General features: G+C 45.9%; 2 protein-coding genes, 1 long non-coding RNA gene and 1 pseudogene across 4 annotated transcripts; 2 read left to right on the top strand and 2 right to left on the bottom strand.

Moving 5' to 3' along the window:
• Positions 1–20,108: 20,108 nt before the first annotated feature.
• LOC129649068 (uncharacterized) lies at positions 20,109–29,640 on the bottom strand. Of its 2 annotated transcripts, none has more exons than XR_008712953.1 (4): positions 29,373–29,638; positions 27,101–27,211; positions 24,487–24,604; positions 20,109–20,265 (listed from the first exon to the last, which is right to left on the bottom strand). It is a non-coding gene; the product is annotated as an uncharacterized LOC129649068 (long non-coding RNA). The 2 variants fall into 2 exon arrangements; XR_008712954.1 differs by lacking the exon at positions 20,109–20,265 and adding an exon at positions 23,916–24,051 and having other exon boundaries at positions 29,373–29,640.
• Positions 29,641–29,705: 65 nt separating this feature from the next.
• MRPL45 (mitochondrial ribosomal protein L45) lies at positions 29,706–51,338 on the top strand. Its single transcript, XM_055576048.1, has 8 exons — positions 29,706–29,887; positions 30,782–30,959; positions 31,357–31,474; positions 34,985–35,083; positions 46,539–46,587; positions 47,490–47,639; positions 48,004–48,177; positions 48,588–51,338. Exons 1-8 carry the CDS (start codon positions 29,822–29,824, stop codon positions 48,672–48,674), a joined length of 921 nt encoding a protein of 306 aa, XP_055432023.1. The 5' UTR covers positions 29,706–29,821; the 3' UTR covers positions 48,675–51,338.
• On the top strand, positions 38,143–40,789 carry LOC129649066 (protein O-linked-mannose beta-1,2-N-acetylglucosaminyltransferase 1-like; annotated as a pseudogene).
• A 1,261-nt stretch (positions 51,339–52,599) lies between the features above and the next one.
• On the bottom strand, positions 52,600–68,007 carry GPR179 (G protein-coupled receptor 179). The gene is made up of 12 exons (XM_055579625.1): positions 67,235–68,007; positions 65,834–65,942; positions 64,118–64,205; positions 63,462–63,697; positions 62,611–62,679; positions 62,138–62,247; positions 61,605–61,843; positions 61,297–61,435; positions 60,577–60,682; positions 59,413–59,559; positions 59,024–59,105; positions 52,600–57,874 (listed from the first exon to the last, which is right to left on the bottom strand). The coding sequence occupies exons 1-12, from the start codon at positions 68,005–68,007 to the stop codon at positions 52,722–52,724; spliced, it is 7,251 nt and encodes a 2,416-aa protein (XP_055435600.1). The 3' UTR covers positions 52,600–52,721.
• Positions 68,008–68,444: the final 437 nt, after the last annotated feature.

Below are 68,444 nucleotides of genomic sequence, written 5' to 3'. Positions count from 1 at the left end.
CAAAAAGGCACAATTCAGACATTCAAGATAGATATATATATATATATATATATATATTTATTTATTTGACTGCATCAGGTTGTAGGCTTAATTGCTCCCTAGCATGTGGGATCTTAGTTCCCCAACCAGAGACTGAATCCACGTTCCCTGCAGTGCAAGGTGGATTCTTAACTGCTGGACCACTAGGGAAGTCCTGGGAACAATGTGTGTGTGTGTGTCTGTGTGTGTATTTTTTTTTTTTTTTTTTTTTTGCCCCAAACCTAGATTAGCTACTTAGTAGGAAAACAATCTTAGGAACTCTACATCAGGAAGCCCTGAACTCTCTGTCCTGTTCTGATATGTCTCAGTGCCAAGTGATGCCAAAATATGACATCTTGGTTTGGCCCTATGTACTTTTAATAAAGTGATTCATTACTATCTTATCTCAGTTTAAAAGGATATCATGTAGAGGGGAGGCTGACAGGATCAAAGGAGTTGAAAAGGTAGAGGAGGAAAAAAAAAAAAAAGGTAGAGGAGAGGAAAAGGAGTTGCTATTTTACCGATAGTGCTATTCTTACTGTTTGACAGGGTAAATCACTTTCTTTGGTTTATAAGCCCCTTTTATTTTTTCTGGGAGTTAGAATACTGCAGTTCTGTCTAGGTTGGGTTCAGACTTGAAGTTTACAAATTGCAGTCCTGAAAGCTGACACTTGTTTTATACTCCTAAACAAGAAATTAAAACTAAATGGTAAAATCTTTAAAAAAAAACAACAACAACAACAACAACAACTAAATGGTAAAATCTTTAAGATCTTAGTTTTCTCTGGCTTTCCCCATCCTCATGGTAAAGGGACAGAGAAGCCCAATATGCTGTATTACAAAAACTAGGATTCAAACTTAAAGGATAGGCACAGTAAATTGAAAACAAGTTCCTTTTGCTTTGTTCTTTTTTATTATTTTTATAAGGGATTTTAAATAAAAAGGATCAGAAAGTTACAGAGATAGATTTTTGCAGTTAATTTGAGGGAGTAATTTGCCCCAAATTAACTGCAAAAAAAAGCCATGAAGAGAATTTCTGATTCCCAGTCCTGTCTCCTTTCAAAATATCCATGCCATCATAGGTAACTGTCAGAGGACAAGTGCTGGAATATTAGGAGGACTGACTACATGCCCTAGATTTTACTGGACAGTCCTGTTTTCAAATATTCTCCATGGCTGTTGTCATAACCATGTAAATGTCCTAAAAATTCCAAAATTCTGGCATTTGAGTTTAAAGAAAATGAAAGAAGAATTGTGGGCCTGGGAGTCAAGATAAAGAGGGCACATGATAGCTGGTGTCAAGGCCAGGTAATAGGAAGGAGACAGAAAGATCTGATTGCTAGAATAACCAGGCAGCTCACAGCTCAAATGAAGGTAACAGAATCCCGCACCATGGAGCATCAGCTAATGCTAAGAAGAATGCTCCCTCCATGAGCATTCAAAGCAGACTCAGAACAATGTTGCTGTTTTCAGCCTGCCTCTGGAGTACTGGTACTCCAGCCTCCATTAAACAGGATGAGACCTGACAGAGGGAGATCTGCCATAGTAACAAGTCCTATAAAGTAGAACAATGCCAGGAATCCTTTAGTGAAAGAGGTGAGGGGGGATAATCTCATTAGAAAAAAAATATTTTCATGCAGCAAATTTGAAGTCTTCCAGGTGCTTTACAAATCAGGTCTGTTCATTCCTCAGGACTAGCAAACCTAACAAGAGAAACAAGTTCTCTAGGTTCATAAATCCATATGGTTAATCCTAGGCTCTCAGCCCCTATACAAACAAACTCTAGAGATCCAACTGAAATATATTCTTTACTTAGTATAACTAACCCATTACCACTCTAAATAATAGGGACACATTTAAATGTTTTTCACAGTATTTTTTGTGTGAGTGTGGGAATCTGTGGAGCAGAAGAAAGGTTCAGTTCTTTTTCTTTTATCATGACCATTGTTGTTTTTTGGTCACTAAGTCATGTCTGACTCCTTGCAACCCCATGGACTCTAGCCCTCCAGGTTCCTCTGTTCATGAGATTTCCCAGGCAAGAATACTGGAGTGGGTTGTCATTTCCTTCTCCAGGGGATCTTCCCAACCCAAGGATCAAACCTGCATCTCCTGCAGAATTGCAAGTGAATTCTTTACTGCTGAGCCCCCGGATAAGCCCCAACATGAGTGTTGCTAACCTTGTAATTCCATGCAATAACCCTCAAGGTACATTCTCATCAGCCAGATTGGCAGGCATGGGTGGGGGGTGGCGGGGGGCAAGGGAGGGCTCCTGTTCTGCAGAGTAGGCCAAGTAGCTTTCCCAAATACTAGGACTGCCAGATAAACTACAGGACGGCTATTTAAATTTGATCTTCAGATAAAAAATAAGTTTTTAAAGTTGTTTTTTAGTACAAATGTTTTAGATATTTCATCAGATCAGATCAGATCAGATCAGTCGCTCAGTCGTGTCTGACTCTTTGCGACCCCATGAATCGCAGCACGCCAGGCCTCCCTGTCCATCGCCAACTCGCGGAGTTCACCCAGACTCACGTCCATTGAGTCAGTGATGCCATCCAGCCATCTCATCCTCTGTCGTCCCCTTCTCCTCCTGCCCCCAATCCCTCCCAGCATCATTGTCTTTTCCAATGAGTCAACTCTTCTCATGAGGTGGCCAAAGTACTGGAGTTTCAGCTTTAGCATCATTCCTTCCAAAGAAATCCCAGGGCTGATCTCTTTTAGAATGCACTGGTTGGATCTCCTTGCAGTCCAAGGGACTCTCAAGAGTCTTCTCCAACACCACAGTTCAAAAGCATTAATTCTTCGGCGCTCAGCCTTCTTCACAGTCCAACTCTCACATCCATACATGACCACAGGAAAAACCATAGCCTTGACTAGACGAACCTTTGTTGGCATAGGAGCTGTTAACACTAAAATATGCAATATTTGGGGGGAACACTTATACTAAAAAACTGTTTACCTGAAATACAAATTTAATTGAAGATTCGACTCTAGATTTTTATTTGCTAAATCTGGCAACTCCACCAGTAGTCTACTTTCAGATTTTGAAGATGGCAGCCAATGGCTTTTGAACTGTTTGATTTTATTAAAGGGAATTTAAAAGTAGCTTTGTGTGTTTGCAAAAATCTTTCTCTTGAGAGTCATTGGCATTCTGTCTTGTTTAGTTTTTTAGGTTATGAAACCCCTAAAAGGATTCTCTCTCTTCAAATTTTCATATTCCCCAGGGTATTAACTTTAGTGGCAAACAGCATAGGTTGATATCAGCTGGCTCCATAAAAATCAACTTGTCTCTTCAAATATTTCAAATACTTTAAATACTTTTTCTGAGATTAAATACCCATGTTCAAAATAGGGTGGTGATTGTGCCATATTTTGTAAGAGAAATTGCTTTGAGACTGATGTTGGCAAGATTATGTGAAATAGCAGCCAAATGCTGGTCTACCACACTGGGAAACCAATGATGGTTTTTTTCTTTCTTTCTCCTACCACTGTTACTATCTTAATATCCTTTTAACATTTCCACTCACCTGCAAATGATTCAGGCAGACATTATAGACCCGATTCTGCCACTTTGGGAGAGATCAAAGCTTAGCCATTTCAATGCGGGAGGGAAAAAAACAACTGTGAATAATAAATATTCACAGAGCTGAAATCAAAGAATATCCCAAGAGAATCACATCTTGCCATAAGTCAGGGAGATAAATCTTTTCCATAATTATTAATAATTTGGTTCTTTAGAAAAATCATCTCTTCACCTGTTTATTAAACATTTACTGAATGCCCAGAGGAACTCACTGTGTGTGTATGTGTATGCGTGCATACTCAGTCGCTCAGTTGGGTCTGCCTCTTTGCAACCCCATGGACTGTAGCCCACAAAGCTCCTCCGTCCATCAGATGGTCCAGGAAAGAATACAGGAGTGGGTTGCCATTTCCTCCTCCAAGGGATCTTCCTGACCCAGGGATCGAACGTGTCTCCTGTGTCTCCTACATTTGCAGGTGGATTCTTTACCACCTAGCCACCTGAGAAGCCCCGTGTATGTGTATAACTTGACTGAAATATAATGTTCAGGAATAAAATGGACAAATCTTAAATGTTTAGGTCAGTGCCTAGTGACAGTTGTAACCATTGTGTAACTACTAGTCAAAACAAGATACAGAATATTTTCATCACCCCAGAAAGTTTCCTCATGGCACTTTCAGTCAATCCCCACTCCTGCCCCTACTTCACCCACTTCACCCAAGCAACCCGAGGACTTCCTGTTTTCTATCACCATAGATTTTCTTTGCTGTTCCTGTACTTAATGTCAGTGAAATCATTTAGTATGTGTTACGTGTGTTTGTGTGTATGTGTGGTGTGTGGCTTTATACAACATAATGTTTCTGATCTACATGTGCTGTGTGTATCAGTACTCCATTCCATCATATTGCTGAGTAGTATGGTAGGAGGATAGTGGAATTTATTTATTCCTTCTCTAATTCAAATGACATTTGTATTATTTCCAGTTTGTGGCTATTATAACTAAGGCTACTTATGAGGATTCTTATACAGTCTTATACATATATGTCTTCATTTCTCTTGACTATGTACTTAAGAATGCAATTCTTGGATCATGGGTTAAATATATGTTTAATTTTGTAAGAAACTTACAAACAATTCTCCAACGTGGTGGTTCCTTTTTACACTCCCACCATCACTATATGAAAGTTCCACTTTTTCCACATCTTCATGGACATGTGGTGTTGTCAGTCTTTTTTTAGCCCTTCTAGTGGATGTAATTGATAGCTCCTTATGGTTTTAATCTGCATTTTCCTGATGGTTACTGGTGTTGAGCATTGTCACAGGTTGAATTCCCTTGGAAGCAGACTCATTGGGAGATTAGTTAGCAGTAGGTTTTTTTTTCAGGGAGAGCACTTGGGCTCAACCTCTGTGCAAGAAAAAAGACAGAAGCATTATTGGACAAGGGATGAAGCTGATCTGTTGTACAATGGAGTCTCAAGAGACCTCAGCTGACCTTAACCAAGAGCACTGAAAATGCACTTGAAAAAATACAAAATGTTCTGAGTTTAGGCAAGTGGCTGGACTTCTTTGCCCCCATATTAATGGCCACTGTGACCTTGGGCAAGTCAGTGCTCTTCAGCATAGGCAGTCAATGAAGTGGATTGATTGAAGGCTGTTTCCTGACAGCCTCTCCAACATTGAAGAATAAGTCCTTCATTCCAAAGGAGAAAGGAGAATCAGAGTGGCATATCATAGCATTTGCTACAAGCACTTTTCATGCCTTATTGGCCATTTATATCTCTCTTTTTGTGAGGCATCTGTTCAAGTCTTTTGCCCATTTTTTAATTGGGTAGCTCAACTTTTTGCTGTTAATTTACAGGCATTCCATAAATTATCCAGATATGACTCCTTGGTCGAGTATATACAGTGATTACTATTTTTCCCAGTCTGCCATTTGTCTACTCATTTTCTTAGTGATGTCATTTTGATGAAGTCCAATTTTTCAATTTTTTTCTTTTACAGCTAGTGCTTTTTGTGCCCTGCTCAGAAATGTTTTCCTTCTTCAAATTTACAAAGATTCTCTTCTGTATTTTTTCTAGAAGCTGTTCTTGTGCTATTTTAAAAACTAAGGTTTAAAAAAATTTTTTTTAAAATAAGGTTTATTGTAAGGAGGTTTCTGATTATAAAAGGATTACTTGATCAATGTAGGGAATACAGAAATTTTAGATGAGCATTAATAAAACAGTATCAGTAAATCTAAACAAAATTACTGTTAATAGTACACTGACCACCTGTATTTTTTCCAGTGATATACAACACATGCACTTACACACACACTTACCATTTAGGGATCATAACTGATTTCACTTACTGTATCATTCATTCGTTATTAAATATTCTCCATTATGACAATGGCTATAAATATATGCAAACTTATTTAATTAACTTATAAACTAGTTAACTTATTTTCAGTTCAGTTCAGTTGCTCAGTCGTGTCCAACTCTTTGCCACCCCATGAACCACAGCACGCCAGGCCTCCCTGTCCCTCACCAACTCCTGGAGTTCACCCAAACCCATGTCCATTGAGTGGGTGATGCCATCCAACCATCTCATCCTCTGTTGTCCCCTTCTCCTCCTACCTTCAATCTTTCCCAGCATTAGGGTCTTTTCAAATGAGTCAGCTCTTTGCATCAGGTGGCCAAAGTATTGTAGTTTCAGCTTCAACATCAATCCTTCCAATGAACACCCAGGGCTGATCTCCTTTAGAATGGACTGGTTGGATCTCCTTGCAGTCCAAGGGACTCTCAAGAGTCTTCGCCAACACCACAGTTCAAAAGCATCAATTCTTCGGCGCTCAGCTTTCTTTATAGTCCAACTCTCACATCCATACATGACCACTGGAAAAACCATAGCCTTGATTAGACGGGCCTTTGTTGGCAAAGTAATGTCTCTGCTTTTTAATATGCTAAGTTGGTCATTACTTTTCTTCCAAGGAGTAAGCGTCTTTTAATTTCATGGCTGCAGTCACCATCTGCAGTGATTTTGGAGCCCAGAAAAATAAAGTCTGACACTGTTTCCCCATCTATTTCCCATGAAGTGATGGGACCGGATGCCATGATCTCAGTTTTCTGAATGTTGAGCTTTAAGCCAACTTTTTCACTCTCCTCTTTCACTTTCATCAAGAGGCTCTTTAGTTCTTCTTTACTTTCTGCCATAAGGGTGGTGTCATCTGCATATCTGAGGTCATTGACATTTCTCCTGGCAATCTTGATTCCAGCTTGTGCTTCTTCCAGCCCAGCGTTTCTCATGATGTACTCTGCATATAAGTTAAATAAGCAGGGTGACAATATACAGCCTTTTCCTATTTGGAACCAGTCTGTTGTTCCATGTCCAGTTCTAACTGTTGCTTCCTGACCTGCATATAGGTTTCTCAAGAGGCAGGTCAGGTGGTCTGGTATTCCCATCTCTTGAAGAATTTTCCACAGTTTGTTGTGATCCACAGTCAAAGGCTTTGGCATAGTCAATAAAGCAGAAATAGACGTTTTTCTGGAACTCTCTTGCTTTTTCCATGATCCAGCAGATGTTGGCAATTTGATCTCTGGTTCCTCTGCCTTTTCTAAAACCAGCTTGAACATCTGGACATTCACGGTTCATGTATTGCTGAAGCCTGGCTTGAAGAATTTTAAGCATTACTTACTAGTGTGTGAGATGAGTGCAATTGTGCGGTAGTTTGAGCATTCTTTGGCATTGCCTTCCTTTGGGATTGGAATGAAAACTGACCTTTCCCAGTCCTGTGGCCACTGCTGGGGTTTCCAAATTTGCTGGCATATTGAGTGCAGCACTTTCACAGGGTCATCTTTCAAGATTTGAAATAGCTCAACTGGTATTCTATCACCTCCACTAGCTTTGTTCGTAGTGATGCTTCCTAAGGCCCACTTGACTTCACATTCCAGGATGTCTGGCTCTAGGTGAGTGATCACACCATCATGATTATCTTATTAATTTCCTATTCTTTAATATTTAAAGTGTTTCCAATTATGTTTGCTGTTTTAAATACAATCCATAAAGAACCAAATGCTAAAGTCTTTGACTGTGTGGATCACAACAAACTGTGGAAAATTCTTCAAGAGATGGGAATACCAGGCCACCTTAGCTGCCTCCTGAGAAATCTGTATGGAGGTCAAGAAACAACAGTTAGAATTGGACATGGAACAATGGACTGGTTCAAAATTGGGAAAACAGTATACAAGGCTGTATATTGTCACCCTGTTTATTTAATTTATATGCAGAGTCCATCATGTGAAATGCTGGGTTGGATGAAAAGCAAGCTGGAATCAAGATTGCCGGGAGAAATATCAATAACCTCAGATACACAGATGACACTACACTAATGGCAGAAGCAAAGAGGAACTGAAGAGCCTCTTGATGAAAGTGAAAGAGAGTGAAGAAGCTGGCTTAAAACTCAACATTCAGAAAACTAAGATCATGGCATCCGGTCACATGACTTCATGACAAATAGATGGGGAAACAGTGGAAACAGTGACAGACTTTATTTTCTTGGGCTCCAAAATCACTGCAGATGGTGACTGCAGCCATGAAATTAAAAGACACTTGCTCCTTGGAAGAAAAGCTATGACAAACCTAGACAAAATATTAAAAAACAGAATCATTACTTTGCCAACAAAGGTCAGTCTAGTCAAAGCTATGGTTTTTCCATAGTTACATATGGATGTGAGAGTTGGACCATAAGGAAGCCTGAGCACTTGAAGAATTGATGGTTTTGAACTGTGGTGTTGGAGAAGCCTCTTGAGAGTCCCTTGGACTGCAAGGAGATCAAACCAGTCAAGCCTAAAGGAAATCAACCCTGAATATTCATTGGAAGGCTTGATGCTGAAGCTGAAACGCCAATATTTTGGCCACCTGATGAGAAGAACTGACTCAGGAAAAGATCCTGATGTTGGGAAAGATAGAGGCAGGAGGAGAAGGGGATGAGATGGTTGTATGGCATCACCGACTCAATGGACATGACTTTGAGCTAGCTCCGGGAGATGTAAAGGACAGGGATGCCTGGCGTGCTGCAGTCCATGGGGTTGCAAAGAGCTGGACACAGTTGAGCAACTGAACAATATAAAACCAAGCAGATGGGTAGCCCAAGCTAAGATTTTAAAGAAACATCATTCCAGCATTTAAAAATAATCAAAGAAAAAGAGGAAAATGAGAACAAAGAAAAGTAAAATTTTTTTTTTTTTTTGGCTGCACTGGGTCTCCCTTGCTGCACATGGGCTTTCTCTAGTTGCAGTAGGTGGGCGTTACTCTTGGTTACAGTGCACAGGTTTCTCATTGTGTCGGCTTCTCTTATTGCAGAGCACAGGCTCTGTAGTTGTAACACACAGGCCTAGTTGTTTTGTGGCACAGGGAATCCTCCTGGACCAGAGATTGAACCCCCTGTATCTCCCGCATTGGCAGGCGGATTCTTATCCACTGTCCCACCAGGGAAGTCCAAGAGAAGTAAATCTTTACTCTCAAGATAAAACCAAAGGAAGATTTCACTGAAGTCCTCTCTTCTCGTCTTCCTCTTTCTCTTAATACTTCACTCAGAGGACAGTTGATTGAAACTTTCTAACCCCACCTTTCCTGGCTCTTCCATTCCCTTCCTTCTTTCCCCCATGTCTGTTTGTCCCCTGACACCATTCTGATTAAATTCTTCTCATTTTCCTATAAATATCTGCCTTTTTCAATTTAAATTAAGTTGAAGCTCTATTGCATTTTCTCTAGGACCCAACCCTCATTGTACCAGTCTGGTAGAAAAACACTCTTTTTGCCTCTGGGAGAGATAAAGGTTGTGAAAATTCATACTGATTATATTTTTTCTGTCATATAAAGAACCTATGTGAACAAACTCATATATAGGTATCTTTTTCCTCCTACATGTTATCGTTTCCTTAGGCTCAATATGTAGAAGTGAAACTCTGAATCAAAGAGCATCAACACTTTTAAGGCTCTTAATACATGTTGTCAAACTCCCCTCCAGAAATGTACCAACTTACCTTCTTTTTAGCAAAACATGAGAATATCTGCTTCCATACCCTCCAGCATCAGGCTTTAAAGTTTGTTTTCTTTTAATCTTTGTTAATTCAGTAAGTGAAAGTGCTATCCCATTGTTCTTTATTTCCATTTCTTTGATTCCTAGTTAGGAAGCACTTTTTTCTTTTAAAGCTGGCCTCTTTAATTGCTTTGGTGAATTGCTATGCACTTGATACTATGTATTTCTTTCACTTATCCCTCCAAGTACCACATGAAGCACATGGTATTCTCATTTTGGAAAACTGAGAAATGCATTGATTAACTGACTTGCCTGGGATTGCAGTGGGTAGTTACTGGCAGACCCAGGCCAACCTGACACAGAAGAGGCACTCTTTCCACCTCAACACTCAGTCTCAATGCGGGAGACCCGGGTTTGATCCCAGGGTCAGGAAGATCCCCTGGAGAAGGAAATGGCAACCAACTCCCGAACTCTTGCCTGGAAAATTCCATGGATGGAGGAGCCTGGTAGGCTATAGTCCATGGAGTCGCAAAGAGTCAGACATGACTGAGCGACTTCACTTTCACTTTCAGTTACTGGCAGACCCAAGCCAACCTGACACAGAAGAGGCACTCTTTCCACCTTAACACTCAGTCTTCCTGTGATCTCTTTCCATGAACTCCAGGGTTGGTGTAATTTAACCCAAAGAATGCCTGAAACAAGACGAGTCTAGAGCTTGAGTTCCCATTTAGTTCTTCCCTAATAGATGGTGCATAATTTGGTTTTAGAAAAGGCAGAGGAATCAGAGATGAAATTGCCAACATCTGCTAGATCATGGAAAAAGCAAGAGAGTTCCAGAAAAACATCTATTTCTACTTTATTGACTATGCCAAAGCCTTTGACTGTGTGGATCACAATAAACTGTGGAAAATTCTGAAAGACATGGGAATACCAGACCACCTGACCTGCCTCTTGAGAAATCTGTATGCAGGTCAGGAAAAAACAGTTAGAACTGGACATGGGACAACAGACTGGTTCCAAATAGGAAAAGGAGTACGTCAAGGCTGTATATTGTCACCCTGTTTATTTAACTTTTATGCAGAGTACATCATGAGAAATGCTGGACTGGAAGAAACACAAGCTGGAATCAAGATTGCCGGGAGAAATATCAATAACCTCAGATATGCAGATGACAACACCCTTATGGCAGAAAGTGAAGAGGAACTAAAAAGCCTCTTGATGAAGGTGAAAGTGGAGAGTGAAAAAGTTGGCTTAAAGCTCAACATTCAGAAAACTGAGATCATGGCATCCGGTCCCATCACTTCATGGGAAATAGATGGGGAAACAGTGTCAGACTTTATTTTTCTGGGCTCCAAAATCACTGCAGATGGTGACTGCAGCCATGAAATTAAAAGACGCTTACTCCTTGGAAGGAAAGTTATGACCAACCTAGATAGCATATTCAAAAGCAGAGACATTACTTTGCCAACAAAGGTTCGTCTAGTCAAGGCTATGGTTTTTCCTGTGGTCATGTATGGATGTGAGAGTTGGACTGTGAAGAAGGCTGAGCGCCAAAGAATTGATGCTTTTGAACTGTGGTGTTGGCGAAGACTCTTGAGAGTCCCTTGGACTGCAAGGAGATTCAACCAGTGCATTCTAAAGGAGATCAGCCCTGGGATTTCTTTGGAAGGAATGATGCTAAAGCTGAAACTCCAGTACTTTGGCCACCTCATGCGAAGAGCTGACTCATTGGAAAAAACTCTGATGCTGGGAGGGATTGGGGGCAAGAGGAGAAGGGGACGACAGAGGATGAGTTGGCTGGATGGCATCACTGACTCAATGGACATGTATCTGAGTGAACTCTGGGAGTTGGTGATGGACAGGGAGGCCTGGCGTGCTGCAATTCATGGGGTCGCAAAGAGTCGGACACGACTGAGCGACTGATCTGATCTGATCTGAATTTGGTCCATGCAAGAGCAGATGTGCTTCCATCACCTGTTTCATTTAAATATTGAGAGCTGTACACAGCAGCAGTATTTACAATAGCCAAGACATGGAAGCAACCTAAATATTGATCGACAGATGAATGGAAAAAGAAGAGGTGGTGCATATATACAGTGGAATACTACTCAGCCATGTGCTGCGCTCAGTCACTCTGTCTCTGCGGCCCCATGGACTGTAACCCATTGGGCTCCTCTGTCAATGAAGTTTTCCAGGCAAGAATTCAGAGTGGGTTGCCATTTCCTATTCCAGGGAATCTTACCCACCCAAGGATTGAACCCATGTCTCCTGCATTGGCAGGCAGATTCTTTACCACTAGCGCCACCTGTGTATTCTTTGCTTTGTGGAAAAATATCCCTATAGTCAAAGCTACGGTTTTTTCAGTAGTCACATATGGATGTGCCAGTTGGACCACAGAGAAAGCTGAGCACTGAAAAACTTATGCTTTTGAACTGTGGTGTTGGAGAAGACTCTTGAGAGTTGAACAACAAAGAGATCAAACCAGTCAATCTTAAAGGAAGTCAACCCTGAATATACATTAGAAGGACTGATGCTGAAACTGAAGCTCCAATGCTTTGGCCACCTGATGAGCTGACTCATTGGAAAAGACCCTGATGCTGGGAAAGGCTGAAGGGAAGAGGAGAAGGGGGCGACAGAGGATGAGATGGTTAAATAGCATCACTGACTCAATGGACACGAATTTGAGCAAACTCCGGGAGATGATGAAGGACTGGGAAGCTTAGTGTGCTGCATTCCATGGGGTCGCAAAGAGTCGGACATGACTTAGTGACTGAACAACAAGCACTACCTGGGAAGCCATAAAAATAACAAAATAATGCCAGCTACAGCAACATGGATGGACCTAGAGACTGACTGCCATACTGAGTGAAGTAAGTCAGACAGAGAAGGACGAAATATCATATGACATTCCTTTTATGTGGACTCTAAAGAGAAATGATACAAATGAAGTTATTTATAAAACAGAAATAGATTCACAGACTTGGAGAAGGAACTTATGGTTGTCATGAGGGAAGGACAGGGGGAAGGGAGAGTTAGGGGGTTTGGGATCATCACGCACACACGCACATATTTAAAATGGATAACCAACAAGGTCCTACTGTGTAAAACACAGAACTCCGTCAATCCCATGGGGCAGCCTGCATGGGAGGAGAGTTTGGGGGAGGATGGATACATGTAAGCATATGGCTGCGTCCCTTTGCTATCCACCTGGAACTGTCACAACATTGTTAGTTGGCTATACTCCAATATAAGATAGAAAGTTAAAAAAAAATCCTTCCTTCCTTTCTGACCTGCTTTTCTGTCCTTCTCACTGTCCTGTCTCCCTGATATGTTGCATTATTTTCCAAAGGATCTCTGACTGTGTCTATCTGCCTATTTCGCTCTCTGTTCCCTGCCCAGATGTGGATATTCCCCCCACCCAGTTTTGTTTCCATGGTCACACCCTCTGTGTTTCTACTTTTACCCTCTATCTTTCTCTAGACTCTCTACCATCCTCTTTGGATCTGTTCTCTATGTTCATCTCTGCAGAAGCTACAAGATAGTCATAAAGTCTGCAAACATAGAGAATAGTATATATTTTTACAGACTGAACCCCCTTGATTAGGGATATGTATGTTTATTCAGTGAAAAAAAATCAGAGATAAATTATATGAGATAAGGCATCATAGACTCATTTGCAAGAAATGGTAGGAACAGCATTAGCACTGTATGCACTGCAGCTTGGCCCATGGCATTGAACAAGGCATCTTTAGTGAGGAACATATTGTGTAATATTATTGAACATAGCATGTTTTGTATTGTAATATTCATAAATCTTTTATTAAGTATATTCACCCATGTTTCCAAATTTTATGACCATTTGTAGTTTATCAGTGGATTTTTTTTTCTTGCCTTTCCTTTCTCTTTGCATTATCTATATTTCTTCATAAATATGCTCTTCATTAGAACTAGCCCCTGCTTTAATGACTTAGCTTTGGAATAGAACAAAATCCTTAAGTGGAAGTCTATTGAGAACCAGAAGCTGTAGAACAGTCGAGTTCTATTTTGGCCCTTTTATGTTTCTATCAATGGCCAGAATTTCTGTCCCAATTAAGAAGAGGAAATTACTCAAAAGAGGCCCCTTAGCAACACTCAGCACCCATTTAATAAAACAGCATATCAACCGTGGCCTTTTTATTTTGCTGAAACAATCTGAGAAATTATCAAAAAAAAGTAAAATATATCCCTATTGAGTATTATTTCCTGAGGCCTTTAAATGTTTATCTATTATTCCTTTCTTTCCTTTTTTGGAATATCATTGAGGGACAAAAACGTATTATTCCCACAGCACAAATGAGAAGTGGTGTACAGATAGGTTGTGAATTTCCAAGGCTCACAAAGATCTGAAGCCAGAAACTGGGTCTCTCTGCTGACAGAATCCCTTGGCCAGGCCTTTTTATCCTACAAGAAGAGGCTGTCTAGTTAATGTAGAAGATGTGGTTTGCTTATACATTTGCTCATAGAAAAATGAATCTCTTTTTTCATTCCTCCCTTCCTCCTACCTAGAAAGAAGTAAGGAAAGAAAGAAAAAGAAAGGGGGAATTCTCTGGCAGTCCAGTGGTTAGGACTCCATGCTTTCGCTACCAAGAGCATGGGTTTGATTCCTGGTTAGGGACCTAAGATCCCACAAGCAGAAAAGAAGAAAGAGGGGTTGCCTGGTGGTCCAATGGTTAGGACTCTTGGATCCCACAAGTTGTGTGGTGGTTGAGGTGGGGGAGAGAAAGAAAGAAACAAGGGAGGAATGAAAGGAGGGAGGGAGGAAGAAAAGAAAGGATCCACAGCAGCCTGTCAACGACTGGAATGGCTCAGATGATAGCCAGTCACCCAGAGGCAGGGAAAGGGTTGTGGTCACTGGTGATTTCAGTGATTTTTCCCACCACCAGCTATCATCACAATTTCCAGAAAAGCTGCCAAGAAAAAGTAGGAATTAGCATTTCACAGATGCCCCTGCCCCCACTATTATGGATCTTGGAACTTCTCCTGACTGCCCTTTGCCCTCATACCTTCCTACCCACAGATAAACAAGCTAGGTATTTGACCTCACCTGCATTTGAAGAACTACAGTACTTGCAAAGGTGCCTCCCTCTGCCAGAAATCCTTCCTGAAGTTGAGTTACTAACTTTCTAACTTTCCCTAATCTGGATTGTTTCCTTACAATTAAAACACCAGGGATATGCACTTTATCCGTACTTTCCCTTTTCCCTTTCTCCTCTTGCCCTCCCCTACTCCAAACAATGCACTCAAGGTTCAAACTATTGAGATACCATGTTGCAGGTAATTGGTAATTGAAGTGCTTATCTTCACTTGTAGAGTATGTGACTTATGTTGTATCCTTACACTGCATAGGGTCTGGCCCATTGTTGGGACTCAAACAAATGTTAATTGAATAGAAGAACTTGCCTAAGTTGGCCTCAGGCACTCCTGGATTTCAGTATGCTGAGTTCCAGGGAAAATTAGACTGACTAAGCCAACTGCTCCCTTCCTGTCTGGGAAGAACCACCCAGAGAACAGAACAGGGAGGCCGCACCTCTGCAAAGGGAGAGAGAGGGCTTGACTGCTGTCCCCTCTGCTTGTGATCCCACCCCATACTTTTTCCTCTGTCACAGGCTAAATAAGGCAGTTCTGAAACTCATTTTTTCCAGACACGTTTGTGGGCAGAGCTACTAATAGAACCTGCTGTGGGCTAGATAGGGATCAGGGTAGAGACCAGAGTCTGATTTATACCATAAGAAGCCCTAAGAAAGGTTAGAATTTGATAAGAACCTAAGCAGACTAATCTCTCAGGAGAGGAATCTGTCTGTAGGGGTTTAGAGTGTGATCTCTAGAGACATGCTATCTAGGTTCAAATAGTATTTGTGCAATTTTTAAACTGTGTGACCTTGGACAAGCTACTTAACCTCTTTATACCTCAATTTCCTTACACATGAAGTAGGGATAACAACAGGACCTGCATCACAAGGTTAATTAAATCAGTTAATACATGAACATGCTCAATATTGTTATTACTAAGAATGATGCCTTTGGAGGGAAGCAGGTTTACTATGCTGAGGTTTGTATGTGTAAACGCAGGGCTGGGGCAGAGTTAATCATCAGGGTCTGGAGACAGTGGAATGACTTTGTACAAATGAGTGAGAAGAATCTGGAGTTCAGGGTGGGGGAGCAATCGGATGGACGAGTAAGGAGGAGAAATGAGGGAGAAGGGAAAAATTAAAAGCCATTTCAAATTTCCAATAGTATAATAGCAAGATATCTTTTAAGAACAAGATCAGAATCATTTATGTTGCTGAGCTCTAAACCAGCACTGAAGTAAAACTGTACAACTCCTTGGAGAGTAACTTGGCACTATCAAAATCAAAAGCTACATATCTTTTGATCCTTCCATTCTATTTCCAGGTATTTATCCTACCTTGGTATTTGCAAACAGACTCATGGCCTCTTTGTAATGCCAAAATTTGGGGAACCACCTAAGCGTCCATCAGTATTGTCTATCTATGGAATAGAATACTATGTAGTCATTAAAAAGATTGAGGCAAAGTTACACATATTATTTATGGAATAATAGGCAAGCTAAATAAAAAAAGAGCTCTATCATAGGCAGACAGAGAGCGCCAAGAGCCAACTGGAGGAGCAATGATGAAGTCCAAGCTGGAGTCTATATCCTCGAACACAGAGACATCATGTATGGAGTGGGTGGTGGGGGTAATGAGAGTTGGGAATGACAAGTCTCTGCAGAATTTCACAGGGGGAAGAGCGGCATGACAACAGGTGGGGAATTAGCAAATGGAGAAGTCACTGATGATACCTTTAAAAGCTGCTGGTGTTTGTAGGGCCCAAACAGATCTGTACTTGTGTGGTGCCTGAGTGGTTCTGGTTTGCTTAATGGACTAGGAACAGATCAGAGCAAGGTAGTAAAGGAGCAGGTAGATAGGGCTAAGAAAATGAGCCTGAAGCAATGTGGGTGGATAATCACAGCTATATAGATTTTTAACTAGCTTATCAACTGAGCTCAAAGGATATTGATTAAAAAATTTGATATCAATAAAGAGAGGGACTTCACTGTCGTATTGTTGTTCAGGCACTAAGTCGTGTCCAACTCTCTGTGACTCCATGGTCTGCAGCACGTTAGACCTCTCTGTCCTTCACTATCTCCTGGAGTCCACCCAAATTCATGTCCATTGAGTCGGTGATGCCATCTCATCCTCTGCCACCCTCTTCTCCTTTTGCCTTCAGTCTTTCCCAGCATCAGGGTTGTTTCCCATGAGTTGGCTCTTTGCATCTATTCAGGGTTGATTTTCTGTAGTATTGACATGGTTTAATGTTCTTTCAATCCAGGGGACTCTCAAGAATCTTCTCCAGCACCACAGTTCAAAAGCATCAATTCTTTACTGCTCAACCTTCTTTATGGTCCAACTCTCACATCTGTACATAACTACTGGAAAAATCATAGCTTTAACTATCCAAACCTTTGTCAGGAAAGTGATGTCTTTGCTTTTTATAGGCTGTCTAGGTTTGTCATAGCTTTTCTTCCAAGGATCAAGTGTCTCTTAATTTCATGGCTGCAGTCACTGTCCACAGTGATTTTGGAGCCCAAGAAAATAAAATCTGTCATTGCTTCCCCTTTCCCCCCTTCTATTTGCCTTGAAGTGACAGGACCAGGTGCCATGATCTTAGTTTTTTGGATGTTGAGTTCCAAGCCAGTTTTTCACTATCCTCTTTCACACCTCATCAAGAGGCTCTTCAGTTCCTCTTCACTTTCTGCCATTAGAGTGATATTATCTGCATATCTGAGGCTGTTAATATTTCTCCCAGCAGTCTTGATTCACACTTGTGATTCATCCAGCCCAGCATTTTGTATGATGTACTCTGTATATATATTAAATAAACAGGGTGACAATATACAGCTATGACGTAGTCCTTTCACAATTTGGAACCAGTCAGTTGTTCCATATAAGGTTGTAACTGTTGTCGCTTAACCTGCATATAAGTTTCTCAGAGACAGGTAAGGTGGTCTGGTATTCCCATCTCTTTAAGAATCTTTCATAGTTTGTTGTGATCCACAAGTCAAATGCTTTCAAGTAGTCAATAAAGCAGATGCTTTTCTGAAATTCCCTTGCTTTCTCTATGATTCTAGCGAATGTTGGCAATTTGATCATTGGTTCCTCTGCCTTTTCTAAACCCAGCTTGTACATCTGGAAGTTTTCAGTTCACTTATTGCTGAAGCCTAGCTTGAAGGATTTTGAGTGTAACCTTACTAGCATGTGAGATGAGTGAAGCTTGTACGTTCGGTAGCTTGTGCATTCTTTGGCATTGTCCTTCTTTGGGACTGGAATGAAAACTGAGCTTTTCCAGCCCTGTGGCCACAGCTGAGTTTTCCAAATTTGCTGACATATTGAGTGCAGCACTTGAACAGCATCATCTTTTAGGATTTGAAATAGCTCAGCTGGAATTATATCACCTCCACTAGCTTTGTAGTAATGCTTCCTAAGGCCCACTTGACTTCACATTCCAGAATGCAGGGCTCCAGGTGAGTGACCACACCATCGTGGTTATCCTGATCATTAAGACCTTTTTTATATGGTTCTTCTGTGTATTCCTGCCACCTCTTCTTAATTTCTTCTGCCTCTGTTAGGTCCCTACTGTTTCTGTCCTTTATTGTGCCCATACTAGCATGAAATGTTCCCTTAATGTTGCAATTTTCTTGAAGAGGTATCTAGTCTTTCTCATTCTACTGTTTTCCTCTTTTTCTTTGCATTGTTCATTTAAGAAGGCCTTCTTATCTCTCCTTGCTATTCTCAGAAACTCTGCATTCAGTTGGGTATTATCTTTTCCTTTCTCCCTTTTTACTTCTCTTCTTTCCTCAGCTATTTGTAAAGCCTCCTCAGACAACCTCTCTGCCTTTTTGAATTTCTTTTTCTTTGGGGTGGTTTTGGTCACTGTTTCCTGTATAGTGTTATGAACTTCTGTCCATAGAGATGACACTCTATCAGATCTATCCCTTGAATGTATTCATCACCTCCACTGTATAATCATAAAGGATTCAATTTAGGTCATACCTGAATGACCTAGCAGTTTTCCCTACTTTCCTCAGTTTAAGCCTGAATTTCACAATAAGGAGCTCATGATCAGAGCCACGCTGGCTCCAGGTCTTATTTTCACTGATGCCACTGACTGTATAGAGCTTCTCCATCCTTGGCTGCAAAAAACATAATCAATCTGATTTTGCTATTGACCATTTGGTGATGTCCATGGGTAGAGTCATCTCTTGTGTTTTTGGAAAACAGTGTTTGCTATGACCAGTGTGTTCTCTTGGCAAAACTGTTAGCCTTTGCTCTGCTTCTTTTTGTACTCCAAGGCCAAAAAAATGAAAGTAAAAAGTGATAGTCATTCAGTCGTGTCCGATTCATGGAATTCTCCAGGCGAGAACACTGGAGTAGGTAGCCATACCCTTCTGCAAGGGATCTTTCCAACCTAGGGATCAAATCCAGGTCTCCTGCATTGCAGGCAGATTCTTTACGATCAGAGCCATCAGGTAAGCCCCTGAACCATCAAACTTGCCTGTTAGTCCAGGTATGTCTTGACTTCCTACTTTTGCATTCCAATCCCTTATGATGAAGAGGACATCTTTTTTTGGTGTTAGTTCTACAAGATCATGTCAGTCTTCATAGAAGTGGTCTACTTCAGCTTCACTGGCATCAGTGGCATGGACCTGAATTACTGTGATGTTGAATGCTTTGCCTCGAAAACAAACCAAGAACATTCTATCATTTTTGAGATTGCACAGAAGTACTGAATTTGGACTTTTTTGTTGACTATGAGGGCTACTCCATTTCTTCTAAGGCATTCTTGCCCACAGCAGTAGATATAATGGGTCATCTGAATTAAATTCACCCATTCCCATCCACTTTAGTTCACTGATTCCTAAGATGTCAATGTTCACTCTTATCATCTCCTCTTTGACCACGTCCAATTTACCTTGATTCATGGACCTAACATTCCAGGTTCCTATGCAATATTGTTTGTTATAGCATCGGACTTTACTTTCACCACCAGACACATCCACAACTGAGTGTCATTTCTGCTTTGGCCCAGATGCTTCATTCTTTCTGGAGCTATTCGTAATTGCCCTCTGCTCTTCCCCAGTAGCACAGTGGACACCTGCTGACTCATCGTCCAGTGTCGTATCTTTTTGCATTTTCATACTGTTCACGGGGTCTCACAGCAAGAATACTGGAGTGTTTTGCCATTCCCTCCTCCAGTGGACCACATTTTGTCAGAACTCTCCACTATGATCCATCAGTGTTAGGGACCCTGCACGGCATGGCTCATAGCTTGAGTTACACAAGTCCCTTCATCGGGACAAGGCTGTGATCCATGAAGGAATCACTGGTGTATTAGATATTTTTAAAACCAGTAGCTTAGATAGTGATCTAGCTGGGAAAGATAATAGAATGGATGATAGAAGCAGGACTTATTTACTTATATAAATACGTATTTATTTGGCTGCATGGGGCCTTAGTTGTGTCATGCAGGATCTTCCTTTCATCATGTGGGATCTTCCGTGGTGGTGCACGGACTGTCTGGTTGCGGGGGGCAGGTTCAGCAGTTAGAAGCGAGATTTAAAATTATCTTAGACTGACAAATACCATATGATACAACTTATATATGAAATCTGAAAAGAAATGATACAAGTGAACTGATTTACGAAACAGAAATAGACTCACAGATACAGAAGACAAATTCATGGTTAGCAAAGGCAAAAGGTGGGGAGGGATAAATGAACAAAGTACTATATGTAAAATAGGGAAGAACAAAGACCTGCACAGAGAGCTGTACTCAGTATCTTGTAATAACCTATAATGGAAAAGAAATATATGTATAACTGAATTGCTGTACACCTGAAACCTTGCAAATCAACTATCCTTCAATTAAAAATGTTTTAAAATAAACTTATCTTGACAGATTAGAACAAAATGCCAAAATCAAGAAAATGAAACTTGACAAGGATAAAATAAAACCCCAGATGTAGGGGACTTCCCTGGCTGTCCAATGGGTAAGACTCTGAGCTTCCACTGCAGGGGGCATGGGTTTTATCCCTGATAAAGGAACTAAGATCCTGCATGCTGGGTGGTGCAGCTAAGAAAAAATCAATTGTATAGGAAGGAGTGGGGCTGCCTTGACAGCATTTTATATGAAAAAGATTTAGGACTCACCAAACCCAATGTAGTCACAGTTTCATGAAAAGATACAATGTCGGATAAAAAGAGATCTGTGCTTTAATTAAAAGATCTTTTACCCAGATCTGACCAGTTCTGGGTACCTCATGTTTAAAAAGCTATCGATGGGGACTTCCCTCTTTTGGTCTAGTGGCTAAGACTCTGTGCTCCTAATGTAGGGGGCCCAGGTTCAGCTCCTAGTCGGGGAACTAGATCCCACATGCCACAAGTAAGAGTTCAAATACCACAACTCAAGATCCTGCATGCCACAACGAAGATCAAAGACCCCGTGTGCCGCAACTAAGACCTGGCACAGCCAAAATAAATAAATGAATGAATATTAAAAAAACAAAAAAAAGACACTGATGAACCAGTGTATGTCCAGGGAGAGATCAGGTTGAAAAAGGATCTAGTAACTTCCCAAGTAAGGAAGAATTTGATGGAGTTTAAAGATATTAGATATTGGGAAGAGAAGAGCAAGGTAGATAAATAATAACTGTCCTCAAATAACTGGTTTTTTTCAAGCACAGGCTAACAACATGAAATCGCCAACCATCCTACTATCTTGATTAATAAAAACGCAACTTCATTTGGTTCAACCTAATAGAAGGCGATGTCAACTCCTTTTGCTATGCTGCAGAAGGTAAATGAGAATCAATGGTTGAACAAGGGAAGCAATTACATCAGTATAGGAAGGAATTTGTCACAATCAGATGCTCAAGAATACAATGAGCTGCTTCACAAAATTCTCGGTTCTATCTCATTGAAAGAGCCCAGGCAGAGCAGTCTGTTAGGAATATTAAGCATTTCTGTATTTAGTGGGAGACTGTCCATGATCTAGCCTAAGGATCCAACTTCTCCACAGTACAGGGACAACACACCAGACCACTTTGACAGCAGCCCTGGCCATCCTTGTGTTGTCTTACACTGCTGTGTCTTTGTGCGTGTCAATCCCCTTGCTTCGAATTGCACATCTTCTTGCTATGTATCCTGCAAATTCTTACTCATCTCTCCACACACTACCCAAGCATGGCCCCGCCTGAACTCTAAATAATGTGTCATACTCTTATTTATTTATTTTTGGTCACGCTGGGTCTTTGCTGCTGCACTCAGGCTTTCTTTAGTTGTAGTGAGCGGGGCGACTCTTCGTTGTGGTGCACAGGCTTCTCACTCTGGTGGCTTCTCTTGTTGTGGGGTACATGCTCTAGGTGCGTGGGCTTCAGTAGTTGTGACATATGGGCTCTTATTTGCTCGAGACACATGGAATCTTCCTGGACCAGGAATCGAACCCAGGTCCTCTGTATTGGCAGGTGGATTCCTAGCCACTGTGCCACCAGGGAAGTCCCATACTCTCTTTTATACCCTGTACCCTCTGCAGCGGGACTTAATATTCTTTTGCAATGTTTTTGTGTACTTCTCTCTTTCCTACTTCTCTCTTTCCTACTAAATGCAAGCCGCTTGTGGACCAGAAATGTCTCTTTCATTTTCCATATTCCCAGTGACCAGAGCAACATCTATGGTAACTCAATAAATATTCATGAAATAAATGAGATTAGATGTTTTGATTTTATATATAAAAATAACAAATTATCATACACATTTTGTATCACGTTAATCAAAACTAGTGTCCTTACTACATGTGATACACATAGATATTTTCTATTTTTTTTCATTTTAAAAAATAGAATTATTCTAGTTTCCAAAATTAACTTGGGTTCTCAGCTTTACACTGAAACACACTGAACTACAGGGTCAAGAGGCAGGGATCTGAATGGAAGATCTAAGAACTTGATAGGAGCTCTGGGCCTTCTTCCAGAAAGATGCATATATGCATTAAATTAGCATTCAATTTCAGAGGCTCTCTGGACCCACTGAAGTCCTTCCATACATCACAGGTTGTGAGAAAGTTCCTTCTAATGCTTCAATCTTATTTTTGTGAGACGCATTAAGAAGTAGTCTAGGAATATTTTAGAGTCACCCATAGGGAGAGCACAAAACTGGAAGGGTAGTACATAAAGAACAAAGAATAGAGGGAAAATTCTGAGATGGGATAGGCAAGACAGATAAATACATGTGAAAAGTTAAAGGAATAGGGAACAGAATAAATCCTGGCTAAGGGTTAGGAGGAAGGGGAAGGTAGGAGCTGCCAGGTCAGGGTTTCAGGCCTGCAGAATCTGATATTCTTTGCAGACAATGGAACTTGGGGTTCCAGCCCTGTAGCTTTCATCTTCCCTCCCGAGGGCTCACTATGCCTTCCTCCCCTTTTTTAGGCAGACCTTATGGAAACTCTGAAACTCTTTTTCTCTTTTCTTCCAGATGGGAAGCTCTGGCAGAAAGAATGTTCTGGCCTGTGTGCAACGACTCCATTCTCTCTGCCAAAGGATAAAGCGAAAATCTGCTTTCTTGGAAACCAGCTCCTGTCTTCAGGAAGCATGACCCTAGTGAGGGAGTGACTGGGACCTTTGCGTAAAGGGGAGGTAAGGAAATAATCGTCAGCATCCGCTAACACGGTGGCACAGAAGGACAGTAATAGGTGAACATCAACGAATGATTTAAAAATGGAATCTCCCGTCTCCAAGATCTCAGCTCACACAGATAACTTACTACATCGCTCTTTGAATCTTAAATAACTCTGACGTGTTTTCAACAGTCTGTTGAGGAGGAAACAGACATACAACTCGCATTTCCACAGGACAAACAGTGAGAGGGACATGTATGAAGTCTAGAAGCTCCTATTAAGCTCTCAGGAATCTTGGGAGATTTTAAGAACTTCTGTGAGGGTCCAGAAAACCTGAAACATTACAAAAGTCCAAAAGTAACTAGACTGAGGCAAAGAGAATGGAATTTGGGGTGGGGTTAGGAGACCTGAGTTAGTCCCTATATAGAATCCTGACTCATTTTGTGATAACAGCCAGTCACTTCCTGGCTCAGTGTTCCAGTCCTCGTTCACCTCGTCCACCCTTACCCCAGCCCCTTCCCCTGCCGAAGAAAAATAAAATCACAATTTTAATCTCTCTGGAGAAAGTTAAACATGATTATTTCTGTAAAGCAAAAATAGCCGATTTCTCAGGGTGAGATGATTTTGTTTACTTTATAACCAGTGTAACCTCCTGGGTGGTATATAAAGCCATGAGAACGGCAAACTTATTTGTTGTTGGGATCCTCAGATGGGCATGGAGTTCACAGGTGGTGTGCTTGTTTCTTCTGTTTTCTGGGATGACACTGTTGTGTTGTAAAGGCCTCTGGAGAAAGGTTTGGGAGATAACTGGGTAACACCCAACTAGGTCAGGGAATGAGTCAGGGCTCAAGGACTCGATACCAACCTCTCCCACTCCTGCCAGGAAACCTCTGGGGTGAGAGAGAGATGAGAGAGGAGCTGAGGGGCGGGCCTTACCGCTGCCTGCCCTGGGGCCTCCGGCTTGCGGTTTCACCCTGGTTTGCCCTGCAGCTGTAACGTGTCTGCTGACACGCAAGCCCTGACATGCTCGCCCTCCCTCTTTCCCAAACTTCTGCTCAGTCTCAGAAACAGATGGTACATTCCACCCCAGAAATGTCTATAGGAGAGATGAGAAGGGAAGAACAGAACCAGGTGGAGAGGTGGCTCTTCAGAAAACGCAGGGCAAAATACAAAGGACTTTTTGTCAAGGAAGTGAGGAGGAAGTAGAAACTAAACTCACCTCCAAGGAAATCAAGATGAGAAAAAGGCAGAAGAGTGCCATGGCTGGGCTGACACAGAGAACAGAATAGGAACAAGGGCGGAGGCTGGGCAGGACCAAGAAGCACAAGCCCGGAAACCTGTAAGACTCAAGAGCAAAATGGCAAAAAGTCACATTTCTTGTTTGGAGGTATACTCAGCTTTCAAAAATTCACCTTTCTTTCCTCAACACCATTCCCTGTTTGTGGCAATTCTGAGGACTCTCCGCTAGTTAAGACACAATTTTATGTACCCACTGTGTACCAGTCACAAGTTTTCATATAGGATTTCATTTAGTGTTCACAACAGCCCTACATGGTAAATTTTCTTATTTAAAATAGTAAATTTTATTATCCCCATTTCACAGATGGGTACATTGGGCCTCAGAAGAGTTAAATAATGTGCCCATAGAATTCCAAAGTAGTGGACCCAGCCAGTTGAATTCCACTATACCAAACTGCCTTTGATTTGATGTCAAGTTAAATCAAAATAATGTCAAGAGTAGAGACTTCTTAAGCCTTCCCGGAGCAGTAAGAAGCAGACCAGGTAAGGAATAATGAATGGAGATCTCTTAATCCCTGAATGTAAGTACTAAAAAATCCCTGTAACTGTTGAGTTTGCATAGGCCTCTTTGTGATCGGAGATGCCAGTGAAACCTTGGTACCCTCTAGTGGAAGTTTCCTGCATTCACACAGCTTCCACCCCAAAGAGCTGGAACTGGAGAGCATCCCCAAAGAACGGCCAGGTAGAATATACATGTTCATACGTCAGGGCCCATAGAGGGTAAAGGAAAGAACAAAGACCAGAGGGAAGGTGTGTTGAGCAACTGGTTCACAAGGGTCCTTAAAGGGAGTCTTTGTCAGGCCTTTATGCATTATTAATAGGAGCTCAACCCTGGTGGCTCTCTGTCAGTAAAGAATCCGCCTCCAGTTCAGGAGACTGAGTTTGATCCCTGGGTAGTGAAGATCTCCTGGAGAAGGAAATGGCAGAACACTCTAGTATTCTTGCCTGAGAAATCCCATGGAGTGGGCTACAGTCTATGGGGTCGCAAGAGTCGGACATGACTTAGCAACTAAACCACCACCACACATCAGTAGGGGCTGTAGGTTTTTAGGACTGTGGAGTGCTATTTTTTTTAATGGGGAAAATTAGCGATCAGCGATATGAAGTGACTCCCAAGGCCACAAGGAAGTCAATGTCAGCAATGGTAAGACTAGAACCCATGTTCTAGTCTCCTGCCTTCCAAACCAGAACTCTTTCCATTATATCACACTTTCTGTTTGTTGGGAACCCAGCCTACGAGAACAAGCTCCCGGGCTCCTGAACCTCATGCCCACACTCTGCAGGCACTGCTGGAGCTTCTTCCGCAAGTTCCCAGTGCCAAGATGTCAGATTTCTTTCTTTCTTTCTTTTTTTTTTTTTTTTTCCCAGATTTATTTCTGTCTCTCTCCTCCTGCAGAGGTAATCCCTGGGAATGGAAGTGGGTTAGAAACAGATTACTCTGATCCAGGGGCTTTGCTCTCTCCTCCCCGAATGTGGCGGGTAGGGAGCGGAGAGGGGAAGTCACAAATAGCCTGAAATTCCCTTTCAGGATTATCGCTTGATTTAGCCAGCTGGGGTGAAAGTGGAGCAAGAAGAGGGGAGGGATTAACTTGAGACCTCACTTGAACAGCAGGATGCATGGGCTTCTTTTCTGGCTGAACCAGGACAAGCAGTATCTCTTCCTAAACATACCTTTAGAAATAAAGAGTCTGAGGCAGGCAGAAAAAGATAAAGGAGAAAGCCTTTGTCTTCAGCTTCAGGGATGAATGGAAGGATGGATGAGACAGAACAGCGAGGAGAAGAACGTCATGCAGCACAGAAATAAGGAATCACTTTGGGGTATGGAAACAATCTACATTTTGATGGTTTTAGCTTTAACATAAGCTCTTCACTTTTCCCTAGCAAAAGAGACCTAACACAAATAAGGCTTTCTGAGGATTTCCAATTTATATCCAGGTTATGGGCTCTTTTGCTTTAGGGACTCTGCACTGGGGTGGAATCTGGGACCACTGATATTATCTGTGTCAGCACAAGGAGCAGTTCCACTTACCAGGACCCTGCTGCTGCTGCTGCTGAATCACTTTAGTCGTGTCCGACTCTGTGCGACCCCACAGACAGCAGCCCACCAGGCTCCCCCGTCCCTGGGATTCTCCAGGCAAGAACACTGGAGTGGGTTGTCATTTCCTTCTCCAATGCATAAAAGTGAAAAGTGAAAGTGAAGTCGCCCAGTCGTGTCTGACTCTTAGTGACCCTGCTAAGCTCCATCTATCCCTTCCATGGCTATGATGGGGCTTGGAAAAAGTTACCCTAACTAACCAGAGCAGGACATGTATTAACTCATTTACTAAGTTAGTAACAATTCTACGAGTTAGGCACTTAATTACTCCTTTTCTATAGTGAGGAAAAGAGGTGGAACTAAGATGTACAGTCAGGCACCATTATATAAGAGCTTTGTCAACTCTCCAAGTGACGTAAAAACTCTGCTAACGTTAGCTAAAGATCGGTTGAGACCATTTCTTAGAAAGTTAGAAGTCACAGTTTCTATGTCACCTTACCTTGGACGGTTCACTTCCTTTGCTCTTCATGTTCTCATCCAAGGGAGGGAAGTACAGTATAAACACATGGCAAGCCTACTGCTCACTTCAATCCAAGTGTCATATTGTTTACTGTAATCAATAAACATATTGTAATCAGATTCTTCCAATTCTCCAGAAGTATTTTCCTTGTTCAAATCAACAGTGCTTCTCCTGGAAAGTAGGTTGGTGTTTAGTCGCTAAGTCGTGTCTGACTCTTTTTGTGACTCCGTGAACTGCAGACTGTAGGGCTTCTCTGTCCATGGGATTTTCCTGGCCAAGAATACTAGAGTGGGTTGCCATTTCCTTCTCCAGGGAATCTTCCTGACCCGGGGATCAAACCCACGTCTCCTGCATTGGCAAGCAGATTCTTTACCCACTGAGACAGCAGGGAAGCCCAGAATGTAGGTCTACCAGGCAGAATTTCAGAAGTTCCAATCTTTGACATCGTCTGCCACTGTGGTGGTGCGGAGGGGATGCAAGCACAGTGTATGTCCCACTGCTCATGGGATATCCCATCCTCTTTGGATCCATTTAGAATAAGACAATGAGTGATCCCAGAAACTCCCTATATTTGGGGAAACACAGAAATCAGCTTTGCCCTCTGCCTCATGATAGTTTATCTGGGATTCTACTGATTCACTTATTTTTTCCCATGATCCACTTAATGAATAAATATTTGAGTGTCTACTATGTGCAAGACTGTTTCTTTGCAAGGCTGAGCCCCTAACCACCTTATTCCTTCCTCTAATTACAAAATGAGTTTCCTTTTCTTGTTCTTATCTTGATTTTTCTGAAGTGTGAACTTCTATGTTTGTGGAATTAAGAAGTACCCTTTTCATGTTAACATCCCCAGGTAGACAGCTCCCAATTTTCCATGCAGTTAATGAGACAGGAAGATAATATGAATTTTCCAAAGAGCAGCTATAAAACCCACTTACAACTGATCTCAAAATGAATTAAAAGCAATTGACTCCCCTTATTATTTCATCCAGGTTGATATGAACAAGTTTGTGTTCCCTGAGAAACTGACCAGAGGGAAGGCGGAGACGATCTAGGATGTGTTGGCTACCATGTGAGACAAACATAAGACTCTACAGTGAAGCAGATAATTCCAGAAAGACTGTATCAATGTTCTGCATTAATAACCACTCATCATGGAGTGGGGTTTCCTCACTTTTCAGGAAAAGCAGTTTAAAAAAAACCAATTCATGTTCTATTTCGGGGAGCACAGAGTAGACAGGACTTTGTTAAGAAATAACTATATATATATATCTCACTTAAATGCTTAATATATTCTTTAGCATATACATATAACACCTAATTTCATGTCACTATTAATGTGTCATGCTATAGGTTCAAGGCTATGGTTAAGACTTATGAGAAAATTCTTAGCCTTGAAGACTATATAGGTACTTTCCTGGCAGTCCAGTGGTTAAGACTGTGCTTCCACTGCAGACAGCACGAGCTCAATCCCTGGTTGGGGAACTAAGATCCCACAAGCTGCGGTGAAGCCAAAAAATGTGTGTGTGTGTGTGTACACACAGTATAATCAAAAAGTCAAGATTTAAGACATCAGATCCCCAAATCCAAAAGTAATCTCCCTTTCCTTTGACAGTTGTTAGCATTTTACTTGGACCTTTGTAGCAATTCTATTGTACAGCTCATAGATCCCAACTCATTGCAAAATACCATAGGTAAGTGTTCAATAAACATTAATTGGCAGAATGAGATAAAAACCTAAAGGGTAAGTATGAAAAGTGGTTATTATTCACCTATGATTACAGTACTGGATTTTCCAGGATGATCCTAACAACATGAATCCTTTAACCACTTAATGTTAAGAAATACAGTACAGTAGTCAGTGCATGGGTTCTGGAGTCAGACTGCTTGAATTTGAATCCCAGTTCTGCAAATTATCAGCCGTGTGATCTTAAATAACTTATGTACTTAATTTCGAGGCGGCGCATCTTGTTGTTATATACAAGAATATTACTCTTGTTTGTGATGAGGATTGAGTTAAAATATATAAAATACTCGGAAAATTGCCTGGCATCTGGTAAATTATTTCTAAGTATGAGCCATTTTTTGTTAATAAAACCTGTGCCTCTGTCCGCAAATGGCAAACAAATGCTTTTGTCAGTCCACGTGTCTTTTGCTTCAATAAACATAGTTGTCATTAATTTCCTTAATTCGATAGGATATTCTCACAGTATAGTCTGGGGAAATTAGAGCTCTGGCTAAGGTTACCCACCATATGAGGATATAGACCCAGAAGCTAGACATTTTCGTCCTTCCTAAGATCCAAGTAGGCACTGAAGAAAACACTTGTCTCAGAAGGGAAACACCTTTTCGTTCTTTACGGAATGGAACAAATTTGCAGCTCCATCCCAAACCTGGAATGCAGTAGCTCCTGGCCGCCAGAAAGCCTGGTGCGCAGGCGCAGTTGTGGCTCCACGCTCTCCGCCTGGCGCGTGACAACCGTGCTTCCACCCTACCCCCAACGCCATCTGACTGCGCAAGAGCAGCCCGACTCCACCCTCGCTCCCTCCCGAACGCGTACGTGCGCGTTCGCGCCTTTCACACTGGCGGAGGGCGCGTGCCCTGGAAAATTCCACGCCCGAGCTAGCTCCGCCCTATGCGCCTTCTTTCCAGCCTCCGGCTCTTTTCTGTTTCCTTCCCAGCTGCCTTTGCGTGAGCAAAATGGCAGCCCCCATGCCGCGGAGTTTGTCTTGCTTATCCAGGGCTGTAGGATGGTGGTCTCGGCAGGTGGGTAGGGATGGGGTGGCTGGAAGTCTCGGGGCTGGAGGAGGACAGAGTAGAGGGAAACACTCATTTTACGGTTGTCCTTGGTGAACTTGGGCGATACAGATCGTGCCTAAGAAGGGAGCAGTTGAGGTAGGCGAGACACAGTTATTGTACAGCTATGTGGCTGAGTGGGGAGAACCTTGGTAGGGCTATCAGGGCGGGCAAGTTCTCGGGGATTAAGTTTCTCCGGTTTGCCCTGGGTCTCACTGGCGTACGGGTGTTAAATGGGAAAGAAGTAATGGTTTGGAAGGTGGTCTCGCTTCCCGTTGATTTTTTATGAATGTTCTAAATTGATCAGTAGCTGTAAAGGAGGGAGAATCGTTCCTGCCTGAAAAAACTTCATGGTCAGCGAGAGATCTGGCCCTTAAAGGAGCTTATTGGTTAACTGGAAGCTAGAACGACAAAGTAAAGTTTACGTTGAGGCTCCCAATAGAATGAGCACAATGTAATCTGAGTAAATGTAGAGATTTCTGAGTTAAGGTAGAGCAGAAGAAAAGAGAGTACTGGGTTGGTGTTTAAGTTCCCCATAGACTGAGCGTTCTTTCATCAGTCTGATCAACCTTGCTTTCATCAACTTTCATCAACTCTGCATTCTTGAGTTGGCATAGCCCTGTAGTATGAAAAGTAGTAAAATAAAGCCTTTAGTAAAGGTTGAGTGGTATTAGTATTGGGAAAAGTTGCTTACTGGCTTTTAGTAAGAGACAGCTGTAATTGTTAAGATAGAAGCATTTCCCCGTGATGTGTGGCTTTATAATTTTTCCTAAGTCATTCTTTGGATGTGCCCTTTCTATCTTTGCTTACAGTTTGTATAAGATTTTTTCCCAGGTTACCTAACCTTTTTCTGCTATCCTCCAGCCAATCCTGATGACTCAGTCCACAGCAGTAGTTCCAGTGAGAACTAAAAAACGTTTCACACCCCCTACTTATCAACCCAAATACAAAACAGAAAAACAGTTCATAGAATATGCCCGGAAAGCAGGACTGGTGATTCCTCAAGAAAGTTTGGAACGTCCCATACATCTGGCCTGTACAGGTAAAGCCCTAACCCAGTCCCCTTCTGTCAAAGGTCTTCTTGAAAAGTGGAATGATTTGGACTGTGAATGATAGCATTTAATTAATCCCCAAATCAGTTCAGCTTCAATAATTTGTATACATTATGTTTCATGAGGTCATCTTTGATCTTGTTTTCACAATATTCCTAGAAGACCAGGGTAAAGTTTCTCCCTTTTGTACAAGAAGAAGTTAAGACTCTTTTGAAGACTAAGATTATCTTACTCTACTTTTTCTAATGCTGCATGATTTCTTCTGCATGGAAAAGTCTGTTCATAGTCTATTTTGTATCCAGGAGCCCTCCCAATTTTTTATGACCTCAAGATGACTTTTTCTCAATCTTGCAATGCTCTCTTAGTTTTCTCCTTCTCTCTTTACAGCTAGTATCTTTAATGCCTATGTTCCTCCTGAGGGTGATGCCCGAGTGTCATCTCTTTCTAAGGAAGGACTGGCACAGAGGACTGAGCGATTGAAGAAGAAAGTGGCGTCACAATTGTCGTAGGTATCTGAGACAGCTGGGAGTTAATATTAGAATAAAAATTTCTTGTTGCTGCTTAATCCAGAGAGGCCATCTTGGATTAATTGTGTATAACTCCTTTGATAACTTGACAGTATATTCTTTCCCTGTAATAGACTTAACGTATAATAGTATGGGCATTCTGAATCTTAGCATCTCAGCCTTGACTTGTTGTTTTTGTCACATCATTTAGGAAGTTGACATTGAAGTTCGTAGAACACTTTTTTGATCACATATTTAACAATTTAAAGTAGTAATAAGAGAGAGCATATTTATAAGAGAAATACCTGAGATTTTAAGAGAGTAAGAAAAACCAAAAAGGCCTAGGAAGACAGACCTGTTCTAGGGAGCTAACTGCGCTTTAGTTAAGGAGCAGAAGCCAAAACTGTCTTTTTAAAGAGATTTTCAGTATCTGTCACTCTGGCTCTAACTATATCTAAAGTATAGGCTCTTTGAGGCCATATATAGATTTCTATGCATAAGTGTATTGAGTTAGTGTCAATTCTTCATGTGGCTACAACATTCCTCTAAATACAGATCTTATCATATCAACACCTCTGCCTCAGACTCCTTGTGGCTTCTTATTATCTGAAGAATAAAATATAGATTTCTTCAGTGGTATTCAGGGCTTTTTAAAAAATAATTTGCCTCTTACCTTTCTCTCCACCATTGTCTATTTCATTTTTCTCATCCTAAACTTTAACATTTCTAAAGTAATTGCTAGTTCCTTGACAATTGTGCTGAATCTCTTTGCACATCCTTTCCTTTGTCTGAAAAATTTCTTTTTTCCTCAGGCATTGTGTCTGCTGTTTTTGTTTTTTAAAATATTTATTTATTTTTGGCTGTAATGGCTTCTCTTGTTGTGGAGCACGGCCCTACACCCCACACTACATGTGGGCTTCAGTAGTTGCTGTATGTGGGCTCAACAGTTACGGCTGCTGGGCTCCATAGCACCGTAGCTGTGGCACAGGGGCCTAGTTGCCCTCAACATGTTGGATCTTCCCAGTCAGGAATTAAACTGGTGTCCCTTGCATTGCAAGGCGGATTCTTAACCACTGGACCACCAAGAAAGCCCTGCTTTTTTTTAATAATATACCCCCAGTTCTTCCCTCTCCTCTCCCTTCCCCCTTGGCAACCACAAGTCTGTTCTCTTTGTTTCTTTGTTGTTGTTCAACTGCTAAGTTGTGTCCAATTTTTTGTGTCCCCATGAACTGCAAGACACCAGGCTTCCAGGTCCTTCACTATCTCCCGGAGTTTGCTCATGTCCATTGGGTCAGAGATGCCATCCAACCATCTCATCCTCTATCGCCCCCTTTTCCTGCTCTCAGTCTTTTTGAGCAGCAGGGTCTTTTCCAGTGAGTCAGCTCTTCGCATCAGGTGGCCAAAGTATTGGAGTTTCAGCTTCAGCATCAGTCCTTCCAGTGAATTTTCAGGGTTGATTTACTTGCTGTCCAGGGGATTCTCAAGAGTCTTGTCCACAAACAAAAGCACCAATTCTTCAGTGCTCAACCTTCTTTATGGTCCACCTGTCACATCCATATGTGACTACTGGAAAAACCATAGCTTTGATTATGTTTGTGTTTTATAGATATGTTTCTTTCTGCCTCTTTTTTTGGCTGCACCACTTAGCATATGGGATCTTAGTATACCGACCAGAGGGATCAAACTTGCACTTCCTGCAGTGGAAACTCAGGGTCTTAACTACTGGACATCCCTGGGTTGTATTTTAGACTCCACGTATGTGATATTGTATGGTATTTGTTTTTCTCTTTCTGACTTACTTTGTTAAGTATGATAATCTCTAGGTCTGCTTTTAATTTCTGTGTCTGCTTTTAAGCCTTCCCTGACTTTTTTTGGAGTTGCCTTTGTTATAATTATAACTGTATGCTTATTTTTACTATCTCTGGTAACTGTATTCTGATGATCTCCTCTCATGTATTTCTCTCCTGGCTTGTGAACTCTTTGATGGAAGAGTTCATGATGTTGATGAACACAACACTTATTGTCTAGGGGAGGAGACCAGTTACTGATTGCACACACATAATTACAGATAGAATAAAGTATGAGTGCTATGGAAACACAGGACGGGGAAAGATAACTTTCCCCGTCTGGGAGTTCAGAGTAGGCTTCTCTAAGAAAATGACATTTAAAGCTGGGATCTAAAGGGTTGCTTGGAGTTAGCTGAGTAGAGAAATGTGGTGAGAAATAGCATTCCAGGGAAACAAAACAAGGCTTTGAGGTGAAAAGAGTGTAAAGGAGTTGATTTTGTCAAATGCTTTTTCTCTGATCATTGACATGATAGTGTGATATTTGTCCTTTATTGTATTGATATGGTATATTACATTAATTGATTTTTTAGTGTTAAGCCAACCCTGCATTCCTGGGATAAATTCCTCTGGGTTATGGTGTCCCTCATCCTCTTAATACATTTTTGGTAACACTGATTAGATCAGAATTCCCTGTTTACATTATTATAACTATGAAAATGCTGTTGACAGCTGAGTCATGCAGTACATTATTATTACATTTCCTTTCCTGCATAATAGTTTTTTATTTTCCTGGCATTAAGTGTCTTTTTTTTCCTCATTTCCTTATAGAACCCCTGGTTGTGTTAATTTTCTCTTACTGTGTAGAAAACATTATTTTATCAACCTCATCATAAAGAAGAAAGCCCTTCTGGAGCCTTCTTACCTTTTTCAGTCTGGATTGGTCTCTCTTCAGGCTCACTGTACATTGTGGGATCTACTTTTATCATCATCCTGCTAATCCATTTGCCTTGCTCTTATATATATTCCCTGTTTCCTGGATTTTATGTCTTTCTCCTTCATGGTACATTCAGTTATTTTGGTGGTACACATTTCCTCGCAGCTTCCTTAGAAAGAGTGGAAGGTAAATAAATGAAATGTTGCAAGGCTAAGAAAAAGTCTTTCTTTTAGTCTCCCACTTCATTTATAATTTGCCCATAGGCTTCCCTGGTGGTCTAGTTGTTAAGACTTCACGCTTCCCCTGCAGGGGGCACAAGTTCAGTCTCTGGTTGGAGAACTAAGAACCTGTCATGCTGTGCAGTGTGGCCAAAAAAAATAATTTGCCCAGATATAGAATTCTGGACTGGGAGTCATTTTTTTCTCCATCAAAAATACTCCTCCATTGTCTTTCTAATCTTTCTAACTTCTGCTGTTGCTAGTTAGAAGCCCGATGTCTTTCTGACTCTTGAACCTCTGTATGAAACCTGTTTTTTCTTCCTTAGTGCTTATAGGATATTTTCTTTGATGTCAAAATTCCAGAAATTCACTATGAGAAGCTTTGGTTTTTCTTTAGAATTAAGTTAGAAGGCTGAATTTATAGGACTTGGCACATTCAAAAAACAATTACTGAAAAAAAAAAAAATTACTGAATAAATGGACAGACATTAATGGAGGTAAAGTAAGCTGTTAAATTATGGAAATTGAATGACATCTTCTTTAAAATGATTCTCATGCTTAATTTTACAGAATCCGGAGGATAAAAGAAAGTGATCCTAATTTTAAAGTAAAGGACTTCCCTGAAAAAGCCCAGGATATCTTCATTGAAGCTCACCTGTGTCTAAACAAGTATGTGAACGCCCTGTCTTATACCCATTATGTTCTCAGCAGCTATTATCCTAGGTGTGTTTTTTTTCCTTCAGGTGAGAATTCTAGAGTGAGAGACCTTCCTCTTTGGGAAATAATTGGAGCCTGGAGCTATCCTTGACTTCTCTCACTGCGTCTGGGAATTTTCACCATTTGGTCTGGCTCAGCTCCACTGGCAGGTGTTAGGACTCTACTTAATGGCAGCTGTTTTCACCCCACCTGATCCCTAACTCATCCTCATCCTTTCTATGTGTCTTTTAGTCACTAAATTGTGTCCAACCCTTTGCAACCCATGGACTCTAGCCCGCCAGGCTTCCGTGTGTTATACTATCTCTCGAAGTTTGGTCAGATTCATGTCCATTGAGTCAATAATGCTATCTAACCTTCTCATCCTCTGTTGTCCTCTTCTCCTTTTGCCTTCAATCTTCCCAGTATCAGGTCCTTTCCAATGAGTTGGCTCTTATCATCAGGTGGCCAACATATTGGAGCTTCAGCATCAGACCTTCCAATGTCTGATTGATCAGACCTTCCAGTCTCTGATTACTCAAGGTTGATTTTCTGTAGAATTGACAGCTTTGGTGTCCTTGCATTGCAGTCTAGGGGACTCTCAAGAGTCCTTTCCAGCATCACAATTTGAAAGCATCAATTCTTCAGCACTCACCCTTCTTTATGGTCCAACTCTCACATCCATGCCTGACTACTTGAGAAACCATAGCTTTGACTCCATATACCTTTGTCAGAAAAGTGATGTCTCTGCTTTTTAATACGCTGTCTAGATTTGTCATAACTTTCCTTCCAAGGAGCAAACATCTTTTAATTTCATGGCTACAGTCACTGTCTGCAGTGATTTTGGAGCCCAAGAAAGTAAAATCTGTCACTGTTTCCACTTTTTCCCCTTCTGTTTGCCATGAAGCTATGGGACTGGATGCCATGATCTTTGTTTTTTGGATGTTGAGTTTTAAGTCAGCTTTTTCACTCTCCTCTTTCATCCTCATCAAGAAGCTCTTTAGTTCCTCTTCACTTTAGGCCATTAGAGTGGTATCATTTGCATATCTGAGGTTGTTGATATTTCTCCCAGCAGTCTTGATTCCAGCTTGTGATTCATCCAGCCCAGCATTTCACATGATGTACTCTGCATGCTGCTGCTGCTGCTAAGTCGCTTCAGTCGTGTCTGACTCTGTGTGACCCCATAGACGGCAGCCCACCAAGCTCCGCCGCCCCTGGGATTCTCCAGGCAAGAACACTGGAGTGGGTTGCCATTTCCTTCTCCAATGCATGAAAGTGAAAAGTGAAAGTGAAGTCACTCAGTTGTGTCCGACTCTTAGCGACCCCATGGACTGCAGCCTACCAGGCTCTTCTGTCCATGGGATTTCCCAGGCAAGAGTACTGGAGTGGGTTGCCATTGCCTTCTCCAGTACTCTGCATAGAAGTACATAAATAAGCAAGGTGGCAATATACAGCCTTCAGTTCAGTTCAGTCACTCAGTCGTGTCTGACCCCATGAGTCACAGCACGCCAGGCCTCCCTGTCCATCACCAACTCCCGGAGTTCATTCAGACTCACGTCCATCGAGTCAGTGATGCCATCTAGCCATCTCATCCTCTGTTGTCCCCTTTTCCTCCTGCCCCCAATCCCTCCCAGCATCAGAGTCTTTTCCAATGAGTCAAGTCTTCGCATGAGGTGGCCAAAGTACTGGACCTTCAGCTTTAGCATCATCCCCTCCAAAGAACACCCAGGGCTGATCTCCTTCAGAATGGACTTACTGTATTCCTTTTCTAGTTTTGAACCAGTCAGTTATTTTCATGTCCAGGTTGTTTCTTCTTGACCTGCATGCAGGTTTCTCAGGAGACAGGTAAGGTGGTTTGCTATTCCCACCTCTGAGAATTTTCCAGTTTGTTGGGATCCACACAGTCAAAGGCTTTAGCTTTGTCAATCAAGGAGAAGTAGATGTTTTTCTGGAATTCCCTTGCTCTCTCTATAAAACAGCAAATTCTGGCAATTTGATCTGTTTCCTCTGCTTTTTCTAAACCCAGCTTGTACATCTGTAAGTTCTCAGTTCACATATTGCTGAAGCCTAGCTTGAAGACTTTGAGCATAACCTTACTAGCATGTGAAATGAGCACAATTGTTTGATAGCTTGAACATTCTTTGGCATTGCCCTTCTTTGGGATTGGAATGGAAACTGATCTTTGCCAGACCTGTGGCCACTGCTGAGTTTTCCAAATTGCTGACATATTGAGTGCAGTGCTTGAACAGCATCATCTTTTAGGATTTGAAATAGCTCAGCTGGAATTCCATCACCTCCACTGGCTTTGCAATACTGAAATCAGATTGACTATATTCTTTGTAGCTGAAGATGGAGGAGCTCAATACAGTCAGCAAAAACAAGATCTGGAGCTGACTGTGGCTCAGATAATGAGCTCCATATTGCAAAATTCAGGCTTAAATTGAAGAAAGTAGGGAAAACCACTAGGTCACTCCGGTATGACCTAAATCGATCCCTTATGAATTATAGAGTGGAGGTGACAAATAGATTCAAAGGATTAGATCTGGTAGACACAGTGCCTGAAGAACTATGGGTGGAGATTCATAACATTGTACAGGAGGCGGTGATCAAGACCATCCCCAAGAAAAAGAAATTCAAGAAGGCAAAGTTGTTGTCTGAGGAGGCATTACAAATAGCTGAGGAAAGAAGAGGAGTGAAAGGCAAGCAAGGAAGGGAAAGATATACCCAACTGAATACAGAGTTAAAGAGAATAGCAAGGAGATAAGAAGGCCTTTTTAAATGAACAATGCAAAGAGAGGAAAGCAACAGAATGGGTAAGACTAGAGATCTCTTCAAGAATTTGGAGATATCAAGGGGACATTTCATGCAAGTATGGGCACAATAGAGAATAGGAATCATAGAGACCTAACAGATGAAGAAGAGATTAAGGACAGGTGGCAATAATAGAAGAACTATATTTTAAAAAGTTAATGATCGGGGGCGGGGCCTCGAGTGGCATAGAGGAGGTGGAGGCTGTGGTGCTCTGGGCCGAGCTGTGCGGGCCCGAGTGGGGCTTGAACGGGGCCCGGGCTCCTTGAGATACTGCTGCAGGCATGGGTTGGCCAGGACAGTGGTGACTCCCCCCCCCCATACGACATGGACAACTGGAAGCCCAGCCCCCTCATCAAGCCCTTTGGGGCTCGAAAGAAGCGGAGCTGGTATCTTACCTGGACGTATAAACTGACCAACCAGCGGGCCCTGTGGAAGTTCTGTCAGGAGCCGTGCTTTTCCTACTGGTGACCGTCATCGTCAACATCAAGTTGATCCTGGACACACAACGAGCTATCAGCGAGGCCAGTGAAGACCTGGAGCCAGAACAAGACTATGATGAGGCCCTGGGCTGACTGGAGCCTCCACGGCGCAGAGGCAGTGGTCCCCGACGTGTCCTGGATGTGGAGGTATACTCAAGCCGCAGCAAAGTGTATGTGGCAGTGGACGGCACCACGGTGCTGGAGGATGAGGCCCAGAAGCAGGGCCGGGGCATCCAAGTCATCGTCTTCAACCAGGCCACGGGCCATGTGATGGCAAAGCGAGTGTCTGACACCTGTTCACGTCATGAGGATGAGGCGTGGTGCTGTTCCTCCACATGGAGGCAGCTGGCCGAGTGCTCATCTGCACCGTCAGGGACGAGGGCTCCTTCCACCTCAAGGACACCGCCAGGGTTCTGCTGCGGAGCCTAGGCAGCCAGGCTGGCCCTGCCCTGGGCTGGAGGGTCACCTGGGCCTTCGTGGGACGAAGAGGAGGTCCTGTGCTCGCAGAGAAGCATTCTAAGCCACCTGCCCTCTCCTCCTGGGGGGATCCAGTTCTGCTGAAAACAGATGTGCCGCTGAGCTCAGCTGAAGAGGCAGAGTGCCACTGGGCAGACACAGAGCTGAACCGTCGCCACCGCTACTGCAGCAAAGTTGAGGGCTACGGGGGCGTGTGCAGCTGCAAGGACCCCACACCCATCGAGTTCAGCCCTGACCCACTCCCAGACAACAAGGTCCTCGATGTCCCTGTGGCTGTCATTGCGGGGAACTGGCCCAATTTCCTGTACAGGATGCTACGCTCTCTACTCTCAGCCCAGGGGGTGTCTTCCCAGATAACAGTTTTCATCGATGGCTACTGTGAGGAGCCGATGGAGGTGGTGGTGCTGTTTGGTCTGAGGGGCATCCAGCACACTCCCATCAGCATCAAGAACGCCCATGTGTCTTAGCACTACAAGGCCAGCCTCACTGCCCCTTTCAACCTGTTTCCGGAAGCCAAGTTTGCTGTGGTTCTGGGAGAGGACCTGGATATTGCTGTGGATCTTTTCAGTTACCTGAGCCAATCCGTCCGCCTGCTGGAGGAGGACGACAGCTTGTACTGTATCTCTGCCTGGAATGACCAGGGCTATGAACACACGGCGGAGGACCCAGCAGTGCTGTGCCGTGTGGAGACCATGCCTGGGCTGGGCTGGGCACTCAGGAAGTCCTTGTACAAGGAAGAATTTGAGCCCAAGTGGCCCACACCAGAAAAGCTATGGGACTGGGACATGTTTATGCAGATGCCAGAACAACTCGAGGCCGAGAGTGCATTATCCCTGACGTGTCCCGATCTTACCACTTCGGCATCGTTGGCCTCAACATGAATGGCTACTTCCATGAGGCCTACTTCAAGAAGCACAAGTTCAGCATGGTTCCAGGTGTCCAGCTCAGGAACGTGGACGGTCTGAAGAAGGACGCTTATGAAGTAGAAGTTCACAGGCTTCTCAGCGAAGCGGAGGTTCTGGACCACAGCAAGAACCCTTGTGAAGACTCTTTCCTGCCAGACACAGAGGGCCACACCTACATGGCCTTTATCCGGATGGAGAAGGACGATGACTTCACCACCTGGACTCAGCTTGCCAAGTGTCTCCGACTCTGGGACCTGGATGTGTGTGGCAACCACGAGGGCCTGTGGAGACTGTTTCAGAAGAAGAACCACTTCCTGGTGGTGGGGGTCCCAGCCTCCCCATACTTGATGAAGAAGCCACCATCAATCACCCCAATTTTCTTGGAGTCACCCACAAAGGAGGAGGGAGGCCCGGGAGCTGCAGAACAGACATGAGACCTCCTCCAGGAACCTGCAGGGCTGGGTACTGTGTACCCCCAGGCAGGCTAGCCCTTTATCCAATCCTGTAGGATTTTGTAGATACTGGTAGGGGCTGGGTCTGGTTTGTTTTTAACATGAGACTTAATTACTAACTCCCAGGGGAGGGTTCCTCTGCTCCAACACCCCTGTTCCTGAGTTGGAGGTCTATTTACTTCCTTGTCAGGAAAGGGCAGGAGAGTACCTGGGAATCACTGGGATCCCTGGGCAGCCCATCCTGCCCTTTGCATACTTCCTCCTCCCAGGCCTGACTCAGAATCTAAGGTATTTATTGACTGTCCTGAGGGCCTTGGAAACAGCTGAAGCTTGGAGGGCCTTGATTCTTGTTTTTTTGGACTGGGGTGCTGCCCTGAGGGTGGGGCAGGCTCTTACTCAGGAAACTGCTGTGCCCAACCCATGGACAGGCCCACCTGGTGCCGACCTGCTGACGCAGACTCACTCAGAGACCCTCAGACACTGAACCAGGCCTCTTCTCAGCCTCCTCTTTGTCCAGATTTCCAAAGCTGGATAAGGTGGTCATTGATTAAAAAAGGAGAAAAGCTAAAAAAAAAAAAAAAAAAAGTTAATGATCGAGATAACCATGATAGTGTGGTCACTCAGGTAGAGCCAGATATCCTGGAATGTGAAGTCAAGTGGGCCTTAGGAAGCATTACTTCAAACAAAGCTAATGGAGGTGATGGAATTCCAGCTGAGCTATTTAAAATCTTAAAAGATGATGCTGTTCAAGTCTTGACTCAATGTGTGAAGCAATTTGGACCACTCAGCAGTGGCCACAGTTGGGTTGCTATTTTGTTATTGGGTTGCAGGAGCTCTTTATGTGTTCTGAATAGTAATCCCATGTCAGATATATGCTTTATAAATATTTTCTCCCATTTCATGGGTTTTTACTTTCTTGGTAGTGTACTTTGAAATAAGAACGTTTTAATTTTTGTTAAGTCCAAGTTACATGTGTTTTCTTTCGTTGTCTGAGTTTTTACTGTCAAATCTACAAATCATTGCCAAATTCAGTGTCATGGAATTTTTCCCTAATGTTTTCTTCTAAGAGTTTTATAGATTTGGTTCTCACATTTTGGTCTTTGATCCCTTTTGAGTTAATTTTGCGTATGCTGTAATGTAAGCATCTGACTTCATTTTTTTTTTTTTTTTTAATAATATCACCTATGTATTTATTTGTTTATTTTGGCTGTGTGTGCTGGATCTTTTGTCGCTGTGCTCGGACTTTCTCTAGTTGCACCCAGCCAGGGCTACTCTTTGTTTAGGTGCGTGAGCCTCTCGTTGCAGTGGTGTCTTCTGTTGCAGAGCGAAGGCACTAGGCACGCCGGCTTCAGCACCTGGGGCTTGAGGGCTATAGAGAATGGGCTCAGTCGTGGCACACAAGGTTCATTGGTCCCAGGCATGTGGGATCTTCTGGAACCAGGGATTGAACCGGTGTTCCCTGAATTGGCAGGCGGATTCTTAACCACTGGACCACTAGGGAAGTCCCAGTGATATAGCTTTCTGATTCTCTTCTTTCGTTTTCTATAGATTTTTTAAAACTTATATTCTTAATGGTTACTTTGGGGATTAGAATTAGTATTTTAACCATCTAGTTTGGATAATATCAAAGTTTCAATAGTGTACAAGCAGTCTGCTCCTTCCCCTTTGCATTGTTACTGCCGCTGATTATATGTTTATACACTATGTGCCCATAACATAGATTTGTAACCGATGTTTTATGCATGTGCCTTTTAAATCAAATAGGAAAAAAATGAGGAATTACAGATCAGAAGGACAGGAATACTGGCCTTTATGTTTACCTATATAGTAACCTGTACCAGTGCTGATTGTTTCTTCTTATTGCTTTAAGTTACTGTCCAGTGTCCTTCCATTTAGGTCTGAAAAACTCCTTGAGTATATCTAATAGGACAGATCTCCTGGTAATAAACCCTCCCAATTTTTGTTTATCTGAAAATATCTACAATTCTCCTTCATTCTTTTTTCTTTCTCTTTTTTTTTTCTTTTGCCTTACCTCATGGCATGTGGAACTTCCCTGACCAGCGATTTAACCCATGTCCCATGAAATGGAAGTGCATTAACCACTGAGCCACCAAGGAAGCCCTCTCCTTCATTTTTAAAAGATAGTGTTTCTATCTATAAAATTCTTAGTTGACAGATTTTCTTTTAGGCCTTTAAATATATCATCCCACTGCCTTTTGGCCTCCATAGTTTCTGATAAGAAACCAACTGTAACCTTTTTAAGGTCCCTGGTATGTGACAAATTACTTCTCTTCTTTTACTTTTAAGATTTTGTCTCTTGGTTTTGACACTTGCACTGTACTGTGTCTCAGTGTGGATTTCTTTGAGTTCATTCTGCTTGGAGTTTGTGGAGTTTCTTGGATATGAACATTCATTTCTTTTACCAGATTTGAAATGTTTTCAGCCATTCTTTCTATTCTTTCTTTTTTTGGCTACACTATGCATTATGCAGGAACTTCCCCGGCCAGGGATTGAACCTGTGCCCCCTGCAGTGGAAGCACAGAGTCTTTTAACCACTGGACCCTTAGGGAAGCTCCTTCAGCCCTTATTTCTTCAAATGTTTTTTTTTTGCCTCCTTTCTTTTCCTTCTAGGACTCCTGATATGTGTGTTCATTCACTTCACGGTGTCCTGCAGGTACCTCAGGCTCTACTCATTTTTCTTCATTGTTTTCTTCTTTTTGCTCCTTAGATTAGATACTTTCAATAGTTTTATCTGCAAGTTATGGGGCTCAGCTGGTAAAGAATCTGCCTGCAATGCAGGAGACCTGGGTTCGATCCCTGGGTTGGGAAGATCCCCTGGAGAAGGGAAAGACTACCCACTCCAGTATTCTGACCTAGAGAATTCCATGGACTGTATAGTCCATGGGGACGCAAAGAGAGGGAAACAACTGAGCAACTTTCACTTGCTCCTTAGATTGGATGCTTTCAATAGTTTTATCCTCGAGGTAACTGATCCCGTGTTTCTTCCTACTCAGATCTGCTGTTCAGCCCCTGTAGTGAATTTTTTTTAAGTCTTTATTGAATTTGTTACCTTATTGCTTGCTTTTTTTTTTTTTTTAATGTGTTGGCTTTTTGGCCAGGAGATATGTGGGATCTTAGCTCCCCAACCAGGAATTGAACCTGCACCCCCTGCTCTGGAAGGTGAAATCTTAACCACCGTACTGCCAGGGAAGTCCCTAACCCCCATAGTGAATTTTTAATTTCTTTCACTGTATTTTGCAGTTCTAGAATTTGTTTGGTTCATTTTCATAATTTTTATCTCTTTACTGATGTACTTACTTCGTAGATTGTTTTAGAATTTCCTTTAGTTCTTTTCGCCTGGTTGCCTTTATCTCAATGAGCATGTAGGACAGTTGATTTAATGTCTTTGGCTAATAATTCTAATGTCTGGGCTTCCTCAGGGATGGCTTCTGTCAAAAATTTTTTCCTGTAAGTGGGCCATAGTTTCATGTTTCTTTGTATACTCTGTAACTTTTTGTTGAGAGTTGGACATTCTGAGTATCATTATGTGGTAACTCTGAAAATCAGATTGCTCTGCTCCTCAGAAATTGCTGACTTTGTTGATTAGTGCCGCTGCCATCCATTTGTGACTTTGCCAAACTAATACTGCTAAGTGTGTATTCTTTGTTGCGGGTAGTAGTCAGTGAAGTTTCCGTTCCATTATCTCTGCAGTCGGCCAGTGACCTGGCAAAGATTTCCTAAATTGTCTGACTGAATAAAAACAAAATAGGTGTTCTTTTCCCTTTATCCCTTTATATCTGTTGATGGGAAAAGCTGCTGCAGCCAGCAGGGCTGAAACCGTGGCATGGTTTGTGCTGGTCTCTCTGCCATCCAGCAGATTGACCAGAATGTGCAAACTCAAATTTTGGAGGGGAAGGTCCCTGCTGCCTGCCCAAGTACCAGCCATCCACTCCAGAACACAGACCACTCCCACAGTCATGGCAGGGCTGAGGGAAAGGGGAGGGCAGGTGGTTTGTACATGTTCTTAAATCCAGGCTCATTGGCTTCTCCCTTCATCAGGCACTCCCCTGGTTGTTATAAGTATCCAGAGTTCTGAGATTTTGCTTTTCTTATTTATCAGTTATTTCAATGAAGGGACCCACCCCTAGTGCTTCCTGGTCTGTCGTTTTGCTTGATGTCTGTGTCTGTTGATTTTGCTAGATTGATTCCAGGTCTGTTTTGTAGTGTTGATGATGGAGTGTGTTTGTTCTGAGGGAATTGCAGACAACCTAAGTTATGAATATGCTCCCAGAGAGGTTTTCTCTGTGTGGTTCTGCCAGATCCTCTAGGGATAGCATGGGCAAGGTGTTAGTTTTTATGTTAATTTCTTAGTTTAGGAATTTTTGCATCATAGAGATACTGTAAATTTTGTGTCTACATCTGAGTATAATGTGTACTTAGGGCTTTAATTTTTCAGTTTTCATGGGGTTTTTTGGTTGCTGTTGTTTGTTTTTTAGATTTTTTTTACCCCTGCTCAGAGCTCTAGACAGAGGGAAGCTTTGTCTCTAGGTTGGTGGGCTGTTTTTCTAGTTTCCTTTTCCTGCAGCTGCCAGACTCTTTTGAGGGTCACAACTTTATGCAGGGATTTCAATTCCAACTCCCTGTCCTTCCAACATCCTGGGTTTTAGGAAAAGTCAAGCTCTAGCCATCAGATCCAATTTCTGGATCCCTAAATCATCTCTTACCTGGTTCTGGTATCAGGTTATGTTCTTTCATTCTACTTTTAATTCCCTCTTCCTCTTTGGCACCTATGGACTTAACTTCCTTTCTCGTGTACTAGGCTAGAGATTTAAAAATGTGTGTGTGTCTGTGTTTATTATATTCTGTCCAACCTTTCTGGATGTTTACAGTGGGAGGGTAAATTTTATTGCAAACTTACTTATAGGATAAGTTCTATTACAAAATACCGAGTCAGCTCATAAAAGGGGGAGTTTATTTCTACTGAAGATTTCTAGGCCAAGATAGTGATGAGGAAGAATTCATTCGGAGGTGCCAGGTGTGGTGGCTGTGGCATCTGTCACCACAACTTGGTCTAGTCTAGTCTAGAGCTACAGTGAGGGGAAATGACTCAGAGTCTTTTTTATTTGGAATAGAAGTGGAAGTGAAACAGAACTAACCTATCACCCACTCTGGCATTATAGACACAGTTTTTCAAAGAGCAAGACTTTAACCACTCAGGAAGTGTTAAATTGCAGAAGATAGAAAAAAAAAAGAAAAAAGGCAACAAAAAAAATAAATTGCAGGAGAAAGTCATGAATGTGTATCTGAAAGAAACTAATCTGTGGTCTTAGGTTTACTTGAAGCCTACTTCAGTTAGGAACCCTCCTAAAATCTTACATCTACAGGAGCTTGGGTTTGTTGTCTCATTTTCTTCCTGAATAGAATCAGCATAACTTGGTCACTCTGGCGGCCACAAAGATGGGATGGAGGGACAGTTTGTGTGGAAAGGACCAGAAATGACAAGTCGTTATCTTTTACTTTTTCTAAACCTTAAGCTTTTTATGTTGTATTGGAGTATAGCCATTTAATGGAAGCCGTTGACTTCCTTGGTGGCTCAGACAGTAAAAGCATCTGCCTACAATGCAGGAGACCTGGGTTGGATCCCTGGGTCAGGAAGATCCACTGGAGAAGGAAATGGCAACCCGCTCCAGTACTCTTGCCTGTAAAATCCCATGGACGGAGAAGCCTGGTAGGCTACAATCCATGGGGGTCGCAAAGAGTCAGACACGACTGAGCGACTTCACTTTCTTTCCATAGCTGTTTAACAGTGTTGTAGTGTCAGATGAACAGTGAAGGGACTCAGCCATACTGGTTATCTCTTGGCTGGGTTCAAGGATGAAAGTGTAAGAAATAAGGCTAAGCAGTTGGTATTGATGATGTATCCATGGTAAGAGGAGATAAGTTGAGCTTTTGATTGTTGTTTGTGCTGAATCTTGTTCCAGCTTAGAACAGAAATCAGTCCCCATGTCCCAGTGAGGGTCTCTTACCCATCTCAAGGATATCTAGTAATTTCAGAGAAATTTCTTTCTGCTCCTGAGATTCAAACACAGCTTTGCACTGCTTTTAGAGCTCATGGTTTTCTGAGAAATCATGTTATTCTTCATCTTTGTATTTCTAGGACTTAATATATTACCTGGCTTATAGTAGGTGTGCAGAAAATATTTGTAAAAATGAAGGGAATGGTTTTCCATTTTCAGGGTCATTTTCAACTTTCATATAGAGTATCATAAAAGCAGTACTCAGTGATACAAATTTCTTTCCTTTTTAGCTCAGACCATGACCGACTTCATACCTTGGTAACCGAAAACTGTTTTCCGGTAGGTTTTCATCTTCCTTAGAATTGTGGGATGCCTGAGTAGACAGATTCTAGATAGCACCTCAGTTTTCTTAAGGATCAGTTTTGAGAGTACAGGAAGTTTAAGGCAAAAGGCCGAAGTTCATTATGTTTGGCTGCATGGTAGTGACTTGATATGGAGTCTGGTAAAGGCCGTGCAGTTGCAGATAGAGGAGGTCCCTGAGCAAGCAGTACTGAGACTGCAGATCCTGAGGGGAGGGGATGGTCACATTAGGCCAGCCCTGCACATGCCTGGGCTACAATAAAGGACTTAACCAGTGTGCTTGAGGCTTACACTGTGTGGTAACCAGGGTGCTAGGTACTCTGGGAGACTCCTGACAATGAGGACTTTGTGGTTTAGTTAGAAGTTCAAGAATAAGAATTTCAGATGCTCCCAGTTCTGCCTCATCTCCCCAGGCACAAGTATAGCTATCCTAGTCTAAGCAGGTTATTAGCCTTTATAAAAGTCTATAAAATTCCTATAAAAACTGCCGAAAGGTAAGAGGAGAAAAACAAATGTGCAGCCAACAGAAATGCATGCAGTAGAGAGCAGATTATGAAAGTGTGTGTGGGGGTAACATATGAGGTCAGCTGGCAGTTTGGAATGAGGTCTTCATTGATTTGGAGAAGGGTCCTCCAGGTGGTAATTGGCTCTTGAGTCATGATTTAGAAATGAAAAGAGAGTTGTTGTAAGGTGAGCTGAAGCAATAGCTTAAGCAAAATTTAGAAAAGTGAGAGAAAATAAGCACCAGAGCGCATTTGATGGGAAACGTTGCATGTTGACGGTGGCATTGCAGGAAGAGGAAGCATGGAAATAAGCACCCACTTCCCTAGGGGGGCGGGGGGTGCGGGCAGGAATCCAGTTGAACTCTTCTCTGCCCTCAGGACATGGTCTGGGACATCAAATATAAGACTGTCCGCTGGAGCTTCGTAGAATCTTTAGAGCCACCCCAGGTGGTGCAGGTTCGCTGTTCGAGTCTGGTGACCCAGAGCAACGCGTATGGCCAGGTCACCGTCCGCATGCACACCCGGCAGGTAGAGGCACCAGTCTGCTTTCCTCCCAGCTTTTCTTTACTCTCAGGTTGAGCACCTACCTCTGAGTCCTGGGTATAGCTACCAGGACTGTGAGCTCTAAGGAAAGGCTCGCCATGGTCTTTCTTGGCTTGTCACTTCACCCTTCCCACTGCTGTATGTTAGCTGTGAACACAGGTGTGGGGATATTACTCCCTCCCCTTCCTGGGATCCCTCCTACCTCCTTCCACTCCCTCCACCCTGACCGCCCTCCCCACCCAGTCAAAAACCCTCTAAGAGTAAAGTGTCAGTGGTTGATCAGTTAGTCTGGATTCAGAATTAAACAACTCTGAGGACTAACCAACTTGATGTGCTTTCATCTTTGCAGACTCTGGCCATCTATGACCGGTTTGGCCGGTTGATGTATGGACAGGAAGATGTGCCCAGGGATGTCCTGGAGTATGTTGTCTTTGAAAAGCACCTGGCGAATCCCTATGGCAGCTGGAGAATGCATGGCAAGATCGTTCCCCCATGGGCACCCCCTAAGCAGCCCATCCTTAAGGTAAAGCAGCTCGCACGGTTTAAGGTGTGCTAAGTTGCTTGAGTCTAATGTCCAGCTCTTTGCAACCCCATGTACTGTAGCCCACCAGGATCCTCTGTCCATGGGATTATCCTAGGAAGAATACTGTAGTGGGTTGCCATGTCCTCCTCCAGGGGATTTTTCCCACCCAGGAATTGAACCCCCCGCATCTTACGTCTCCTGTATTGGTGGACGGGTTCTTTACCACTAGGGCCACCTGGTTTAAGACGTGGCATCCTCAGCCACTCCTGCTGGGCACCTCCTAGTGGAGAGGGAGGGTCATGCAGCCCCAGGAAGAGGAATTCTTTGGGGATGGGCCTGGAGGCAGGCCTGAATCTCTTGGGTAAACCGTGGACTTGGATAATAGATAACTCAGCTTCCTGCTCTTTTAGACGGTGATGATCCCTGGGCCCCAGCTGAAACCTGGGGAAGAGTATGAAGAGCTGCAAAGAGAGGCCCATAAGCCTCAGCTAGTGTGACGGCAAGAATGACTCTTGGGGTGAAGCATGGGTGATGAAGCAGCTGGAACCTGTGAAGTCTGGGTGTCCGGAAGCTGTGAAGTCACCTGTCTTTCTTCACGCTGTAGAAAGAACTGCCTTTGTTCTCTCTTACCCTGCTTGGGACTTTTAAGCAGTCTTATCCTCAATAACAACTGCTGCTGGTTGGGCCCTGGTGGGTTGGTTCTATGCACAATGGCTCTGCTTCTTTTTTTCCATCTTAAATCTAGTTTCTAACTCCAGATGAAAGATGGTATGTTTCAGAGAACATGATACCAGCTTGCCCATAGCAAGAACTGTCAGGAGCAAACTGGCAGGACTTTCTAATTACAGGGCAGGGATCAGAGTTGGAAATAAAACACTTATCAAATATTAGACAAATTGTAGTGGGTTCTCTACATTTCTCCTGGTTCAGGCTGGAAGTGGACAAGTCTTCAGATGGTAGACATGGAAGTTAACTATGACTGATGTGACTTATAGGAAATCCAGACTTGAGAAAAATAATTAGTGTTTATAAAAGTGATGTCATTTAAGAGGGTCTCTTCTCATACACTGATTCACTAAATCAGTATCTGTATTTCACAAATGAATGTAAATCCAAAGAAATCATTTAGTCCTCAGCTTTTAGATTTTGTTCTTAATTATCGACTGTATCCTGATGTAATCCCAGGAGGCATTGGTAGAGGCAGGGGCCATGGAAGTGTGGATACATTTGGGAAATTCATCAGTAAGACTTGGTTCCCTGATTTCTAGCACCTTTTGGAGATAGTGACTATTTTTGCAGCCCAAATTTGGAGGCAAAGATTCCAGGATATGAACCTGTGGAGAGGGAAACAGCCCAGCCTCTACTTGTGCCTTAGCTCCAGCTGGAGGAGGATGTAGGACTTCACATGCTTATGTCCTGGGTCATCTGAGGTGTGACAGGGAAGTCACTGTCCCAGCAGCAAGCTTGGCTTATAGCACTGTTACACCGATCAGCCCATGAGGTTTCCCCTTAAAAATTAGAACCTTATTTCTCATATTTCTGTTTTTTAAGTCTAGAGTTTTCTTTTAAGGAGTTTATCACTTGGCTAAGGATTAATCTGTTCTGACCTTGAGAGTAGAGTCCAAAGAAATGAATCAGGTTGAGAACAACCTGACTCCTCTCTGTAAAGCTACCATCTCAGCAAAGCAGCAAACAGACCAGGCCTCACTAGGGAGAACTAAGGTTTTAATAACAGCTGCCAAGTGCAGACCACAGAAACGAGATGTGTATGCTTAGGGGAGAGGCAGCGCTAGCGGGTTAATCCAAAGCAGCCACTCTCATCATGCTACTTAGTCTCAACCCTTTTGGCTTAAAAATGTACATCAGTTTCCAGCATTGCTGCCCAAGTGAGGTTTGGTCATATCCTATTTGCCTGAGCCCCAGATTAAGGCAAAATGAGAAGGGAAGTGCTTTCAGTAGGATCCACAGCTGGGAGGGTGGGGGTGGGGTGTGGAGTAAGGGAGAGGCAGTCCTGGGTGGGACAGGGAGCAGAGAAAGCACACTTAATGACCAAACAGCATTTTGATTTCTATGAAAATATTTAAAGCTTTCAAATAAGCTTATTTCACCCCACTCCCCTAGAGCTGTCTCAGGGGTCTGTAGATAATCCTAAATAGCAGCTAAGCAATAGCTGCCACCAGGGAGCCAGAGGATAAGTGCAGTTTTCATTTCCCTTTGGGGTCAAATCCAGCTGAGCGGATGGCCCAGATGTACAGGATTGGCTCGAAGGGCTGGGCAGAGACCATCTGCAGTGCTAGCCATGTAGCTGGACACTGGCTGAGAATTAGCCAGACCGCCCCTTAGTCTCTAAGGCTGCAGTGTGGCTACCTTGGACTTTTCCTTACCTGTCTACTATTAATGTTTAGAAATGTTGAAAAAATAAATTTACCATAACAAATAAGCTAGAAACAACTACAATGGTCAAGAAAGCATTCTTTATTTTTTCCCCATGGCTTATTTCACAGCCATGATTACAGGGACGACTTTTCTGTTCCCAGCTAGTCCATTCTCAGTGGGATTGTTTTGAGGTGCAGAATTTCCATTGGTTCAGAAGCTATGAGGGCTTCCCAGGTGGCTCAAGGGAAGAGAATTCTTGCCAATGCAGGAGACACAAGAGATGCGGGTTTGATCCCTGGCTCAGGAAGATTCTCAAGTAGGAAATGGAAACCCACTCCAGTATTCTTGCCTGGAAAATACCATGGACAGAGGACCTGTTGTTCTACAGTTCACGGGATCATGAAGAGTCGGATACAACTGAGTATACACACACACAGAAGCTGCGAGGCTGAGAATTCAGCCCAGAGCAAGAACACACTTTAATTACTGCTCTGGAAGCCTGGGGAAGGGCTCCTAGGTAAGAGGGAGAGCTTAGATAGGGAACAAGGATGTCTGGTCTCTGCAAGTGGGTTATTCCATGCTTTCTCCTCCTTTTTGGACATGGAGCACTTTTGCTACTTTCTGCGAAGCCCTGTAGCTGCCCAGAATATTTTATTTACAAGCAAACTTTTTTTTCCCATTGGGTATTTGGTTGCCTTTTGTCTTTTTTCCTCCTTGTGAATGGCATCAGTATCTGTCCAGTTAGAAGGTGGATCCCAGCCCAGCTCTGCCATGTTTACTCTGCCGATTTCCAGCCCCTCACCTCTGCCAGATCTGGGATGTCTGTGACCAGTGTTTTTCTCCTTTCTCATTTCCCTTTGGTAGTATCACCTATTTCCAGCACTCTTGTTATCTAGGACCGCTTAAGTAAGAGTAGCCTGAATTGGCTTGAAAGAATGGAACAAGAAAGAGCTCCCTAAGAAAGGAGGCTTTGTACTTAAGGATGCCCTTTCCCTGGCTGTTGGGCTCTGACCTGCCCCCACCACGAATCTTTCTGAGGGCAAGTACGGTGCTGGCTGTCAACAGGACCTCCTTTCTTGCTCAAGCTTCTTGGGAAAGAGACTGATGTGGGCCTCTTGTTACCGAGCAGGTAAGCTGGAGTGGTTCTTGTCTCAGAACCAGAAATTCCCCAGGCTCCCATTGCATTTGACAACAGAGAGGAGTCCCTTCGATGACAGTACTGAAAGGCTAGGAGAATGAGGCAGAGGGGTGAACTCTGCAGACTGTCAAAAGATGGGGCAGGAAGAAGGGAAGGCCATCTGAGAAGGCTAGCAAGAGGCATGCTTCTTCAACTGTGAGACAGTGTCTGGAAAGGAGAACCCTCCCTCGGCCTGCGCGGGCAGGACCTGGAGCTGTTTGCCTTTCCCTTTACGCTCTCTGTCTGTTACGTTGCTCTGGATGCCAGATGTTGATATGGACGTAAATGCGCTTGATTGACTCTACTTCAGCAGTCAAGCAGGGCAGGTAAGAGGATCAATAGAGCAGAAACTGGGGGTCCAAAGTCAAAATGACAAGATCTTTAAGGCATTACAGGGACCTCTTTTGAGCCATTTAAGTTTTCCTCCTGATTTGCCTTTGAACTTGACAAGTAGCTTCTAAACTTACTGTGGTGACCTTTTATAATCTTCAGCCTCTATGTTGCCAATGCCTTGAGTGGTTTAGTTTCTTCTCAAAAAATATCCCTGGCAGACTTCAGAGAAGAATGTGTCTACCTTTGTGAAAGTGTGGGCCGGGTGCAGCTGACTCCCTTTTGTCATTAACATTAGCTTTACTAGTGATGTCACAGATGGCTTGTGTTGAGTACTCTAGCTGGATGGGAGGATTAATTAGAAGCAGAAGGTCTGGCTCTTGTCCTCTGGTGCAGGAAGGAGAACTGGAAGTAAAGAGAGGCTGGTACTTCCTTTTGGAGTCTGAGTTGCACCCTTCTTGTACAGTTTGCCTTTGGAATGAGTTGACTTCTGGCCTTCTTGGATAGGGAAAGTGGCCAAGTTTGTGAAAGGGAAAGGAAAGGGAAAGTGGCCAACCGACCTTTAGGTTGTTTCAGTTTTTTGGAAACACCTAGAATTTGGAAAGAACCTTGACTGTTCTGAAAGCTAGCCACCCAGTGTATGACCTCACCGATGCAGTTGTTACTCCCAGTCCCAAGGATAGACAGTTGGAGGGGTGAGCTCTTCAAGTTGAGTTTCAGAAGCTACTTCTTGGTCTTCAGTTATGGAAGAAGACTTCTGAGTCATAGCTTCTTGGAGGGTTGGCTCTGGGGCTAAGCTGGTCCTCGGCCCAGGTTCTGAAGGGACTTGGAGTTCTCTGACACCCTCCAGAGTAAAGGTGCTGGCTGGCTTGTTCACTTTGGGGTGGGGGCTTTTGCTGTCTGGAAGGAAGCTACCCAAAGGTCTCTGGACTAAAAGGCATGGTGGGTTCTCAGGGGCTGTGGGGCAGAGCATTTGCTTCTGAGTTGCTGTTAAAGCCAGGAGACCAGATTCCTCAGATGGGGCTCCAGTTCCCTCCCAGAGACATGTGTCGATGTCTGCCATGGTGCCTGTTATTTTATTTCCTTCAGGATCTGTGACTTCCCATTGACACAGCTCTGCCACCTGGCTCCCCATACTGCTTGCTCCATGGGGACTGTCTTTGGGTTGGTCCGTGGCTGGAGCATCTGGCTGAGGAGAGAGCCCTTCTGACCTTGTGCCTTCCCAAGGGCAGATTGCCTCCATCTCTCCGCTGACTTTTACTTCTTCTGAAGAGTGTTCTTCAGTCCCTCCAGAGTCTTCCTTTTGCAGGAACATTTCTCTTTGCCCTTGAGATTCTCTGTCCACCTCTTGTTCACATCCCCCTTTCTCTGCTGTTTCTTGGCTCACCTCCCAAGGGCAGATTTCTGTTTTCTTATCAGGGGGAGCTTCTTGCGCTTCCTGTGGGCCCGCTACGCTGGCCCCCACACTGCCTGCTGCCTTGGGACTTTCTTTGCTACTCTCGGAAGCTTGTGGGGCTGGTTCCTGCTTTCCATCTGCCCTCTCAGGCTTTTCCTGAAGGGCCACAGCTTTGTGCTCTGGTTTTTCTGGGGCTTTCCCCTTCTCCTCTTGAGTTTCCTCATCTCCATCCTGCCTTGACACCCCTTCCTCAGGGGTTCTTTCAGTCACTTCCCAGGGACAAGTCTCAGCTTTGGCACCGCTGTCAGGTTTGGGAGCGTCCATGGCGGAAGCGTCCCACGGGCAGACCTTAGCGAGCCTGTCCCCAGCGCTGGGCAGTGTCTGCGAGCCGGCTTTAGGTTGGTCAGGGCACTGACTATGTGGGTGGGAGGAGGAGTCCCTGGGGGCCGTGCTCTCCTGGAGATGGACAGGTTGTAGTTCACTGCTCACTTTTTCCCCATCTTCAACAGTGACTTCTGCTTTTTCTGGGGCTACATGTTCTGGGGAGGAGTCCATCTTTGGGTCTTGCGTCAGGCCCCCTTTCTCTGCTGCTTCATCACTTATTTCCAGGGAGGGCTCCTCTACCCCTCTGCTGGACACGTCTGAGACCTCAGGGGCCTGAGCAGAGGGTGCCCTCAAGTCCTTCTCCCAGGGACACACAGCTTCCTGCTCTTGACTCAGTTGTGTTTCCCATTTCCATCTGTCTTCTCCCAGGGAGGTGAGTCTCCCCTTTTCTAGCATTTTCTCCCTCTGCCCCACTGAGTCAGTTCTCATCTCTTGTTCTAATTCCTTCCCAGGGGCTCCTTCATCCACCTCCCAGGGACAGACCTTGACTTTTTCACTAGTAGGTGCTCCCTCCGCTTCCCAGGGACATACCTCCAGTGGTCTGCACCCCGCACGGTCCAGCTCCTGGACCCCAGGTTTTGGCTTGTCAGTGCCCAGAGTGTCTGAATGCCAAGAGGAGCCCCCTGGATCCATGCTCTCCCAGGGGCAAGCCCATTCCCGCTCCTGGGCCTGCCTCTCTGGAGTAGCAACAGCTCTCTCACTAGGTCCAGAATCTGCAGAAGGCTTACTCGTTTTGCTTGAAAATTGCCTAATGGCCTCCATTCCCAAAGCCCTTCTCTCCCCAGCTCCAGCACTCACCTCCCAGGGACAGACCTCTGCCTTCTCGGCAGGCAGGGTTTCCTCCGCCTCCCAGGGACAAATCTCAGCAGTTTTGCTTTCCACACTGCCAGACATCTGGAAACTGGCTTTGGGTCCACCTGTGTCTTGAAGACCAGGTTGTGGGGTGAAGCTGACAGGGTCCACACTCTCCCAGGGACAGACTGCTTCCTGCATTGGCATCTGTTCCTCAGGCTTTGTCCAACTTGGGCTAGCTTTGATGCCTGATGTTTCAAGCATCTTCTCCTTGTCCTTTTGAGATTCTCTTCCTTTTGGTGCCTGCCCTGATGTCCAGTCCTCTGTCGTTCTCTCATTCACCTCCCAGGGACAGACTTCTGCCTTGGCAGGTGTTGCTCCCTTTCCCTCTGACCTGAGATCTGGTGGACAGACCTGCGCTGCTCTACTTCCTTTATTGCTGAGGAGTTGGCCATCAGCTTTGGATGAGGAATTGTCTAGATGTGGGCCAGAGTGCCCAGCAGCTGTGCTTTCCCACGGACACACTGACTCCTGCTGTTGGCTAAGTTTCTGCACTGCTTTCCCAGTCCATCTCCCCATCTCTCCAAAGCTCCCTGTTCTGGAGGTGTCCCACTTTTCCTGGGGAGATTTGCCACCTGGCCCCTGACTCAGCATTTCCTTCCCTACTACCTCATCACCCAGCTCCCAGGGACAGATCTCTGCCTTCCCAATGGCAGGAGTATCTCCTGCCTCCCATGGACAGACTTCAGTGATGCTACTGCCCAAACTCCCTGAGCAACCAGGGATTCCTGGGGCCTGAGTAGAAACCACTGAGGGGCCCCGGAAATCTGTCCTTTCCCACTGACAAAGAGACTCCAAGCCTTCACCCAGTTTCTGTTCTTTCCAGAAGATTGTTTTCTTGGGGGTTTTCTGCTTTTCCTGGGGGAGTTTCTTTACTCCCTCCTGGGATGGTTTCCCTGTCTGTCCTTCACTTGCCTCCCAGGGACACAGCTCTGCCGTGGTGATGTCAGATGTACAAGCTCCTGGTCCAGCGGCTTCCCACTGATGCGTCTCCACCTCTCTAGGCTCCACACTGCCCACTGCCTCAGACCTGCCCCTGGTTCTGTCCAAGTCCTGAGGGGCTGACCCAGGAGACACACCCCCAGGATCAGCACTCTCCCAAGGACAAACTGCCTCCTGACCCCTGACCAACCTCTCTGGCTTTTTCCGAGCCACAACAACCACATCTTTGGGCTCGGATTTTCCTGAGGCTTTCTCCTTCTCACCCTGGGAGGCATCTAGATATTGCCGTAGGGCCTCCTCCTCAGGGACTCCACCCACCTCCCAGGGGCAGATTTCAGCTTTGTTGCTAGTATCAGGCTGACACAGTTCCGACTCGGTGACTTCCCAGGGGCACACTTCTGTCACCCTGGGGTCAGCACTGCCCAGGGGCTGGAGGCCAGCTTTGGGTAGTTCCCGCCACCCCACAGGAGCTTCTTTTGCTTGCTTAGCATTTTTGTCCCCAGCTGTGCCCTGCCTGAGTTGCCTCAGTGTGGCAGGGCCTGTTTTACCTGCTCTCTCAACCTTCCCCTCCCCTAGACACTGGGAAGTCCTCCTGCCTCTGTCTTCTTGTTCCCTGCTGCCGTCCCGGTGACAGACTTGGAGCATCCTGCTGGTGTGAGCATTCTGTTGGTTCTGGAGGGACTCTTCGTCATCACAGGGGCCAAGTGCCGCCTGCTTACTCACCCCCTTGGGCCGGCCTGGCCTGGGAGATCTGGGGCATGCCCCCACGCCCTCTCCAGAAGCTCGGCCCTTCTCCTCCTTAGGACTCCCTTCCCCGCTCTCCTTCTCCCTGTGTGTGCTCCGAGAACGGGTCAGAGCTTTGATAGCCAGGCCCAGACTGCGCATGGAACCCTGCTGGACAGGGGTCTTGAGGCTGTGGGATTTAGAGAAGACTTTGGGCCTGTTCTCATCCTCCTCAGTTTCCCCCTGGAGACACCCATCCTCTGTGTCCATCCCATTCTCCCCAGGCCCCCTCTTCTCTACTGCCATAGAGAGGGCCCTCCAGAGACGGGCCCGAGCTGGGGCGTGAGATGGGTTGCCTTGCTCTGGCCCCGAGGGGCCTTCCTGAGCCACATTTTCTTTCTTCACTGGCAGTTCTGCATTCTCCCACGGGCAGATGTAGGTAAGTAGGTTGGGGCTTTGTGGGGGTACTGGGATGGGTGCCAGGGCAGGGGCAGGAGCTGGCATCAGAGCTGGGGCCAAACTGGAGGTGGGAGACAGCATCCCCGGCTCCCCGAGGCCCGCCCCGGACGTGGCCATGATGGGTGTGGAGATCTGGTGCCGGATGGGCACGTGCGGCAGCCTTCTGGCGTCCTCCTCGTGCAGCCCTCCGGAGACATGGGAGCTGTCCACGCTGCGGCTCTTGGCCGGGGAAGGTGGGGCCGACACGGGGGCTGCTCGAACTCGCTCCAGCCTCCGGGCCGAGGGTCTCTGCGCCGGGCTGGCCAAGGTGGCCTCTGCCTTCCTTCTCTCCTCCCGCTCCTTTGCCTGCCGGTAGGTCTCCTCCAGGTAGGCCTGGCTGGCCACGAGCAGGGCCTTTTCCCTGGCGCCGGCCACGACGCTCAGCGACTTGTGCAGCGAGGCGGGCCGGGCGCGGGGCAACCGCTCGCACACCGTCAGGTTGTGGGCACTGGCCGACCTGAAGCCCAGCGCGGGGGGCCCGGCCGCAGACTCGCCGGACTCGCGGCTGTCGGATCGCGGCCCCTTGCGGGCCAGCTTCCTCCGCAGCAGCGAGTCGACCAGAGGCGGGCTGTGGTCCCGGTGGGGGTCACAGTCCTGCTCGCAGGTGCTGCGGGACTTACGCAGGCCGGGCGGCGCGGCGGGCTCCCGGAGGCTGGCGCTGAGCAGCCGGCGGCGGGAAGAGCCGGGCAGGCTGCCGCGGCCCGCGGAGCCCGAGTCCCGGGAGTGCTGGCGGGCCAGCGCCTCGGGGAACTCGGCCAGGTACCTCATGAAGGAGCGGCCCAGGCCCTGGCGCCAGCTGGCCCGCTTCTTGGGCAGGTGGGGGTTGTTCGCAGCCATTTCCTTGGTCTTATGAACCTCGAGCTGGGCGTAGAGCTTCTTCAGCTCGTCCTGGGGGCCGGAGAGCAAAGCCGGCGTGAGGACCATCCTCTCCATCCCCTGGCGGGCGCTGCTCTGCCCCTCAGCTAGTGCTGAGACCCCTTTTTCTGGGGGAACGCTTTCCCACCAAGCTGTGTCCCTTCCTGGCTTTTAAAACACTTGGAAAGTTCACTTCTCCGTTTCTGCAGGGCCAACACCAACCTAGTTCTGAGCCCGACCCACTCAACCCTGAGGACGCAGGGCCCTGCCTTCTACCTGGCACTGTGGTCTGGTGGGCGGTCCCAGCTTGGTGCACAGGAAACCTGGGTTTGAGGCTGCTCACCTATGGTATGCCTCAAGGCTATTTTCTTGCCCTCTCTGAGCCTCTACTTCAATAAAGGAAGGAAATCTGACTGCCTAGTGTTCACTGCCTTAAGAGAAGTGGTGCCATCAGTGGGTGTGAAAACGGCCATTGTTGTTGTTGTTGTTAAGTCGCTTCAGTCATGTCCGACTCTGTGCGACCCCATAGACGGAAGCCCACCAGGCTCCCCCATCCCTGGGATTCTCCAGGCAAGAACACTGGAGTGGGTTGCCATTTCCTTCTCCAATGCATGAAAGTGAAAAGTGAAAGTTAAGTCGCTCAGTCGTGTCCGACTCTAGCGACCCCATGGACTGCAGCCTACCAGGCTCCTCCATCTATGGGATTTTCTAGGCAAAAGTACTGGAGTGGGGTGCCATTGCCTTTTCAGCTGTGACAGGATGGGGCTTTGAAAGCTCTTTCAACTTTGGTGCTCTCCCCACAGTGAGCATAGGGAGAGCACACCCGCTGCTGATCCCCAAGCTGGAGGGTCAAGGATGGCGTGGCAGTGGCCACCTGCCTCCACTTAGGCCTACCTGATATATTGGGGTCTCAGGTCAACCTATCCCCAGGAGGCAGGAAACAGGCAGAACTCAGATGGTGAGGAGGACATGGGGGCAGTTGAGACAAGGAAGGAAGGAATTGGGGGATGTAAACAAGTCAGATGTGGAGGGGGCTTCAGGGAAGGTGGAGGGATGGACCCAGTGGCTTCCTGGGACTGTTCCCACTGTAGATTCTATAAAACAATGGGCTTTACTGCCAGTCTCTTTATTTCCTACTCTCTGAGCCTCTCATCAGGGTTCCTATCACCACTATGATATTCTTAAGCAGAAAAATATGGTAAGGATGCTCTCCTGATGTAAGACTCAGGAAGCACTTCCTTCTTCTAACATTGCTGAGTCCAAGGAAAGAGGATCCTGGTATGGAAATCCTTGGTAGCCAGTGGCTGAATTACCCAACCCTGATGGCCCTAGGAGCACTAACTGCTGGGTGTGCTGGGGGCTGAGGGGCTTTTCAGTCTGCCACTCATGGTGGCCCTGTTGAGTGGAGGACACAGGTGATTTGAGCTCCACTCATGGTTCTGCCTCTACCTTGCCAAGTGGGCCTCAGGAATGTGAGTTTTGGTATTTGGGAGGATCTTTTCACATATGTGGTCTCCTTTGTGTAGAAGCAGGAGAAGCAGCTTGGGGCAATGGTGGAGAAGAAAGGGATGCAAGTCTTAGAGGAAAGGCTAGGGGGAGGATAGGGGACCTTCAGTGGCACACAGCCCGAGTGGCAGGGCATCACTGCTCGCTGTCCAGTCCCTAAGTAGCATCAAGAGGAGGTCAGGAGGGCAGCACCTACCCGAATGTCTCCAGGGTCCAGGCTGCGCTCGCTCCAGGCTGAGGCGATGCTGCTGTTGAGGTAGGAGCCTGAGCGCTGCAGGTCCAGCTCGTCTTCGTACACCTCATCCAAGATCTCCTCTCGGGGAGGAGCCCCCGGCTTCCGGAACTGGCCAGGGTGGGCATGATCAGGAAAAAGACTCATGTTGGCTCCCTACCCTGTGGCATATGTATTTACTCCATAAATCCTCAACCCCTTCTGATTTGGGATTCTGGAGGTCCAAAGAGTATTGTTCCATCTCATCCTTCCTGATTTTCTCTAACTTAGATTACCAGGGGTCTCTAATGCCCTGTGCCCACAATTCCTAGCCATGTCCTTCAGCCCCCTCACCTATCTTCTGTAACTGCTTCCGAGTTGATTTTCAGAGTCTGCCAACCTTCCAATTGTGTTACAAGGACCCCCTTTGGCTCTAGCTCTTATTACCCTTGCCCAGGGATTGGAGACAGAGCGTCCTTCCCCAACTCCTATATGTGTGCTAAGTCGCTTCAGTCTTGTCCAATTCTTTGCAACCCCAAGGACTGTAGCCTGCTAGGCTCCTCTGTCCATGGGATCCTCCAGGCAAGAATACTGGAGAGGATTGCCATTCCCTTCTCTAGGGGATCTTCCCCACCCAGAGATCAAACCTGGGTTCCCACATTGCAGGGGGATTCTTTACCATCTGAGCCACCAGGGAAGCCCTTAGCCAGCTCCTACTGCTGCTACTGCTGCTGCTGCTAAGTCACTTCAGTCGTGTCCGACTCTATGAAACCCCATAGACGGCAGCCCACCAGGCTCCCCCGTCCCTGGGATTCTCCAGGCAAGAACACTGGAGTGGGTTGCCATTTCCTTCTCCAATGCATGAAAGTGAAAAGTGAAAGTGAAGTCACTCAGTTGTATCTGACTCTTTGCGACCCCATGGACTGCAGCCTACCAGGCTCCTCCGTCCATAGGATTTTCCAGGCAAGAGTACTGAGGTGGGGTGCCATTGCCTTCTCTGAGCCAACTCCTAAGTGGGCTCCAAATCCCTCTGGGCCCAGGTGTCACTCTTGCCCTGACCTGGAGAGGGCACTGTGGATACAGCAGGTCCACAGTGCCCCTGGCCAAAGGGCCGGGCTCACCTCACTTTGAGGCCAGAGAAGACCTCACCTTAGGGATGAAGATCAGAGCCAGCGTGGCGGTGACTGTGCTGTGAGTGTGAAAGAAGAAGAGGAGGAGCGTCCAGTCCGGGTGCAGGGAGGGAACCAGCACAAACCTGGGGGTGAGGTGGTGGTGGCGGTGGGGTGATAGTTAGCTGCGGGTGGGAGCGGCCTCTTCCCTCTCACCTGTCCCAGTGGCTCTCCCCCCAAACCCAGCCCTGACCTCCTGCAGGTGCTCAGTGGAGTGAGGAGGGCACTCTTCCTTCTTCCTGCTCTCCCACCTCAGGGCTCATGTTAATCCCCACTTCCAAGAAGCCTTCCCAGACTCCTCCAGCTTGCCTTCTCTGGCTGCTTATAGCACTGCTATGAACCGCCCCGTGGATTGGGTCTACCTTCACCACAGGGCCAGGTCCTTGTGGACATGCATAGCAGGTCTGCTGCTGGGACGGCTGAGGTGTGAGGGGAAGAAGGCAGGGAGAATGGAGCCCATGTGGGGAGGAGAGCAGTAGGGGATGGAATGGGAGAGCACTTAGGGTGTTGGGTGAGACATAGGGTACAGGAAGGATTTCTGTAGGGTAGGGAGAGAACTCGAGGTGAGGGACTTTCCTCACCTTGCTGCGGTGTAGCGGGTGTTGCCAGCAGGGTTGTGGGATGGGGGTACCCTCCCCTGGGAGAGGTGAGGAATGGTGTTAGGGTGGAAGGCGTGGTGGGTAGGAGGGCTTGTCCTCACCTGGCTGCGTGGAAGGCGGCAGAAAGCAGCAGCTCGTTGTGCAGGGCGATGCCCATGTATCGTGGCTCGTGGAAGGCTGAGGGGACAGCCCGGGTGGCGTAGCAGAGGAAGCTGCCCCAGCACAGGAGCAGCATCTCAGCTGTAGGGAAGGGAGGGAGGGACAGAGCCAGGTACCACCTCAGCAGCCACGCCACCCCTTTCTCTGTAGGGGGTTCTGGGGGGAGCCTGGTCCAGGTACAGGAGGAAGAACCCTTGGAGGTACAGGGCGGGGGACCAGAGTGAGGCTGGACTCTGTGGGAGTAACTCACCCACCACCATGATGTAGTCCCAGCGGTCGTGGTGGCAGAGGTAGAAGTGGCGTCCCGTGTGTGTGTGGCCCCGTGTTACCAGTGATGTGTGCTGAATGCCTGGCTCCAGGACCCCTGCCGTCCACACAGCCAGGAAGCCCAGCACCAGCAGCAGGAGCAGGCCCAGACGCCGCAGCAGCCGCCCGCTGCTCAGGTGGGGGCCCCGCTGGGCCGTTCGAGACAGAAAGAGCTGGAGCACTCTACAAGGGTCAGGGTGTGGCTGGTAGACGCAGGGAGGGGGGACGCCTCTGGCTATTGCTTCCCTCCCCTCCACACATCCCTGTTCTCCCATCCCTTCCATGGGTCACTGCCTCCTCTTACCGCCCCCCAAAAAAAGTTACATGGTGGGGAGGGCTACAGTGATGGGAGCAGGCCTTGGGGGCCCAGAGCAGTAGAGTGGGTAGGGGGTCTGGCGGTGAAGAACTCCATCCCATAAATGAGTTGGAGTGGCCTGGAGGGAGCCGTGTGAGAACAAGGCCCTACCCAGACCCTACCTATAAAGCTTGAGTATAATGGTGCCGTAGACAATGGCAAAGCCTAGCAGCCGGACCCAGCGGAGGGCGATGCAGCGAAAGACACTGGGCTTGAAGTACAGGATGAAGACCTGGTGGGGAGGGGGTAAAAACAATTGCTGTCCATTGCACTTGCACTGGGTGCCAGGCCTACACTAAGCACCTTGGTGATCCTTCTAACAGCCTCCTCATGGAGTCATCATCACCTCCATTCTGCAGAGGAGCAGCTTTCTTATCAGAGAGCTTAGATAACTTGTCCTAAGTTACACAACAGGTCATAGAGCTCTTTTAAGCCTCACTAGGCCAGCCTGTCACCTGTAGGTACGAGCAGGGGGATTTTGAGGTCTCTGAATCCCCCCACAGGATACAGAGGACAGATTCTGGGGTGTGGAGGGTGCCAGGTTGGGACTGGGGGGATCCCAGGAGGTGGGGTCAGGCTCTAGCCACAAACTCACAGGGAAGTAGAGCAGCAGGGATCCGAAAAGGATGGCTTCCAGCAGTACCACTCCAGATGCCCGGATCCTCTGTGAACCCAGGAAAGAAAGATGCACATAAGCAGGACAGCAAGAGGATAGAGCCTGGAGGATGGTGCAGGAGGGTCTCAGGTCTGTTTGAGGGGTCACTCCGTGGCCCTGAGCTAAAGCTACCGCCTATAACTTCAGCTCTGCCTTCTTCATCCACAGGCTCTTAGCTCCACTGGCACTAAGCCTAGCTGAGGCCAAGGTTTCACATGGCCCCTGCGGCCCCATGCCCCTCCCAATCTCACCCTGGGCCTTGCTGCAGACCTGGGCTGGAATTGGAGGCTGCTGGAGCTAGAAGGGATCTCAGGCTTTCCCCCAAGCTTTGGGTCAGACAGCTTCCTTGCCTAGAAACTCCCTTCTCTGTCAATTGACCAAGCTTGGCTCAAGTGTCATGTTCTCCAGAAAGACATCCCACACCATCTCAGGCGGGATGACTGGGTCCCCTCTCTGACCTGCCACAGCAACTGGCGCCTCCATCCTGGCCCCTGTCTTACTGTGCTGTCATTGCTTCTCCCACTCAACTGGGAGCTCCACAAGGGACCAGATCACTTCCTCTAGTGCCTACACAGTGTTTTGAATCAAGTCCAATGACTTCATTGCACAGGTGAGGAAACAGGTCTATGGTGGTGAGGTCACTTGCCTAATGTCAGAAAGTGAGTTAGATTAAGGCTCAAACTTGCATTTTCCAAGTTCTAGCCTTAGGTAGTCTTTGGTCTCCCCCTGATGCTAGAGATTCACGATGGGTAGGACATGTGCAGAGAAGAGAGCTGTGGGGCCTTGCTTGCCTTGCTCTGGCGGCAGCGATAGGAGACCAGCATGCTAAGGAAGATGACCAGCATACAGCACGTCTGACAGGCCAGCACTGCTGCCCTGAGCGTGGGGGCTTCCTCCACCAGGCACGGCGTGGCATCCAGGCAGCTGGCACAGCCCTCGGCACATGGTTGGCAGCGCAGCAGCCTCCCGGGGCTGCCTTGAGGGGACCCAAATTGCCCAGGAGGCTGGGCAGCACCCTCCTCTGAGCCTATAATGAACAGGATGGGTACAGGGAGGAGGGCATGGCTGGGGCATCCTGAGACCCCAGCCTTCTCTCCTCATGGTTGGCACAGTTCTTATCCTGCCCTCTTAGGGTCTGTGGCCCCTGGGGGAAGGAATGAGGAAGTGAGTACTTGCAGGGGAAGGCAGAAGAAGAGGTGATACCAGGCTAGGACTCACCATGAGGTCAGCTTGCATCAAATTGCCATGTTTTAGGCTCTTTCTCAGAAGGCATAGACACCCCCAAATTGGACCCTGCCTGTGTCTCCTGCTTCTCTCGACATTCTGCCCTGGCCCCACAAGTTTTTCTCCCAGTATCTCACCCCAACCTGCCTTTCTTCCGCAGATACCCACCTCCAGTCAGCCCAGCCTGTAAAACACCTGCCTGTCCCTCACCACTGTTACATACCCAAGGAGTTGCTTGCCCCGTAGAAGCCAGGTCGGCAGCGGCAGAGGTAGTGGCCAAGGACAAAGCCCTGACTCTCCAGGGGGACGCACTGTGGGGCCAACAAACACCATAGGTATTTATATGGGGCTTTCCCGCCGGGAAAGAGTTGGAGGGTCATCTACCCTCCTATCCACAGCCCCTGAGTCTACACTGGGGAGCCCCAGTCCTGGGGAAGCTGTCCCTCCCTGCAGACCCTACCCCGACCCCACCATTGTCTCTCTTATCAAAGAGACCTCCAAACACAGAGTTTGGAGATGGATCAGCCTTTTATCCAGACTAGCTGTGACAGGAGCCTCATAGGTCCCATTTCCCAATCCCCAGCAGTTGCTAGAGCAAGGTGCTGGGGCGGTGGAAGCAGAGAGAACTTTGAGATCAACCACACCTGTGTGCCTACATCCTGCTTCAAAGGGTCAATATCAGCCTCCCTCTTTGGCACACAGGTGGGTTGAAAAGGCACCCACGGGGGAGCAGCTTCCTCTATTAGGGCCATCTGCCTTTGGTGTAGGACTGCTCTCCCCAGCCCTAATGCCAGGCTAATGCCAGGCTGGTGGGATGCCAAGGTCAGCTCTTTATTCCAACTCCACCCACTGATGTTTGCCCAGCAGGAGACAGAGCAGATCTCAGAGCCAGGCAGGGAAGATAAGCACGTGGATGAGGTCAGATCTACTGTAGGGAGTGGCCAGGAACAGATAGCAATGGGGCAAAGGAAGGAAGATTCCATATCCAGCCCCTGATTTCACCTAAAAGGTGCTTATGAAATCGTGGACCAACTTTCCCCTCTGCTCAGATTGCTAGAAAATGCTCTGTTTCTGCCACAGTCTGCACCATCAGACAAATGCATACCCAGAGACATGAATGTGGCTGGGTTTAAAAGTGCACTGGACAATAGGAGCCTTTATGCATCCCTGGATGTATAGCTTCAGACACATGTCCCCTGAAGAGCAGCAGATGCCCAGACCCGCTCCACTTCCCAGCAGGCTGCAGGGCTCGCCTTGGCTTTGGTTCAGCTCAGGAACAAGCATGCAGTCAGTGTTACTGTGGAGCGGATTAGTTCACTGGCCTCCCAGTTTCCCAGTAGTGGGTTTGCAGGATTACCAACCATTGCTTTCCATTATCCAGATTCTCCTGCATCCACGGCTTTGATTTTGCCAGCACCTGGTCCGGGTTCCATCGCCTTTACCAGTCCCAGAGCTCTTCAAGCTCCTTCTCTGGTTAGTCTCCTCCTACATCTCAACTTTTTCCTACATTCCTCCTACATCCCAATTCCACTTATTTCAACAAACACCCAATAAAGCATCCTTTGTGCGTTAGAAGGAGCCCAGAGCTCTGTTGACATGGAGAATGTGGTTCAGGAGAAGGAAAGGGGTTGATTAATAGAGGCTCAGGAAGTGGTCCTGGGAAGGGATCCTGAAGCACCCAGTACCAGAAGGGAGAGCAGACAGGGAGGCACATTGAGATTGCAAAGGAATGAAGGTGGCTGTCTCAGATTGGGGATGGGGCTAGGCTGTAAGTGTCCTCACTTTTAAATACCCTGGTATCTCATCTCTATCTGTCTCATCAATAGGGACTTCCCTGAAGCCCTGAGAAGCTGATGCGCCTTTGTCAGCTGCTCCTGATGGCATGATGGGAAAGGGGAAGGGAGGTAGGAAACCCGTACCCCACTCTCTGTATCCTTACCTGGGTGCTGTTGAGATCACACAGGTGTGTGTTAGAGTACCAGCCTGGGCCACTGGCACACTGATTGATGTCCACGCTCTGAAGGTCTACGTCCATCTGCACCTGCCCCCTAGGGCAGTGAATTGGCAGTTAGGGGTATAGTGAAGGGTGCCAAGGTGGACATGTATCCTTGGATCTCAGATCATGGTGCAATGCAAGCTTTACGCACTTTAGCACAGTGGCTGTAGTGTGCCAGGAGAGAGGGCACACATGCATGCCACTTCTCCAGTGCTATTAACCCTCACTGTCTCTGCAGCAACAATCCTCCTACCCCTAGATTTTTCCCTTGCCCCACCCCCCATCCCTCAGCTTTTCAACATCCTAGCATTTCCTGATTTCTATCAATGGGTAAAGGGAATGGGCAAGACATATGGGAGCTGCGGTTCTGATGATCTGTCTGAAAGGGATTTTCACACTTCCCCACTGCGTGTATACACACTTATACTCAAACAGGCACACAAAGCACAGATATTAACAACGCCCCACTCTGCCCAAACCAGGTCTGAATTGATCATAGTGAAGGAGATATGGAATAGAGGGGCCCAGATTCAAGAGCTGCCTGGCCCGAGGGCTCTCAACCCCGGCTCTGAGCACATTGGGGAGAGAGCTGGCAAAAAGCCAGGCTGCCTGTGGCCAGGAGAGGAACTCTGCTGGGGACAATGAATGGGGACACAGAGCTGGGAAAACAACGTTGATTGTTGAATGCCTAGCGGTTTAGTATCCACCTGCTCCCTCCTTCCCATCATGGCTCCCACTCAGCTCTTTACTCTGGTTGAGGGAGGAGGTCAATTATTTGAGGAGCATCACAGGCTCCTGGGTCAGGACTTGATGTAAGAATACAGCCATGGGAGTGATGCTGGGACCTGGCCAACTTCTGGGCAGAAAGGGCCATGGTTCCAAGCCTCCCCCCAGGTGTTTTCCTTCACTTGCAGAAGCCTCCTTTTCCAGTTCTAGATTGCTAGAGAGTAGTGGGTTTCACTCCTGGGACACCCATCTGACTCCTCCGAGAAGCTGGTACACAGATTGTCACAGCTATCCCTGCCAAACCCTCTCCTGCATTGTACCCATTACTCAGATCTGGGAACCAGGACCTATGACCAGCTGTGACCCCCATCAGTACACACACACACATGTGTGTATACCTATATGTAAATGGATCGATCATACACACACCTGTATATGTTAACATAGTTAGAGTCCTAGAGTCAACTGCAAATATACACAGCTGAATGCAAATACACACATCTGTGTCCCCCAGACGCACATGTGCATACCAAATAGCCTATGCACAGCTAGGACCCCCCCTCCCCCACCACCTCCACAGATCCACAATAGAATCAAATCCTGCACAAACCCACTTACCTGACCTCCGGGCTGAGGTCTGGCTTGAGTCCATAGAAGGTGGCTGAGAGTGTGATAAGCCAGCCTGGACGCAGTCGACCCTCCTGGCATTCCAGGAAGGGAGGAGACAGTCTCACGTGCTGCACGTCCCCGACATATCCATCCCCCTGTGGCCACTTGGGGCTGCCAAGGCTCCCTAGGTCATTGGTCAGCACCCGCTTTTGCAGGTCAGCGGGATGCAGGGCTCCAGTTGAGCTCTCCTCCTGCACTCTGTTCCCGGACAAGTCCTGAAGGATGGTCTCCTCCCCAATCCGGGTGGCCTGCAGGGCCAGCTGCAGGTGGCTGGCCCCTGGTGGAGGGTTAAAAGTCAGCAAAGCCCGGTATGCCCTTGGGTCCCCCTCGGCCACACTGCGGACTAGTGCCTGGTACCATTCCATGTCCTCTTCCACACTGGACTCCCGGATGTCGTTGGCTTGTAGCAGCATGTTCAGGAAATTGGCGGCCTGGGTCACAGCGCCTGCTGCTCTCCATAAGACTGGGGGGAGCCCTGGTCTGGCTCCTGCCCCGGGGGCTTCATAGCGCTCACTGCAGTTAGCCCCAGACAGCTGTTGAGCATCTCCAGAGTAGAGAAAAGCCAGGGCTGCCTCAGCCCCCTCTGGGGGCACCCAAATGGGTACAGACCCTGGCTTGACTTTGGAGGACAGTGCGGGCAGAGAGCGGAGGGTCCTTGGAACCCCCAGAGCCCAGCCAAAGAGGAAACAGCAGCCTAGCAGCCCTGCTGCCGGAGAAGGCATGGCCACTGCCCTGGTGTCCATCCTCAAGGCAGCCTGCAGGGCCCTGGGGTCCAGGCTGCCTGCGGGATTTGGTGGCTGCAGTGCTTCCACACCTCGAATCTTCGAATCCTCCTCGTTTCCTCTCTTCCTCTCTCTCACGCTTACGCTGCCTTGCTCCGGGTTTTTTTTTTTTTTTCCTTCTAACATCATCATCTGGCTTCTGGACGTCAGCATGAGGGCTGTGCTCCCTCCCCTCTCAGTGTGGCCCCTCGCTGCAAACCCTCTTAATCCTGGCACACCACTCTTCCCTCCCACTCTTATCCAATATCCAGGCTCCCTCCCCCTACTCCCCACCATACATCTGCTCCAGAGAGACACAGAAGGGAGGGGAGACGAAGGGACCAGCAGTTCTGTCTCCCTCCCTCCCTCTGCCCTTTGCTCCATTAGGAGAGATGGGC

This window comes from Bubalus kerabau, chromosome 4, assembly GCF_029407905.1.
Source record: "Bubalus kerabau isolate K-KA32 ecotype Philippines breed swamp buffalo chromosome 4, PCC_UOA_SB_1v2, whole genome shotgun sequence".
In the NCBI taxonomy this organism is placed as follows: domain Eukaryota; kingdom Metazoa; phylum Chordata; class Mammalia; order Artiodactyla; family Bovidae; genus Bubalus; species Bubalus kerabau.
Note: the sequence above shows the minus strand (reverse complement) of the source record. Positions and strands in the feature narration are given on the sequence as shown.

Bases quoted from the DNA above. Each gene is read 5' to 3' on its own strand.
- MRPL45 (XM_055576048.1), top strand. From the start codon at position 29,822: ATGGCAGCCCCCATGCCGCGGAGTTTGTCTTGCTTATCCAGGGCTGTA. The intron at 30,960-31,356 runs GTAAAGCCCTAA...CTCTCTTTACAG, and splicing joins CATACATCTGGCCTGTACAG to CTAGTATCTTTAATGCCTAT. The intron at 48,178-48,587 runs GTAAAGCAGCTC...CTGCTCTTTTAG, and splicing joins CTAAGCAGCCCATCCTTAAG to ACGGTGATGATCCCTGGGCC.
- GPR179 (XM_055579625.1), bottom strand. From the start codon at position 68,007: ATGCCTTCTCCGGCAGCAGGGCTGCTAGGCTGCTGTTTCCTCTTTGGC. The intron at 65,943-67,234 runs GTAAGTGGGTTT...TCACTGCCCTAG, and splicing joins GACCTCAGCCCGGAGGTCAG to GGGGCAGGTGCAGATGGACG. The intron at 60,683-61,296 runs GTGAGGACAAGC...CCTCACCCCCAG, and splicing joins GCCGCCTTCCACGCAGCCAG to GTTTGTGCTGGTTCCCTCCC.